The following is a 72,089-nucleotide window of genomic DNA, read 5'->3' as shown; positions in this document are numbered from 1 at the left end:
TGTCAAAGGCCCACTCCGCCCTCTCCCAATTATTATTCCTTTCTTCACTGTTAGTAGTATTTACTCTCTTAATATTTATGGTAATTACCTTCTTGCTTTTTTAAAAAATAGTTGTGCTATTAAACCTTATAGCTCTAAAAACTAAAGATTAGGTTAGCTAGTTTTTACTTTTCTTTTTTTGTCTTTTCTTAAACGTAATCATATAATATATGCTTTTTGTGCCCGGCATTTTTGCTCTACATTATGTTTCTGAGATTCATTCACGTTGTTGCATTTGAAAGTTCAGCCAATCACAGGATCAGACTTGGGTTTGGTTTTTAGAAATTGTAAGCCTGCAGCTACAGAAGATAGTTTGATGAAGGGAGTTGTTTTTGTTTTTGTTTCTAAGCTGGTGCTAGAAATATTCAAAATAAATTCCTAAAATTGACACAATACAGAAATAGGTATCATCAGTTTTTAGTTGATATTAATAGTCAGATGTTAATAACCTGAAAAGTGTACACAAATTTTAAAAACAATCTATAATTTCTTACTGATTACATCAATTTTTAGCACAACTGATTTACAACTAATTTAAAAAGCAAGCCACATTTCCAACTAATTACTTTAATAAACGAATGTTATGAAGTATTAACCTACAAGTTGTACATGAATGAGATTCCTGGAAATATTGTAGCTTAATTATGTAACTGCTATAATATTCTTGTTATGGAAACTTAAGAGAAATAAGTAAAATTATAAGTGGATGAACAGATAACTATATCATTGAACTAACCTTGAATTATTTTTGTTTCAAGTCTGTGTGTGTGTGTGTGTCTGACCTTTTTTTTTTAATGTTCATTTATTTTGAGAGACAGAGAGAGCACAAGTGGGGGAAGGGTAGAGAGAGAGGGACAGAGAGGGAGAGAGAGAATTCCAAGCAGGCTCCAAAATGTCAGCATGGAGTCCGACAGGGATCCTGGATCCCAGGAACCTTGAGATCATGACCTGAGACGAAATCAAGAGTTGAAGGCTTACCCAACTGAGCCACCTAGGCACCCTGTCTGTCTTACCTTATATCAAGGGCATATATGGGTATTAAATATATGCTGATAAATTTCTAGCAGAATTTCTCAGCACGAATGTCTTTTTAAATATAAATTCAATAGTTTTATTTTCATCTTGTTGTAACCTTTCTTTTTCTGTTCCTCTAATTTTAACTTTCAAAAATCTTGTGGTTTATCATTGCCTTGTGAGGTAGCCTAGAATGGTGATTATAAGCTCAGATCCTAGAATCAGACACTTGTGTCCAATATGATTTCGTCATTTCTACCTATAAAAAATTGGATTAAGTCTTTAATCTCTACCTCTTTTTCCTTCTTTACAAAATTATAATAGTATTTCTTATCTCACAAAATTGTGAAGATTAAAGTGTATAAACCATGCAAAATAGTATCCTTTTTCTCAGAGACTAACACCTTAGTCACTCAAACTATAACCTGAGTTATCACAGATGCCCTTCTCAAGCCCACTTCCTAACATTGCAAGTTCTCTCAATTCACATTCCTGACGTTTCTATCATCCAAAATCAAATCCCCATTTCAACCAGTAATAAGTCTTCATCATCACTCTCCCACACTGCTTTCATCAATAATTTCCTCATCTGCCTCCTTCCATTTTGTCCCTCTAACTTGTTCTCCCAGATATTTCCAAGATATGAAGGAAAAAATGTCACTAACTCGGGTGAAACCATGGGGTGAGGGCTGTCTATTGAGGCCCCCAAAGCTCTCTGGCTTTTCCAGCTGCTGCAATTGGTTTCCTCCATTTCAGCTATGCCTACTATATCCATCACACCCATCTGCCTGGTGGATTCTAGTTGAACTGTTTTACAGTTCCATAGCTTTTCTCAAGCTATCCTTTATTTTTCCTTTCCACATCCCTACCTAAGGTAGAATTGACCTCTCTCACCTCTATGTTCCCACCGTATTCTGTACAAACATATACTTGTATGATATCACTTAGTACCCTTGTTTGTGTGTTTCCTACAGTTGCACTCTAGGGGTTGTATCCCCAGAATCAAATGGGTGACTAATAACAAGCACAAAAGAAATGTTTATTTTTTTAATTTTTGTTGTTGTTGTTTATTTATTCTTGAGAGAAAGAGAGAGAGAGAGAGAGAGCGAGCGAGCATGAGCAGGAGAGGGGCAGAGACAGAGGGAGACGCAGAATGCCAAGCAAGCTCCAGGCTCTGAGCTGCCAGCACAGAGCCCGACGCAGGGCTCAAACTCACAGACTGCGAGATCATGACCTGAGCCCAAGTCAGTCACTCACTCAACCAACTGAGCCACCCAGGCGCCCCAAGAAATGTTTATTAAATAAATAAGTAGATGAACGTTCAGTGGTTTGTAACTCCAATTTTACTAGGGTGATTAACCCAAAAAACCATTAACCGCAAATTATATGTACTTCCCTCTCAGTTGTTACAAGAGATTTATGGATTTGTGCTTCTGGTTTTTTTTGTTTTTTTTTTTTCATATTTTCAAATAAATCTAGTACATGATCTCAAGTGGCTTTCTCCTCCTGAAGCCATTTTACAAAGTAGAGAGAACTTGGAGAGGAAAGCAGATATCTCCTAGAATACTAAGCCTTTTCTTCTCAATCTTTAGTTTTAAATTCTCTGGAAACCTTATTATATATATATGTGTATCATTCATTATTCTTCACTATGAGGTTAGCTCTCTGAAAGGTGTCTTTATGGATACAGCAGCATATATACAATTATATTGGATGATCAGTATAGAAATCAACCTAAAAAACCCTACAGTAAATTTATCATTGCTTTTTTAAATGATTATTTATTTATTTATTTTGAGAGAGAGAGAGAGAGAGCTCATGAGTGGGGGGAAGGGGGGACAGAGAGAGAGACAGAGAGAGAACCAAGCAGACTCTGTGCTGACAGTGGGGCTTGATCTCATGAACCGTGAGATCATGACCTGAGCTGAAATCAAGAGATGGACGCTTGACAGACCGAGCTACCTGGGAGCCCTGAACATTTATCTTTCTTAATAAAGAATTTAAGAGTCATATTTCAGTATCATCTAAAGTCTGAATTTTAAGCATATTTTATTATCCTGAGAAAAAGGATCATTAATTTTGCTGTCAAAATGCTGTAATTTCCATATTTGTATTGATAGGGTATTATCAAAACCAGCTCCAAAAACAAGTGAATTCATTTTCTACTGATCACTCTGAGCCATTTTTAATTTCTTTTTTTTTTTTTTTTTTTTTTTTTTTGAGAGAGAGAGAGAGACTGAGAGACAGACCATGAGCAGGGGAGGGGCAGAGAGACAGGGAGACAGAATCTGAAGCAGGCTCCAGGCCTGAGCTGTCAGCACAGAGCACGACACGGGGCTCAAACCCACGAGCCGTGAGATCATGACCTGAGCTGCAGTCAGATGCTTAACCTGAGTCGTGCAGGCGCCCCCTCTCTGAGCCATTTTTGAGTCTCATCTGTCCTGAAAATCTTTGCCAAAATAGATTTTTGACATCCTGAGAAATACTTTCAAGTTATTAAATAAAAAGAATTATCACTAATGTGTGTAGCGTTCATCTGTAATCAACACATATAAACCACTGTATTCTAGAAACACAAAGGAGAGTCCTACAGGTTATGAAACAGCAGGAAGCATTTGTCAATGTTGCAATTAGCATCTCTTGAATACCTTTTGTGTGCTAAGAGTACAGATGTGATCAAATAGTGCTGGTCCTCGAGGAATTATACTCCAATCAGGGAGATTGATACAATTAGTCACAATAAAATGTCCTGATGTTATGAGACTGTAAGTAGCATACACTGTGAAAACTGAATCTACTCTTACATTTCACATTGCAGTCACAAAAAGGAAACTTTCTAAATGAGCATTTTGAAAGGGATAATGCTTCTTGACCACACTGGGAACAGCCTTTAAGTGCCCACCGAGTGGGCAGAGAACTATATGTAAAAGTATCTGGATATATTATGACTAAAAATTTATGCAAACTAAAAAAGTGTATCAACCAGCATGACTGAATTCATTGTCGTGAGCAATCTGTATTTTCTATTTCTGTAACAAAAATATACAGTTATAATAGATCATTATATACAATCTTCCACATCTGCTGTCCTTAGGAGATGGAGAGATGCCTTAGCTGTTTGTGCCTGAAAGAATGGCCTCATCCTGGCCTAGTCACCGTATCTCACTGCAGGAATTTTTCTGGATTATTTTGTGTTCCATCCAGGTCCTTCCCTTTCCTGTTGTTCTTGTGTTTGGGCATTTCCAGTATTTATAGAATGCTCTTAGACTTTGTTAATTTGGTCAAAGTTCACCCTTTGTCACAATATGCCTGAGCTCTGTAAATGGAGATGGACAACTAAATTTGTTAAACAGAATATAGTGCCCCTTTCTATTAGTGTATGAGTGATTTCCTATCTATAGTTGAAATTATAAAGAAATTCCCCATGGGGCAGAAACATACATGCTAGACATTTTCTAGATGTCTAAGACCATTAAATATTTCCTCTACTCCTGGCTGTAATCATTTGGAAGTTTTTCCTGTACAGCCATTTGAAACCCAATATTGTTTAAGACAATTGTCTGTCTAAGTTGAAGTCCACAGATATATTCTTGCAGGTATAAAGATTCTATAAGAATCTGAAAAGAGATTTTCATAGAATGAAATTTAGTAACTCAGTTTCCAAAACTGTGATCCATGAGAACTGTGTTCTCAGGGTACATAACACTTTTTTAAAAAATTTTTAAGTTTATTTCTTTATTTTGAGAGAGGGAGAGAGAGAGAGAGAGAGAGAGAGAGAGAGAGAGAGAGAGAAAGAATGAATGAGTGGGGTAGGGGCAGAGAGGGAGAGAGAATTCCAAGCAGGCTCCATGTTGACATAGCACAGAGCCTGACATGGGGCTCGAACTCACAAACTGTTGAGATCATGACCTGAGCCAAAATCAAAAGTCAGATGCTTAAGTGCTGAGTCACCTAGGCGCCCCCATATTTTTTTTTATTAAAGGATTTGTGCATTATCAAATGTGAGAAACACTTAAATTATTGTACCTGCTACAAAAGGAGAAAACCTTTGAAAGATTCTCTCCATCCCTTCTTTCTTCAGATATTACTTTAAAAAACAAGATGAAAGGCAAGGACTTTCTCTCTGAGAAAAATGTCCATCTCACAGGTTTTTAGTGGATCCTAGAACACTGGGGAACAAATCTCAAGTCAAGAACCACAAAGTCTACACTAAAAAACAGTTTTTTCCTAACCTAATATACAATATTTTAATAGTTCTTTTGTGCCCCATGATCTTCTGATAGATTGTCTTCTTAGCAAGACTAGAAATATCTCTGAGAAATGTACACTACCATGAATTTCTGCCAGCTGTCATTTATGACAGTATTTCCAAAAATGTGTTCTGGAAAGTAATGGTACAGAGATATGTTCTACGAAGAAAAATAAATATGAGAAATAATACACCTTATAGTCCACATATTACATTGAACCATTTGAAATTTCTCTTGTGTAGGGAATTTCATATAGTTCTAACTAACGGTATTTGAATGTGTTAATAAAGTTAATGCCTAGTTACTCCCTTCTGTCCTTAAATATTTGTCTTTTCATAATCTTGCTAAACAGAATTCTTTCGAGGTCAGTTGTTGCCAATAAATATACTACCAATTACACTTGGTCAAAAACCAAACCGACACTAAAGAAAATTAATTACTTGCTTTCAATGAACCAGCTACTCCCACAGCTTGCATAACCCAGTTTGACAGTCCCAAATCCTATTTAAGATGAAACACTGCATGACGCCTAGTCAATCAGACATTTGCAAGAGCAGTGAGATGCAGGGGAGAGCAAATGCTTTCCAGCACTCCTGTATGTCATGGAAGCACACGATCAACAGTGTAAAAAGCTGCAATAACAGGTTCTGCAGTATAGTGACTACTGATACTGAGAACATTTGAGAAGTTAATCTCTATCATCTAAACATCACAGACCACCATCATCTGTTTATCACATTATAGTAGGGATTATATGCTAACAGATCCTATTCTTTTGTATTTGTTACATTTTGTTACTATTTGGGTCATATCTCTCATTAGAAACAATGTTTATAGACCATATATCCTCAATATACATAAAAAGCGTTTACCACATAAGGTCAGTTTCTTCTTCTTCTTTTTTTAATGTTTATTTTTGAGAGAGAGAAACAGACCGTGCGCATGCACAAGCAGGGGAGGGCAAGAGAGACGGGGACAGAGGATCTGAAGAAAGCTCTGTGCTGACAGCAGAGAGCCCAATGTGGGGCTCAAACTCATGAACTACAAGATCATGACCTGAGCCAAAGTTGGACTGAGCCACCCAAGCACCCCAAGGTCAGTTTGTTCTGTTTGAGGGATGGTGTAATGCAACTAACTATAAAATAAACTAATGGACTATTTATTCCCATTTTAGCGAACCTATAAGTAGAAACAAAAGGAACTAAACTAAAATATGCATAATAATCAGGCTTTTATGTACTAGCCTTCAAATATATGTATATATACACACATAAGTATATATTAAAAAGTGTATATATATGTATATATACATATATATAATGTGCATAAGAATTTTTTACATTTTTCTTCATTGGCTATTTTCATTATTTTACCATTTGATACACTAATTTGTCCCTTGTTTCCAGGACACTAAGTGACTGTACATGTCTAATCCATCAATGATAACAATTTAGGTAGAGAATGCACACAGAGTCAAAAATGAGATGCAGTTTCATTGTTGCAAGTAGCTCAAAACAAGTACTTTTGTCTAATAGAAGATATGAAGAAGATATTTCTCAACTTTAATTTCAGGTACACTATAGTAATTGTTTCCTTGGTTTTCCAGAACATAATTGCTACATAAATTTAGGATCAGATGAAGCCTCAGAGTGAGAAGCAGAAAAAAGCTTTTGGAATTCTGGCAATTTATCTGCAGTAAGAGATACGTGTGTGTGTGTGTGTTAAACCTAAATGCATTAAATCATAAATAGTGTAGAATGTATTAAATCATAAATAGTGTGGCTGCAACATTACCTGACAATGAGTTCTCATAAATAATTCCATTTTTATCTGGTTTGCATTCTATTAAAAATATCCTCTTTTTATACTGATACCTGGGAGCTTATTGTCATTGGTATCAAATATGCAATGTCAAAACAAAGGTCTTGTGAATGTACTACAACGTGAACACACAAATTAATTGATTTTACAAAAATAATCTAGTTTAAATTTGTAAATTTTCTTTTTTAAAAAGGAGCTAGTATTTAATAATATACGAATTTATTTTCCCTAGTACTTAATTGTAGGTACATGACTATTTATTTTCAAAAATTCTAAATACCGTGAACATAGGAAGACAGTATCCTAAGTGAAAAATTTTCTCAAGCCTACCTCAAGTACCCTAGCCAAACAGACTGGGAATGGGTGAGTAGACACGTTAAGTAATTATTGCTCTTCCCCTGACTGGATGTCCTCACTTGTGTCATGCAGAAGGGAGAGAGGATCATCTTTTTCTGCAACAAAAATATTTTAATGACAAGACACTGTATAAAAGAACTAGTAGAAAGCATTGAAAGCACTTATAATTTTTGATGTAATTTTTTTTTTTTTTTAAGTTTATTTATTTTTGGGACAGAGAGAGACAGAGCATGAACGGGGGAGGGGCAGAGAGAGAGGGAGACACAGAATCGGAAACAGGCTCCAGGCTCTGAGCCATCAGCCCAGAGCCCGACGCGGGGCTCGAACTCACGGACCGTGAGATCGTGACCAGGCTGAAGTCGGACGCTTAACCGACTGAGCCACCCAGGCGCCCCTGATGTAATTTTTATAAAACTGAATGCAAACACTAACATTATTATTCAAATAGAACATATAAAAATGATGTATTATGTGTGAGACTGTCTCTTCCCAAATTATGATTGTTATCTTAAGAAACATTGTCCTTAAAAAGGACACACTAAGATTTTTAGCACTTAAAATGCCACTTCTATTTATTAGTTTAAAATTACAGTAGACTAGAACTCAGATTCTACTCATTTCTTATTCATCAAATGTTCTAGATTTTTTAATGTACTTACTGTTTACCAACTCTAAGCAAGTAAAATAAAATGTAGCACAAAAAGTAGTGGGGGTGGAAGGCAGGGAAGAATAAATCAGAATGTGAGTGGGAAGAGGGAAAAAGAAGAGAAAGCCTTCTATATTCATTACCCCAAAACAAGGAGAGCTGGGCACACAGGCCCCCTGCCATTGCTTATTCCTTTCATCTCCCCTACAACCATCTGGTATTGATAATTAAATCTACTAATCATTTAGCTACACAAAAGAGATGGCTACATTTTGGTATTTAACATTACAACTTAACTACATGGCTTTTAAGAGTGTTTTTTGGTAGGTCCTAAAACTACACATTTTATTCCAGGTCTTCATTAGACAGACAGTCTCAACCCAGTTCTTTCAACACCTATTTCTATTACGTAGACAGGTCATCCAGTTACCACTGTGAACTTCACTATCTTTTCTGTGACAAAAAAAAAAAAAAAAAAAAAAAAGGAAGAGAAGAGACAGTTATTCATCTTAGTAAAACAAATAGATTAGCTTAGGCAATCATTTTAATTTTACTGTATTTATAACTGCAGACATGCAAAGGCATTATACACAGTCAATCATGTGAATGCCCACCTCTTATAGGAAAAGGCTAATCTAAAGAATTCTCTATTTGAGGTGAGAAACTGTGAGTATAGCTCTTTATGTATTCACCTTTATACCAGCTAGTAGTTTAAAGTGTGGACTACAGAATTTTAAAAGCACTGTAAGATCAAGGTGGAGAAGATGAAAATGCTAGTATTTTTCTTCTACATAAAAGACACGATGGGCGGGGGGCACCTGGGTGGTTCAGTCAGTTGGGCAACCAACTTCACTCCTCAGGTCATGATCTCGAAGATCGTGAGTTCGAGCCCCACATCAGGCTCTGTGCTGACAGCTCAGAGTCTGGAGCCTGTTCGGATTCTGTGTCTCCCTCTCTCTCTCTGCCCCTTCCCCACTCATGTTCTCTCTCTCCTTCAAGAGTACATAAACATTAAAAAAGGAAAATTAAAAAAAATAAAATAAAAAAAGACATGCTGATGGGTTTCTGCTCTTAAATTCCAAAGACAGATGTAATTGGCAAAAATAACAGCTCTGACAGGGCACCTGGGCGGCTTAGTTGGTTAAGTATCCGATTCTTCATTTCGGCTGAGGTCATGATCTCATGGTCCATGAGTGTGAGCCTCATGTCTGGCTCTGAGCTAACAGTGCTAATCCCTGCTTGGGATTCTCTCTCAAAATAAAATAAAAACTAAAAAAAAACAAAAACAAACACTCTGAGAACTGAGTGAAATGCTACAAATATAACTTGTTTTATGATTTTATATAACTTAATTGACTTTATTTCTCTCTTCTTTCCTATCGACCCTCACATCTTCACCTCTCCTCCCAAAAGTGCTCCTTGTAGTTCCAAATGGTCAAGGAGTTGGGACTTCATAGATTTACTCAGAAATCTATAAATACTAATAAACTCTGAAATTAATCACCCAGTAGTAGCTGTTAAAATTAGTTTCCTGGGGGAATTCTGGGGAAGATGGCGGAGTCGAAGGACCCTGGTATTGCCTCAACCCACATATGCAACTAGATTAACACTCACATCGGTGTAAATAAACCAGAAAATGACCCCAAAACTGGCAGAACAAACTCCACAACTAAATGTGGAGGAGGGTAGGAAGGGTAAAGATGCTGTTGGGAGAACTAAATGGACTCACAGGACTGTCTGCAGGAATGAGGGACGCAGTGAGCATGGAGAGGGGACAGACTCCCACACAGGGGAGCCCCCTGTGAGAAGCCAAATTCCTGTAAAATTTGGTTTCCAAAACCAGAGGGGCTGAATTTCATGAGTGCTTACCACTAGTGGAACTTAAACTTGGGAGTTTTTAAAAAATCAATGGGTTCAGCTGCAGAACTGGTGGATGAGAGGAAACTGAGTCCCCTGCCTTAAAGACACAGCACAGCAAGCAGCTCACAGAGATACAGCACGGAAGCAGTTTCAAAGGCACCTGGGGTACAAGGAAGGAAAGTTACTTACTAATCTCAGAACACGCCTCAGAGGGGCAGTAATTGCTGGGCAACTCTTCCAGGAACAAGGGAACTGGCAGGTGCCATTCCCTGCCCCTCCTTCCCTGTCCCAATCCCTACCCCAGCATGTCCTCTAGCATTAACATCCTGCCATCTAAGGGACTCGCTGCCTAAGTTTTCTAGCACGGCTGCCCTGCCCTCTTACACTGTACTTCTGCCAATCCACCCCTCCAGACAGCCCACCTGAGTAAGGGTGCTGCAGGGCCCCTCTTGCAAAGGACTAGGGGTGGGCCAAGATTACTAAGACTACTGCCCTGCTGCCCTCACCCCACATGCTGTGCTTTGACAGAACTGCCACCTCCAATGCGCTCTTGGCCAGAGCCCATGGTGGTGCCACAGGCCTGATAGTATGCAAGCAGCCCCTACACTGTTCAGCACCACTTTGCAGCGGCGGGGGGGAAGGGGAGGGTCAGGAGAGGAACTCTGGAGGCAGAGGGGGAGAGAGGGGGAGATAACCACACCTACCAGTCAGGAGGCCCCACAGAGGGCTGGAGGCAGACAACTCATCTGACTGCAGGCCCCATCCACCAGCAAAAGCTTCTCAAAGGAAAACAAAGGGAAAAGCCCCCTGTAATTTGGTGTTACTGCATTCTGGCAAACACCTGGTCTGACTCAATTCAAGCCAAGACAGCCCCAGACTGGCCCACTAACACCACAGGGACCTAACCCGACCCACAGCAGCAAAGAAACCCATTTTAGACAATTGGACTGAAGGAAGGAGCAGCTCAGCCACAACAGCAAGGCACACACATCAGATATAGAAGACACCCTTTGAAGCACCAGGTTCTGGTGAACAAGAAACACTGTACGGCAGGGCACTGCAAGACCTCTTCTTCATAAGGCCATTACTTTTTTTTTTTTTTTTTTATTAAGTTTATTTATTTTTGGGACAGAGAGAGACAGAGCATGAACGGGGGAGGGGCAGAGAGAGAGGGAGACACAGAATCGGAAACAGGCTCCAGGCTCTGAGCCATCAGCCCAGAGCCCGACGCGGGGCTCAAACTCACGGACTGTGAGATCGTGACCTGGCTGAAGTCGGACGCTTAACCGACTGCTAGGCCATTACTTTTAAGTGCAGGAGATACAGCTGTCTTTCCTAACACACAGAAACAGACACAGAGAGTAGGATAAATAAGGAGACAGAAGAATATGCCCCAAATGAAAGAACAGGACAAAATCAGAGCAAGAGACCTAAGCAAAACAGAGGTATAGACAATTCAAAATGATGATCATAAAGATACAGACTGAACTTTGGAGGGTATCAGTGAGACCCTTAAAAATGAGACAAAAAAGAAACAGAGTGAACACAATAAATGCAATTAAAAACACACTAGAAATTAATATATGGTAGAGGAGATGAAGCAGAAGAACAAATCAGTGGCCTGAAGCACATGGTAATGTAAAGAAATCAAGTTGAGTAGATGAGAAGAAAAAAATATATTCAAAATGAGAACAGACTTAGGGAACTCAATGACACCATCAAATTTTAATAATATGCACATTATATAGGAATTCCAAAAGAAGAGAAATTTGAAGACATAATATTATTTGAAGACATAATAACTGAAAACTTCCCAAATCTGGGGATGGAAACAGAAATCCAGATCGAGGGACAGAGGGCCCCCCCAAAATAAACAACCAAAGAGGTCTATTCCAAGACACATGGCAAAAGTAGAGACAGGAAATTTTAAAAGCAGCAACAGATGGGGCACCTAGGTGGCTCAGTCAGTTAAGTGTCCGACTGTTGATCTCAGCTCAGGTCTTGATCTCAAGGCTGTTGAGGAGTTCAAGCGCCGTGTTGGGTTCCACACTTGGCACAGAGCCTTTGTTTTTTTATGAAGTTTATGTTATTTTTGAGAGAGACAGAGACAGTGTAAGTGCAGGAGGGGCAGGGAGGGAGACAGTGGAGCTCAAACCCATGAAACCATGAGCTCATGACCCAAGCTGAAACCAAGATTCAGACTCATAACAGACTGAGCCACCCACGAACCCCTGGAGCCTATTTTTAAACAAACAAAGAAACAAACAAACAAATATAGCAAAAGAAAAGAAAGCAGTTACATACAAGGGAAACCTGATAAGGCTTTAAGCTGATTTTCAGCAGAAACTTTGCAGGCAGCAAAGGAGTGGCATAATACATGCAAAGTGCTGAAAGGGAAAAATCTGCAGCTAAGAATATTCTACTCAGCAAGGCTATCAATCAGAATAGAAGGAAAGATAGAGGTGCACCGGGTGGCTCAGTCAGTTGAGCGTCTGTCCAACTTCGGCTCAAGTCACCATCTCCCAATTCATGAGTTACAGCCTCATGTCAGGCTCCTGTGCTGACAACTCAGAGCCCAGAGCCTGCTTCAGATTCTGTGTCTCCGCTCTCTCTCTCTGTGCCTGTCCCCTGTTCGAGCTCTCTCTCTCAAAAATAAATATTAAACATTTTTTTTAAAAAAAAAAGGAAAGAGAGCTTCCCAAACAAAAGTTCAAGGAATTCATGACCAGTAAACCAGCCCTACAAGAAACGTTAAAGGGAACTCTCTGAGTTGAAAGGAAAGACCATAAGCAAGAATAAGTAAAATAGGAAGCACAAAGGCAGTAAAAATAGGTAAATCTGTAAAAATCAGTCAAGGGACTCACAAATAAAAGGATGTACAGTCCATATACCTAAAATATGGGGAGAAGAGAAGTAAAAAATGGGTTCAAACTTAAGTGATCATCAATTTAATATAGACTGCTATATACAGAAGATGTTATATACAAACCAAACGGTAACCAAGAATCAAAAAACAGGAAAATATACATAATATAAAGACAAAGGAATGCAAGTGTATCATTAAAGAAAGCCAACTAATCTTGAAAGAAGAGAGCAAGAAAAGAACCGAAAAAAAACTACAAAAATAACCATAAAACAAGTAACAAATGGCAATCAAAACATACCTATCAATAATTACTTTGATTGTAAATGGACTACACACACCAATCAAAAGACATAGGGTGATGGAATGGTTAAAAAAAACAAGACCCATACATATGCTGCCTAAAAGAGCTGCATTTCACATGTAAAGACACACGTAAACTGAGAATGAAGGGATGGAGCAGCATTAATCATGCAAATAGAAGTAAAAAAGCAAGCCAGGGTAACATCCAAAAGAGGTATCAATTGTAAATATTTATGCACCCAAATACTTAAAGCAATTAGTAATAAAGTAATTGGTAGTAATAAAATAATAGTAGGGGACTTTAACACCTCACTTACATCAATGGATAGAGCATCCGAACAGAAAAATCAATAAATAGTGACTCTGAATGACACATTGGGCCAGATGGACTTAACAGATATATTCAGAACATTCCATCCTTAATACACATTCTTTTCAAATACACATGGAAAATTCTCCAGAATAGATCACACGAGGCAACAAAACAACTGCAGGCAGGAACGCAAACTGGTGCAGTCACTGTAGGAAACAGTATGGAGGTTCCTCAAAAAACTCAAAATAGACCTACCCTATAATCCAGTAATTGCACTATTGGGTATTTGTTCAAAGAATACAAAAACATGAATTTGAAAGGACACCTGCACCCCCACATCTACGCAGTATTACTTACAATAGCCAAATTATGGAAGCAGACTAAGTGTCCATCCATAGATGAATGGATAAAGATGTGATATACATATTTCACATATACACAATGGACTATTAACCAGCCACAAAAAAGAATGAAATCTTGTCATTTGCAAAAACGTGGAGTTATAGAGAGTATAATGCTAAGTGAGATAATTCAGAGAAAGACAAATACCATATGATTCACTCATATGTGGAATTTAAGAAAACAAAGGAGGGGGGGAAGGAGAGAAAGACAAACCAAGAAACGGACTCAAATACAGAGAATAAACTGATGGGTTGCCAGAGGGAAGGCAGGTGGGAGTATGGGGGAAATAGGGGATGGGGATTAAACAGTACACTTAACTATGAGCACTGAGTAATGTACAGAATTGCTGAATCACTCTATTGCACACCTGAAACTAATCAAACACCGTACTGTTAACTATCTTGGAATTAAAATTAAAAACTTAATAAAATATTAAAGCAATAAATAGAACATTGGGAAAGCAGAAGACACACACACACACACACACACAATTTCCTAGGTCTCATCTTAGATCTACTGAATTGGAATCTGGGGATAAAATCCAAGAACGTGCACTTTTAATAAGCTATCCCAACCTTAGGTGATTATTACATGTGATTTCTAGACACCCTGAAGTTTCAAAATCCCTCATGTATGAAGAAGCAAGTTGGATATTAAGTATTTCAGTTAGCAACTTAATCGAAGGCAGATACCAAATGGTATCAGTCAGTTCTATGTTTCTTCAGAAAATAAATACCTAAAGTCAGATACTAGTACTTTAGGTACAGAGGTTCAAAGAATGCTTTTTATGCCTTGGTGATTCTAACGACTTGTTGATTTACTGTAATGAATGGTAACATCTTACTCTTTCCATTCTTAGAGAAATTTTTTTTTCAGTGATTTCCAGATACAATCTCAATTAATTCTAACGATGTCCTATGAACTAATCTATGACAGTTAACTCCTAAAGAGAAGCTACAAACACATTTCAAGAAAGAAAAATGAAGTACAACACATGATAAAGTCAATGTACGCCAAAGCCAGGGCTTCTCAGTTGGGCCCCCGGAACCTTGCAAAGAGTCTCCTCAGCCTTCAGGGATGTGAAGAGGGGTCTGGGTGCAACCACAGTCCACGGGGTTGTGATGAATGGTCTCCAAATTACCCCAATGTGCATACAAATATTATTTTCTAAGAGTTTCAAGGAATAAAAGGTCGGGAAACAACAATTTAGTAGAAACTGCTGATGTGAGAATCAGTAAAACTAGGCCCGCTGGGTAATCTTAATTAAAACTTGGAATCCTTAGGTTCCTCATTGTTTGTTAAATAAGGACTAGTTTAAACTACTTCTAAGGCCTCTTCTATTTCTAAAATTCTGTAATTTTCCTTGCATTTACATTTCATCATGTAAAAGAATACTCAGGAGTAATTTAATTAAAAGCTCTAAATTCAGTCAGTCATTCCATAAATACTTATGAAGCAAGCACTAATCTGCAGCAGGCATGTAAGAATCTGAGAAACAGATACAGAAGACATAGTGTCCTAATATGGGGTTACATATATTTTATTGTGAATAAGTAACATACTTTATCATGAATAGTCCTTCTGTTCCTTTAATTAAATAGTAAAATCTACTGCATAATTCCTCAGTAATGGAAATCTGCATAGATAATGAAAAGTTTGCCTATGCATAATTAATGAATGTTAACTTTAATTATAGTCAGAACTTCTACCAATATTGAAGGCTTTATTTCTCGGTACCTTCACTTACTTGAAAAAAAAAATTAGAGAACATTAAAAATTACTGGTAAATTGCATTTACAATCAAAATCAATTTGCAAAGCATACATTTGTAAAAATAGTTTATTTTAAAGACTCTCAATAAGATTTCAGCATCTTATTTTCAGATATATCAAGAAGACAATGTGTTCAATATACTTTAACCCATGATGAAAGTTGCTCCAGATCTATTAGACCTATATACACTATTTAATTGAGCAGAAATAGGGAAAGCATGGATTCAAAGTTTTAATTAAATATTACATAATTGGATAACCCCCTCCACAAAAGTGAAATTTTCATAATGATACAATTTCACAAAGGTTACAAATATATATCAAGTCACGACTGAAGGAATCATTTAGTACTTTACAGTGTTAAAAATCTAGCTCCATAACTGCTTTCTTTAAAAAAAAAAAAAAAATCCTTCCCATATAAAAAGTCTACATTTCTCCAGAAATGTATACATTCCCCTAGTAGTAGGATCCAAAGTGAGAAGAATTACTATCTCCAGAAGAAGGAGGTGGAGGCAGCGGGGGAGGGGGTGGGGGGATGGAGTATGGTAAGGGAATTAATGGATGAGGTGCCATGTTTGGTGTAGCCCAACCCAGGTTTACAGATGCAGGCGGTGGAGGTGGTGGCAGTGGTGGCAGAGGAGGAGGGAGTGAAAAATTATGCATGTCAAACACCGGCGGAGGAAAAGGATACTGTGGCATGATAGTATTATCTGGTCTCTGAGGTGGAAATCCTGAAGTCTCCTGAAACACCATCTGTTCTGAGTTATAAAACTGTGGCGATGGAGGCCTGCCATGGCAAGGTCGAGGATATCTACCCCGGGAAAATCCTCGTGTGAATTCTCTGTTGCGATATCCTTTTGAGTGCTCTGAAGCAGAGCTATGAGCATTCCAATTCTGATGTACTTCTGAAAAGTTTTCACCTATGAGTGAGGAAGAACGCATTAAAAACAAAATTAAAATGAATTTTAATACATCAAAAAACACAGTATAAAATTTCAGTAATGCCTTTTCTTTAACTTCCAGGATATCTTATGGTAGCTAAAAAAGCCTAAGTCTTAAGGTTATAAACTTTAAATGAATCCACAAGGCCAGAGGATGAGGAAGGGCAATAGATGTTTCATAAGAAACCACGGAGGACACATGGAAGTGGCACAACATTTCCAAGGCTGAAAGAAAACTCAGTGTAGGATTCTATACTAAATGAAAATATCCTGGGGCGCCTGGGTGGCGCAGTCGGTTAAGCGTCCGACCTCAGCCAGGTCACGATCTCGCGTTCCGTGAGTTCGAGCCCCGCGTCAGGCTCTGGGCTGATGGCTCAGAGCCTGGAGCCTGTTCCCGATTCTGTGTCTCCCTCTCTCTCTGCCCCTCCCCCATTCATGCTCTGTCTCTCTCTGTCCCAAAAATAAATAAACGTTGAAAAAAAAAAAATGTTAAAAAAAAAAAAAAAAGAAAAAAAAAAAGAAAATATCCTGAGGAAAACGGAAACCAAAGACATTCTACAATAAAGAAAAACTAATTTATCTCCAGCAGACCTACCCTGCCTGACAGAATGACTAAAGCAAGTTTTGTAAACAGAAACAATAAAAAACTTGAAACATGAGAAAGGAGGAAAGAACACAACAAAAATATGAGTACATACAATAAAGTGTCCTTCTCTGAGTTTTCTAAATTATGTTTGAGGTTGAAGCAAATATTATAAGAGTTTTTGTGATTCTAATTGTATATGAAGTATTTAATGCAAATTATATTATAAACTAGAGAATAATAAAGGGACATAAAGAGGTAGGGTTTCTAAACTGCACACAAACTGGTAAAACAATGACATGAGTAGGTTGTGATAAGTAATGTATGTACAATTTAATACCTACAGCAACCACTGAAAAAGTTATACAAAGAGACACATTCAAAAACACTACAGACAAATCAAAATGGAATTTAAAAAAAGTTACAGTACCCACGGGCAGGCAGAAAAAATAAAACAGAGAAATGAAATCCAGACAGAATAAACAGGAAAGGGCAGACTTGAGCCCCAACATATCAAAAATTACATTAAACACGAATGGACTACATACATCAATTAAAACAGATGGAAATGCTTGGCAGAGTGGATTAAAGAACATGAACACAAGTCTACAAGAAACTCACTTCAAAGGATATAGTTAGGTTGAAAGTAAAAGGATAAAGATACATCGAAAGAAAGAAGTAACTACATTAATATCAGAAAAAGTAGGTTTCAGAATAAAGAAAATCACCAGAGAAAGAGGGAGACAAGTGAATTCAACAACATATGTAAAGAATTATACACCATGACCACGTCTGGTTTACTCCAGGGAATCAAAGGCTGGTTCAATATTCTAAAACCAGTGTAATCTACCTCATTAACAGACTAATGACAAAAAACTGTATCATGTTATCAATGCAGAAAAAGTACTGTCAAAATTTAATACTCTTCAGTCATAATTTTTTTAAAGCTACAAAAAACAGGAACAAATGGAAACTTCTCCTTAACTTGATAAAAACAGATGCTGTTCTCAAAAACCCTATACCTAACATTATACTTAATGATGAAAGACAGTGTTTTCTCTTATGATCAAGAACAAGCCACATGTATTCAACAGTGCCAGAGAGCTACTAAGGGAGACCAAAAAACAAAAACAAAAACAAATACAGTTTGAAAAACAAAAAAGGAATACTGTCCCTATTTGCAACTGATGTAATTGGCTAAGTAGAAAATCTCAAACAAAAAACTAGAACTACTGAGTTCTGCAAGGTCACAAGACAGAAGCTAAACATACATATGTTAATTTTACTTCTACATTCTAGCAACAAACACATAGACACTGGCATTAACGATGCAAAACCATTTACAATGAATTGAAAATGAAATACTTAAGTGTATACTAACAAAAAAAAGTACAGGATTTATATTCTAAACACCACAAAATTCTGCTAGAAAAAAACAAAGAAGATCTAAATTAATAGATATATACATGTTTGTGCAATGGACGACTCAATACATACAGTTAACATATTAATTATCTCCAAACCAATAAACAGGTTTAAAATAATTCCCATCAAAATCCCAGCAAGACTTTTTGTCAATATAGAGATTATTAAAAATGCACATGGAAAAGCAAAGCAACTAGAATAGCTAAAATAACTTGGAAAACTGTTAGAAGAAAAAATAAGAGAAAAATCTTTTGGAATATATGTCTGGAGAAGAAATCCTCAGACTCCACAAAAGAAAATCAATTATATATTAGGGATTCATCGAAATTAAAAATTTTTGTTCTGCAAATGGTTCTCTTGAGAGGATAAAAATACAAGCTACAGGCTGGAACAAATTATGTACAAGCTCCCATAACTCAAGAGTAAAAAAAGCAGAAATACAGTTACAAAATGGGCAAAAGACATGAACAAATACATCACTGAAGAAGATTTACAGATAGCAAATAAGGACATGGAAAGATGTTCAAAATACTTAGCCATTAGGAAAATGCAAGTTAAAAACACAATTAGATTATCACTACACACTTATGAGAATAGCTAAAATAAAAAATGGTGGCAAAACTAAATGCTGGTGAGAATGCAGACAAACTGAGTCACTCATACACTGGTGATGGGAATCCAACTATCATATAATCCAGCAATTGTACTCCTAGACATTTATCCCAGAGAAATGAAAACTTGTGTTCACACAAATACCTGTACACAAATATATAAAACAACTTTATTCTTATAACCCAAAATTATTAACAACCCAGATGCCTTGCATGACTGTTAAACAACCTATAATATATTCATACCATGGAATACTACTTTGAAATGAAAAGAAACAAATTTGACAAATAAAACAATCTGGATGAATCTCTGGGAAATTATGCTAAGTGACAAAAACCAATCCCTAAAGGTAACATATTGTATGGCTCCGTTTATATAACCATTCTTGACATGACAAAATATATTACAGAAATGCAGAAAAGATAAGTGATTGCCAAGAGTTAAGAAGGTGGGAGGGAGGGAAGTGGGAGTGACTATAAAAAAGGCAACATGAGGGGTGGTGGAAATATTCTGAATCTTGATTGTACCAATGTCAATATCCTGGAGGTTGTGATACTGTACTGTATAGTTTTACAAGATGTTACCATGTCAGGAAACTGGGTAACAGGCATGCCAGAAATCTCTATTATTTCTTCCCACTGCATGTAAACCTATAAAAAGTTTAGTTTTAAAAAGGGGAAAAGGAAACAGGAAAGGTATAATGAAAGAAAATGCATGTTAAAAATAAAATACCTTGATTTAGATATTAAGTACTGTATCATTTAATTCTAAACATGAAAGCAGAGGTTACTTAAGAAAAAAATGCCTATACGCACAACTGACTCACAAGCTTTTATCTATCCCTAGAAGACATTTTTACGTCCTTACGCTTAAAAAACTAAGGTTGAATACTCCTCATGGCTCTCTTTCATCACATTTCACGCCATGTAATGCCTCCAATGTTAGATGGATACCAGGAGGTAAAAAGAGAATTCAGAGGTTTCTTTCAGTTTTATTAGTAATGAACTTAACATAAACGTAAATGAAGATTAAAAAATCACTGTATATTGCATTTACTCACTTGATTCATTAGACTCAGACTTGAATTTTTTCCGGCCTTGAATCTGAGATTTTTTCCTCTGTTTGGCTTCTTTTTCCTTTTCATCATCACTGAAATCTAAGGCCTTGCAGAGGAAAATATATAATTATGTCACATGGATTTACCAATTCATTGGTACATACTTGGAAGTGAGAAAAAGCCTATTATTTAACACTGACCCCAAATAATAAAAGAATGTTACTCTTTTTGATAATATTTTCTAGCAATATCTGAATTAACTCTTAATTAACACAGGCCAGAGTACTCAAGGCTTTTTATCTTTTAATTTCTAGAAAGTTTCAGATAGGTAACTTCTTTTCTCCCAGATTGGTAACTTTAAAATGCCAAACTTTAACAACCTTCAGATACAGATATTCCTTAGCTAGAAGAGTGACCTCAAGTTTAAGAGTCAATATTCATCATAATGCCAGCTACCAAACAATGCTAAAGGGAAGGAATAGTTAGGAATAAGCAAATTACATAAATTATCAGATCTAATATAAAAAATATTCAAAAATTTATATATACCCATTATATGCCAGGTACTGTTCTAAACACTTTATAGGTATTAATAATCTTAGTTAATAATTATCTTTTAATAATATAATGTCAGGTATATTAAGGGTTGTAAATAAATAATAAGGCACAATATGGGCAGAAAAATCACTGCGGATGCTATTTAGATTGGACTGCAGGGAAAGGCTTATTAGATAAGCAGATACATGATGATCCGACTTCCAAGAGGAAATCATTTTAAATTACAAATGGGAAGAGTCAGTCTTACTTACAAGAGTAAGTAAGAATTGAGATTCACTGTTCTAGCCCAAATACCAAAGCTTAAAAGCTATATATATTATGACTTCTTAGAATAATTTTATTATTCTATTAATATCAAAAAACAGATATGTTTTTCTTACACAGGTTCACTGTGTATGCATGTATATACATTAAGAGAAATAAAATGTATATGAAAGTTTTTTTATGAGACTTTCAGTATAGCCTTGCTGAAATATATTCTAGATCAAATTTTCCAAGAACCAAGAGTCCATATACCTCAGAATCTATAATCAAATTCGAAAATATCAACGTTAGTACCTTCAAATAAATGACATTTTATTGCTGATCTCAAAGTGCTAAGATTTTTAAGCTCATGTTAAATCTGATATCTGCCAAACACTAGGAAAGTATTGAGATCAGATGGAAAACACTGTTTTCCCTGAAGCTGTTCAAATGAGATTAAAAAGCCAATGAACAAGTGCTATGACTCAGTGCTATGGGAGTATAGGACTGAAGAAAGGAAAAAAAAAAAGGGCAAGGGAGATGTTTGTTATGAAACTCAAGATAAATCTCTAATGAATTAGCAGTGAAAATAAAGGAAAGAGAAATTTCAAGAATATGTGAGAATATGTGCAAAGGCATGGTATATTTGAGACATGAAATTGGTTCTGTAAGGCAAAGTGAAAGCTGCTTATATAGAGAAATCAGATGATGAAACTGGAGAATAAAGAACCTTATGAGCCAGTCATTGGGCATGTCCTAAGAGCAGGAGGCCGGTATTAAAGGATTTTAATTGGCATTGGTTTATTTTAGAGAGTGCTTTAGGTAATAATTTTGCTATCATCTCCTAAGGTCAGAAAAAAATTCACTGTTTCTTGTATACACATTAATTGAAATTTATACTCAAATACCTTACTTCAACTACAAACTACATATTCACGTATCAGAAATGAATATGGAAATGAAGTACATTCCTTATACATAATCTATGATTAATGTCAGGCAATAATTCTATACTACAAAATTTCATCATAATAAACTTTAAATCTCAAGAAGTTTTCTCTTATTACAGAAATAAGGGACGGTCAACTACTTCAAACAACAACACAAAAAAAACCCCAAAAAACCCCATGAAGTATGCTGGGTTTTCATTTTAAAATTAACCTAATCATGCCAATTTTATAAACAGTTAACATTGCCATAATTAGCAAGTTCAAAGCTTAGGTCTAAAACAACAGGGATGTATTAGAATATTTGCATTTCACAAGAAATATGTTTAAGACCTTTGTGAATTTTCTCAAATACTTTTTTTTTTTAACGTTTATTTTTGAGAGAGAGAGAGACAGAGCATGAACGGGGGAGGGGCAGAGAGAGAGGGAGACACAGAATCTGAAGCAGGCTCCAGGCTCTGAGCTATCAGCCCAGAGCCCGACACGGGGCTCGAACTCACGGACCACGAGATCGTGACCTGAGTTGAAGCGGACGCTTAACCGACTGAGCCACCCAGGCACCCCTTAAATACTTTAAAAACATACAATTTCAGTATGAAGATACCCTAAAAATAACTAAGAACACTAAGTGAACCTCAGGGCCTTAACAGAAATCACATGTATACCTAACATAAATTAGAAAACATAATCCCATGGTAACGTGGAATTAAACTAGGATCACTCACTGGTTAAGTGACTCTCTAAGGGAGTATTACCTGATTCATGCCTCAGCAAAATTAGAAACTAGCATGATTCTTCACCACTGCTTAAAAACATCTAAAATGAACAGTTAAATCTACAAATACCAAGAATTTATAATACTGAGAAACTTCATCAGAATTAGTACATTTAAAAATTCTCATTTATAATATTCTTTCTTTACATTGTATAAATTCATGCTATTTTCAAGAAGATATATACTCATTGCTGCATTTTTGTATTTTAATAACTTAAAAAAAAGAAAATTTGCCTAACGATCTCCATGGAAAGTTAAATAATCATTACTCCTGACTATTCCACATCTCTAGAAAAACTGTCAAGCTACTTTGAGACATAAAACTAATTTGGCTGACATGAATTCAAGAAAGAAAATCAAGAGTTCTCTTTTTAGGGAGGTAATTCTAAAAAAATGAAGAGGTAGGTAGATTCTAAGCAATTTTTTTTTAAGTTTATTTATTTATTTTGAGAGAGAGACGGAGAGAGAGAGACTGACCATGAGTAGGGGAGGGACAGAGAGGGGGAAAGAATCCCAAGCAGGCTCCTCACTGGACAGGGTTCAAACCCATGAACCGTGAGATCATGACCTGAGCCAAAACCAAGAGTCGGATGCTTAACCGACTGAGCCATCCAGGTGCCCTGATTCTAATGATTTTGTACCTCCAAAAGTAAGGCAGCTTATTAAAATGCACCATTAATAAATGTCTTCATGCCCTCATGGTTAATTTACTAAATTAAAGAATAAAATTGTTTTCAATGATGACAATTCTTCCTTTACCAGCTGTCCACAAAACTGATTAAAAACATAGTAAATTAGCAGGAAACTGATAAACTGATAAATATTAAAATATGGCTGAAAATATTTTTTTCCCAGAAATTTTTTAAAAAATATTTTCCCCCCAATTGTTTTTAATATTTTTTTTTCCTAAAATGATCAATCAAAAACTCTCATTGAGGGGTATAAAACAGTCACCTGGGAGATGGAAACATTACATAGGTAGGCCCAAGGACGGCAGTGTGACTGCCAAGCAGCATTAAGGACCTCGTTAAGGTCAGGTCAGGTATTACACTTTATAAAATCAAGTCCTATATAATCCCTAAAATATTGTGTAAAGAGACTTATAGTTACTTCTGGTGGTGGTTCCTGATCATTCTTCCATGACGCATCTGATCCCCTATCCCTAGAAAGAGAAAATAAAAAGTCAAAAGAAAACAAGAAGTACTTAAGATTCTGCTAAGTGTTTATTAGTTAATAGTATAGAAAATAATGAAGTAGAAGACATGAGCTCAAACCTTAATTTTGTAATATATGTGAAAATAAGAGCAAAAAATAAAAGGACCAAGTGTATATTCTTCCCTTGTTTAAGAAGATGCGGAAAGCTAATAAGGAAAACACAAGAACTGGACACACATAAATATTAGAACCAGGGAACCAGAATAAGAAGCCAAGGCTGTGTGTGGTGTGCAGAGGAAAGTGGTTTTGCAGTTCATAAGCATCTCCAGAGGCAATGACTTTGATGATACCTGAGCTCAGTTCATAAAGTTCACTTCAACAAATGCTTATTCTACACCAACTATAGGTCAGACACAGTTCCAGTGTGAAGGATACAAAAATGACCAGGAGGCATTCCCTTATTTAAGATTTTACAGGTATAATGGTAGAGATAACAACATGATATCTTCCTGTATTTACCTGAGGGCTATCAATAATACTTCATGAGTAACCAAACCCTACTCCAACAGTGTTTCTCAAAAGAGAAGGCAGAAACAAGCTCTCATTTGGTAAGGAGAATTTTGAAGAGTCTGAAGGACAGTATAATCACAAGCATGAACTATTTTTAGTGGACAGTTTTATACTCTACAACCAACAGAAGTACATATATTATTAAGTAGGACTAGGATTTCTGAAAGCTCATCTTTATCTTTTTAATCTTTTTGATTTCTTAAGTTTGACAATATCTTGTTACTCAATTACATTAAAGTGTTATTACAAAACTTTAGGAGATGTCCTCACTGCTTTAAATTAAATCTCAAAAATAAATGAGGTTCTCACTTATTAATCCGTTAAAATCATTATTAATCTACAATCCATAAAAATAAATGTACAGATGTCAACGGGCTAGCAGAATATGAAAATCATGAAGTCTGCCCTTTTGGTTCAAAACTTTGACCCTGTATATGAGGGCACTATCAATGATTTTTCTATTTACAAAAAAGCTATTACTCAATAATTATTAGCTTACACCTATGCAGTTAACACAGTTTCAGTCCCCTTGTAACATATATGCCATCTCATGGCCTGGGGTGCCCTTAGCAAGAAGCTTAAAGACATAAATGGAGAAAGTTCCCCATTAGTATATTTACCACAGAAAATCAAAATCTACTGAAGAAGAGATCAAGCAACATTTCAAAAAGCACTTTTAACAAGAAAGTAAGGTCATGGGAAGCCAAAATTAAAATAGCCTTACTAGAGGTGGATAAACTAGAGAGGAGCTGAACTTCTCTACCTCAAAGGCAAGTACTCAACAGAGTTCCCATGCAGACATCAAAATACAGCCTAAAACAGAATAATCTTTGTCAGGTGGGGCTTCTGCAGGGTGGCCTTAGTTTCCCAATTCTTTAGTTTATTTTTTCTTTCCAGGACAAAATTCTTATTCTTGCAAATCAAGAACAAAAACTTCTTCTACTATTTAAAATCTACTCAGTAAATGTCTTGAGGAAATCTTTTTAAGTGTATCTGTTTTAAGCTAAAATATTTTATTTGTTAAAAGTTAAAATTATGGCTGAAGCACCTGGGTGGCTCAGTCGGTCAAGCGTCCGACTTCAGCTCAGGTCATGATCTCACAGCTCACAGGTTGGAGCCCTGTGTCAGGTTCTGTGCTGACAGTCTGAAGCCTAGAGCCTGCTTCGGATTCTGTGTGTGTGTGTCTCTCTCTGCTCCTCCCACCACTCATGCTGTCTTTCTCTCAAAAATAAATTAAAAAAAAAAAAAAGCATTAAAAGAAATTTTTTTAAGTTAAAATGATGCCATAACTACAGCAACATCCTAATATTTAAAGCAGAATGAAATACTATTTTAAGACATGATTTTATTTTTAACATTTTAATTTTTTATTTTACTTTAGAGAGAGCATGAGTGGGGGAGACAGAGGAAGTGAGGGAGACAGAATCTCAAGCAGGCTCCACACTCAGCTCGCAAAGTGACACAGGAGACTGGATCACACCACTTTGGGATCACAACCCAAGATCCCAAAATCCAAGAGTCAGAATGCTCAACCTATTGAGCCACCCAAGCTCCCCTTAAGGAATGATTTTAAAACATGACTTTACTGTCTATTTAATTCACCTTTCTTTTTAGCAGTTATTTAGAAAAATCAACCTCACCAACTCAGGCAAAATGTTTCCCTCAGATAATTGTGTAGATTCCTAAACACGAGCTTAATGAATTATCAGGAACAAAATTTTCATCTCTAAAATGATAAATGAATTCAGAGACTTCATTTACTATGTAAATACTTAAGAGATTTTTCGCCATGCCATCAGGACTAGCTAGTACTTTTGATGTAGCTCCAAGGCTACTCACTGACTAAAGTTCCTGTATGTTCTGCAAAAACCACACTCCTAATGCTTCAACTATACTTCAAGTTTCCCATCAAAAGAGAGCTAGACCTAAAAGGGACTTGTGTGTCAAACTGAATGCAAAGTATTTTTGGATTTAGGATCCCCTCTCCTCCCCCAATCTTTTGAAGTGTTTCTTCCACTCCTAATTTTATAATATTTTTAAATGGTTTATATTCATTTCATCGTTCCAAAGCATTCAACTTTTTTTCCCCAAAAAAGCTATTCTACTTGAACTATATGACACTGATTTAATATAAAAATTAAATTATATAATTATAACAACAAGGTCAACTAATAAAAACAGCTCTACAGCTAACATCTGGCAACACAATTAACACATGGAAATGCAAAATTAATGAGTACCATAAACATGCAGAAACATTACTTCCATATGCCATAGGCATCATTTAGCATCTTATAAAAGGGAGAGCAGTAGTTTGTTGGTTAAATCAACCGTTTATCAACTTGATACATAACTTTTCAGGGACATATTTTAGTTGTCTCTTCTAGACACTTACAATTTATAAGCAACTTGAAATGTACTCATTTTGTTTTTTTTCTCGAGAATTACAAAGTTTTATTAGTTAAGCCTATAATGTAATCCAAACTAAATAATTTTATTTAAAATGGAAAAGAATTCTTTTTGGATGGTAATACTAATACTGAAATAGCATGTATGTTAGAAAAGTATATAATGGAAAAAATATGAATTAGAATTCAGAAACTTTATATGGTCCAAATGTATTCCTACTAGCTGACTATGTCTTTTTCAGTTAAAGATATAAATCATCTCTACCTGTAAAGTCTGATAACAAATTGTACCTTTCAAAGATGTTATTAGGAAAATAAATGAACTGTTTGGAAGACAGATATTTAACAATAATGAATGAACTTCACTGAAAATTATTCCTAAAATATAAACACCAGATAGGCAGACAACTAACATGTCAATAACATACTTACTGTTTAAGTTTTTCTGTGAATATGTATTGGGTGAAGTCTTTCATTGATGGAGCAAAATACATAGTATCCTTTATTTTAATACCTTTACTCTCAATGTGCTCTGAAGAATTAAAACGTAACACATAAAATGGATGTGCAACAGGTCCAAATATCTCAAATATCTATAAAATAGAAAAAACATAAAGACCTCCTTTAATATGTAAAAAAGTAATTCAAACAGTAATATTTTTTAAAAACTGGTAATTGTTATAATAAGGTAATTCTCTCATGTCAGAACAATAAAACTGTATTTCTATTTAAGTCATTTTTGCATAATCAGTCTTCATATTTTGATTATAAATGCATCAACTCAATCCAGATTTCCTTTTTATGAATTTAAAACAAGTGTAACAAGTTTGTACCTTATTAAATTCAAATAATTTTGGTGGTATACCAATTAGATATAAATTATCATTTTTTTATTATTCCTCATTTAAGTTGTAAAGTATGAAGAAAAGAATTACAATGGATAACTTTTGAGAAATAAAATGCTGTGTCACTTGGACTCTTATGACACAAAACTTAAAAGCTAGCTTCTGCTTTAATGGGTATTCAATCATTTCTGCTGTTCCCATATGGTAGTTAACATTTTCATAAAATTAAACCACAACTGTTTCTAATTTAAAACTTAGAAAAGTAGATTTGAACTTGAAGTTGCTTATTTTTCAAAAACCAAAGAAGCTATACAGCCTTTAACTTTTATGTAAAGCAAGTACTTTCAGTACAGACATATTTTACTTCCGAAAATGTTTTAAGAATGATAAAACAAAGCCTCTTGTTTTCAAGCTCTTCTCAAAAGAAATACCTAAATTTTTAAAAATAATGTTTCTGGTAATAAATGTATGTATGTTATAGAAACTGGACATGACCGATATCAGTGTAGACTTCTATAGTCTTTTTTTCTATTAATAAATTTTTCCTTTTGAAACCACACTGTAGTTTTGTATACTACTCCCTTTTAAAACCAAAGGTTGCATTAAGTTTTTCCATGTTCTTCGTAAGTATATCTTGGTAGCTATAGCACACTCCTTTATAGATCTGGCACAATATATTTAACTTGTCTCCCAGGACATTTAGGAAGCTTTCAATTTGCTCAATATGATGAATGATGCCATGATGAGTATCTTTTTATGTAAATTTACATAGTTCAGGTTTCCTGAAAATTCATTGGTAAGTGGCAGAATTATTGGAGCCAAGAGTATGATTACTATTAAAACTCTGGATGTAAATTACAACTTTTGGGGCACCCCTGGGTGGCTGAGTCGGTTAAGCGTCTGACTCTAGATTGTGAGTCATGATCTCAGGAACCTTGAGATCAAGCTCCAAATCAGCGCTAACCGTGCAGAGACTGCGTGGGATTCTCTTTCCCCTCTCTCTCTCTCTCTACCCCTTCCCCACCGTGCTCTTGCACTCTCTCAAAATAAATAAATAAACTTTAAAAAAATTACCAAATAACTTTCCAAATAGCTTTGATCATTTTAAACCAACTGCACTGAAAGTATGTTTTAGTACCTTCTCAGTTCTTGATTTTTGATAGTAAATATTCTCATTTTATTCTCTTCAGTATACCATTCAAGGTTTTATTAAATTTTCAGTTAGGCATAAAACAGGCAGGGTACCAATATTCTGAAGACATGATTACCCTAAAAACAACTAGTAGTATTCAATACAAGTGGCAACATATTCTGAAATAACACTAATAGCATAAAAAATTTATCTTTTTTTAATTTTAAAAGAAAATAGCAAATTTGCTTTGAAAGGATCTAGATACAAAGAGCAGACCTCTTCCAACCAGAACCACAAAGGACCGAAGGGATATCCTGGAGCATGACTCTTTCTGGCTTACATTACATAAAGTAACAGATTGTCTTGTCACTTTTTTAAAAGCCTTAACAATTATTGGGGCAGCTGGGTGGCTCAGTCAGTCGAGCATCTGACTTCAGCTCAGGTCTTGATCTCATGGTTCATGAGTTCAAGCCCCACATCGGGGTCTCTGCTGTCAGCCTGCAGAGCCTGCTTCAGATCCTCTGTTCCCCTCTCTCTGCCCCTCTCCCGTTTGTGCTCTCCCCAAAATAAGTAAATATTTAAAAAAAAAATTTAAGTCTTAATTCTTTTTTAACTTTGATAAATATAGACAAATCTCATTCTTCAAAGTTTGGACAGGGATAAAATGAGTTTTTGAAAAATTTCCTATAAAAGTATAATAATCATTGTTTGCAACCTGGTACATAAAACTGTTTCCCAAGGAATGGTTCCCTGGATAAATAATTCCATATCCTGAGAAATGATTTCACTAGAGCAATGCCTTAATAGCCTCAGGTTTATATACAGACTAGTTTGAACTAACATTCAAAATTCTTGGATAAAAATCAAAGCATGCTTAGTTCACTATTGTTAAGATCTTAAGTGTTGATCAGCTGTATCTATGAGAAAATCATTATAAAGTTTTAAGTAAAATAACACCACATACATACAACAGGTGACAGGAAGCTCCATTAGTGAATCCACATATGGCTTACACAAAAACTGAGAAGTATTTATGCTACTAACTTGAATAGCCACAGGAACACTTAACTGAGTTCACATAAGCAATTTAGCTAACCCAGAGTTATAGAAAAAAAAAAAAAGGGGGGGGGGATTTGACAATATTTTAAACTACTATCAGCTTCAAAGTATAGATTTTAGACTGGCTAATACCCGAAAGCTAAACTGTGAAGAACGACTTCAGACAAAGTAGGGCTCAGGCCAGCCCCACTTCACCTCACAGTTTTACCCCTACTCAGTCTTCAGACCTGCCCTTGAGGATTCTGCAAGAAATCCTGACTACAGATGCAAGGAAAGAATGGCTGAGACAACAGTGTGAGAAACAAAACTTAGGATAATGATGTCTAAGATATTTACTTTAAGGAACGCAAAAAGCTTTCTTTATACTCTAAATAGTACATATTCCATAGAAATACAAAAATCTAATCCAACTAATGTTTTATACTTGCCCTGTCATTTGAGAGGTAGTTTTCAGTGTCCTTCCACTTGGCTCTAGAATATACTTACCATCTCTTACTTAAAAGCAGTATCTTTCTGCTAAAAGACCTCAAAGGATTCCTGTCACACACAGAGGTCACAAACACACACCACTACACCACATTACACAGATCTAGCATAGGGTCTGCTAGGAAAACAACTGACAAGAAGAGAAGTACATTCATTCCCCCAAATTCTCATTCTACAGCACAGTCCATGCTTAGATGTTCTACATGCAGCCTGGCAAAAGTTCTAGTGGCTGGGGGCCAGCATGAGACAGCTGGCTAAAGATGCATCGAGAACACTCCACAGCCATAAAGAATTCTCCTATCAATTACTATTTTGACTTCCTATTAATAAAAATGAAGAAAATAAGAGTATTCTAGTTCAATGGTTAGATTAAATGATTATTTCAATCACCCTGTGTATTATTACTTCACAAGTTGCTGGGGGAGGAAAAAAAAAAAACCACCGTATCAAACTATACTTCCAGAAAATCAACACATACTACCAACCAGACTTTAACAGAGTATTCTTTAAATAAAGAATCTTTAAAAAGATCTTTAAAAAAAAAAAGATCAGTAAAAATTTCTGCTCAATATTTGACAGGGAAAACATTTCATTGTTTCATTAGAAAGTAAAGTACATAATAATTAAAAAACAAAACCTGTTCTAACAAATACTGAAGACTAAATGCAAAACAAACAAGTAATTCATGTTATATAGGGATAATATATTGCACAGGTTGGTCAATTTTTAAATCCCCTGATATTAAAGAGCTAAACATTAAAAATAAAATTTTATTCATTTATCAAAACGAACTATTCATCATCAGGATTAAAGGGCAAAAGGTAGAAACACAAATCCAAGGTCACCTTCCTTATATCAGTAGGGAAGGGGGAGGAGGTTTAAGGGAAATGCATCAGACAGACCAAATGGGTTGGAAACTCAATTTTATTCCTTTTTAACTTTGTGATCTTTAAGTAAGTGGGGATAATTTCACTTGCTTACAGAATTTCAATGAATTTTAAAAGATATACAGGGGTGCTGGGGTGGCTCAGTGGGCTGAACAACCGACTCTGACTCAGGTCATGATCTCACAGTTCGTGAGTTTGAGCTCTGTGCCAGGCTCTGCACTGACAGTGTGGAGCCTGCTTGGGATTCTTTGTCTCTCCTCTCTCTCTGTCCCTCCCCTACTCATGCTTCCTCTCTCTCAAAATAAATAAACTTAAAAGAAATAAAAATAAAAATAAAAAAATATACAAAATATCACTGTGGCTCATTATTGTTGAAGGGCAGAGGAAAAAGAAAAGATATACAAAGGTTTGACATTGAAGGTAAAACTAATTTAGTGTCCAAATAAGATCTAAAGCAGATTCAATTTCATTTTCTGATCAATGGTTTGATATTCCCAACTCTCCTCTCCCCTGCCATTATATTGGGGAATCATTTCAAAGTGCTTCATTTATGATCAAATATTTTTTAAAGGCTTGTCACTTCTTGAATTTACAAAGCTCTCTATGTAAAATTTAGAAATAGATTTAATTTTTCCCTCTAGACTTATGTCACATAACTAAAGTTAGAGGCGTAAATGTTACATTTTTATCTGATACCTTTCAAATTCAAATGACAAAAGAGCTGAATATTAACATTAGTCATGATTATAGAATTAAAAATTCAAATGTAATGAGAGATATTAAGAAATGTGAATTTAGAGGCTTTTAACTGGCTTAGTGTTGGGTATTGTGAAATTAAAATTGTCTAAGCTAGCTATTTAGAGAAAAAGGTAACTGTCACAAAAATCATAAATAAAAGGAATCATGGAAATGATCATTTTCAACTCCTAGGCAGAAAATGAAGAAATTATGTTTCTGTTCCTTCTTCTCCTCTCCCTTCTTCTACATCTTTCTTGAGGACAGCGAGAAATGCTTTGCTTTTGCATCGGGCAGAATACTGGTTTCTCCTAAAGAAGTATATATGCCCAAGGACACGGAGAGCGGCTCATGACACAGTCATCTACTCATTTCCCATCCCTTTTCTCTCTCAACCTTCTCTGAGGTACAGCCCCCAGCATATCTCTAACACCTCACAAAGGCACCAGCAGAACCCATACTTGAAAGAAAAGGACTGAGCTTAGGTATTTGAAAGACAAAAAAGTACAGCACCATCCTTTAAGCATTAAATCATCTTTCTTCCCCTCACTGACTTTCTCCAGCATTGCCAAAATAGATTAGCTCTAGACTCCAATTAATTCTACCACTGATTGCTTTACAATCCTAAGTCACTCATTTCTCTTTGGTAAATTAGCCTGTCAACCTAATATATATATATATATATATATATATATATATATATATATGATTTTATATATTATAAACTTAAATATACTTGCATTAAATATAAGTAGGTAGTATAAGGTGGTAAGATCCTGATAAAAACCTGAGCTCTTTCCAACTTGTGTTAGAATGGGATAGTAGGGAAATGGCAGAAAAAAGGGAAAATTACATGAATGATCCAATAATATAATTAAAAAGATATGCTTTTTTTCTGATTAGATATAAATTAATTGTCCTAAAACAAAAAAAGAAGCCGACTGTTGGCTACCTGGGGAAAACTAAACCCCAAAAAGCTACTTCTTATCTGTTCAACACAATACACAAAGAACTGTACTCTGTATGGTACAGAAATGCTGAGGTGAATAAAGCTACCCCTACAGCCAAAAAAGGAACACTTGGTTGGTATTTATATTCTTGACTTTACATCCTTTGCTGACTGCTCAAAATTGCACAGACTTGGTAACATGTGAAGTCTTCCATATTAAAGATGGACATGCAGAGTTGTTCCACATTCGAAGGATGTTACAAGGGACTCAACTTTATGTTAAGTACTAAAGTACACATACTCATAATTTCCCAGAATGTGCTTACAGTGACACTTTACAGCTATTGCTGAAATCTTTTTCTACTTTTTCTTTTTTCCATCCTCAGATTCCACCAGAGGAAACCAAAGTCTAAAGTTTTGAGAGCCACCACTCAAAGGGACTCACAAACCAAAAAAAGGTTAACTACTACACTGTAGAAAGTTTCCTGCACTCAACTTTGAGTACTTGGAGATATTCAATATGTAGAACCACTGCCTCACAAAGAACCTGACAAACAGGAAAAAAATGTATTTTATATTTAATGATGCAAGCAGCAAAGAGTGATAAGCAGTATTAAACCAATATATCAACAGATAAGAAGCACTGACGAAAATCAAGAAAAAACTAAAACTTCAGAGCTCTAGATTGCTCACCTACTAAAATTAATAAATTCTTTCTTTTTAGGACAGATAGGGAAAGTCAGAAAAAACAATCAACAAAGAAACAGCATAATTTTCAAGATCTGATTTTTTTTTTTTTTTTTTTTAACAAACCTTTCCTGCTGCTTGTCGATCACTTTTAAAAATTACAGTCTCTTCATTAACCGGAGGTAGGTTAGTCATGGATTCAATTATTACTGAAAAATGAAACAGAGCAGATTATTTCAAGATTTAATTAGACAATAATGAAAATTTAAGTAATAATTTTATTTAGCCTTTAATTCCAACATAATTTAAAATGAAATTTAAGATGAGATAATGTATCTGGTAACTATTCCTCTTACATCAACAAGCTATTTATTATCAAGTGATACAGGGAAATAGAGTCTACATATTTTTATTTAATACAGAAAGCTACAGTTCTAGGGTACCTGTGTGGGGCACCTGGGTGGCTCAGTCCATTAAGCATTCAACTCTTGCTATCTATTGGCTCAGGTTGTAACCCTGTGGTCATGAGATTAAGCCCTGAGTCAGCATGGAACCTGCTTGAGATTCTCTCTACCATTCTCTCTCTCTGCCCCTCTTCCACTCACACACGTGCATGCTCTCTCTCTCTCTCAAAATAAATAAACTTAAACAAACACACACCAAAAAAAAAAAAAAAAAAACCAAAAAGCGACAATTCTAAAAAAAAAAAAAAAAAAAAAAAACCCAAAGTATAAAATCTCACAGAAAAGTTGTATCGCCCATTAAAAAGTCAATAAATTTAAGTCATGTACATTTTCTCAAGCAACTTTTATCCAAAAAAGTATAATCGCATTTACTCACAAAACTCTTATTTTAGGAAAAATCAGTCTTCTTTCTCATTGTAGAAATTCTTTTCTACAAAGAACTAAATACTTACTGTTTTATGAAAATGCTAAAGACTTCATAAAAGCATCTTCCTCAGAACAGATGAAGAATGATAGGACTCAACAGCAATTTTTATCACTCTCTTTCTCAAAAAGCAATAGCATTAACCCACTAGTCTATCATAATCAATTCCTGTATATGACACAAATGTTAAACAACCAGTCTACCATACATAGCAAAGAGAAAAAACAAGCAGTAGGCTCTTAGAAAATTAGAGTAACAAGCAAGAATACTTTGCCACATTACAGATGTCACGTCTACTTGAGAAACGAAATATAGTAATTATTAAAATTCACTTCAAAAACTTCAATTGTATCAGTTACTACCTCTTTTAAAAATATTTTTTAATGTTTATTTATTATTTTGAGAGAGAGAGAGAGAGAGAGAGAGAGAGAGCATGAGCAGGGGAGGGGCAGAGAGAGTGGGGGAAACACAGTATCCGAAGCAGGCTCCAGGCTCTGAGCTGTCAGGACAGAGCCCCATGCAGGGCCTGAACCCACGGACTGTGAGATCATGAGCTGAGCAGTAGTTAGGGACACCTAACCAACTGAGCTACCCAGGCGTCCCCATCAGTTACTGCTTCTAAGTTCTGAACATACGTATAAGTCACAGATTATATATAGATCAACATTTTTTGAGTTAGATCTGTTTCTGGAATAAAGATGATGAGTAAGGATTGATAATGATAGTGAGCACTAAGAGAATTCATTTTCAATCATCTCTCTTCCCTAAACCCCTTCCCAAGAATCAAATTACATGAAAATAAAAGATCACCTAATCTAATACCTTCATTTCATAAAAGGATGAGAAAACAGGACTCAAGAGATTAACATTATCATAATGTTAATATTTTATAATCCTAATCTGGCTAATTCCAGACCAAGTTATCACCAGAACCTAAGATCTTCCTGCAACATCACAACTACTGACCCTGTTTCCACAGCCTACAGAACTATTCTTTTTTTATTATGATTCTAGGTGGCAGTTGCAGGTAGTTGGGTATAAATCAACTTAAAGTTTATACCATACACTGATAAAGATTTTCAAAGGCTTTCAACAGTCAAATAGGTACTAGCACAAGATCCTTAATTTTATGACATCTCTCTACTTCTACCAAGGTGAGTAATATCTAATTAGCCTCCTGTATTTTCCAAATTAAAACAGAGAGAGAGAGAGGAACAAACCAGCACAACTTGTAGAAGAACTGCAGAGTACAAAGCCAAATCCTCTCTTTTTCTCTTTGGGTTCTCATTTGAAGTCATGTTATTTTTTGCTTAATGTACTAATACTTCATTTTCTCTTTTGTAATCTGGTCCAAATAATGTTAGATATTTTAGGCTCTCGAAAGAGAGGAGTATGTGATAATTTTGATACAATCTTTTTTCCCCGGCAGCTTGAGAATTTTGTCAGTCTATTAGGGCGTGCTAGTCAAAACAGTATCTGTAAAGAGAATTATTCTGTGCTTATCAAATAGTTCATATTTTTTCTTGATAAACATTATGACCTAAATTTTTTCTATAAACATCAAGCCTAATAGATGCTCAACTCATACCATGTAAGCAAATAATTATTTATTTGACTTATTTAGGTACATTCTTAAATGCCAAAAGATAACTCAAAAACCAGTAAATGTAAGGATTTTAGAATCAGGTAAATAGTTTTAATAATCATGATTTTTATAAAAAGGATGTTTCACTTTAATCAAAATTTTGATTAATAAATTGTAAAAGTACAAAATTATAAATGTATGAAGTTTTAAAAATATTGGTGTGGACACTGTTAGAAAAAGGCCAAAAGTCCAATTTCTATCACTGACTCATTATACAACTGATCATAAGGGCAAGTAAATTGGGTTTTCCTGTGTCCCTTAAGTCCTGTAAACTAAGGAGGCTGGTGGACAATCTAGGTCTTCCACCCATTTTAAGTATCTTTGATTTTGTCAACTCTGAGTTCTATTTTCAGGTGTATCTTACTATAAGACTTAATGGTAGCTACATTAACTTCAAGGCCTTTCATGTTCCTACCTCACATCCTAGGACTAAAGGAAATCTGTAATATATAGTTCTCTTAACCAACAGCTTTAAATTTCATGCCATTAAATCACAGAGCTAATTTACATGTTTCTAAAATAAAAATCAAAGGCAGTAGGCAGAAAAATGTTCACTCCCCACCCAAAAGATACCCACATCCTAATCCCTGAACCTGTAAATATGTTTACATTTAAAAAAAAAAAAAAAAATCGCAGATGTGATTAAGGTTAAGAGCCTTGAGATGGGGAGATTATCCTGGATTATACGTGTAGGCCCAACCTAAGGAGTCCCTAAAAGCAGAAAATCTTCTAAGGCTGTAGTCAGGGAGATTTATGATGAAGGGAGAAGGGTCACAGATAAGGCATATTATTGCCTTTGAAGATGAAGGGTGCCATGGGCCAAAGAATGCAGGCAGCCTCTAGAAGCTAAAAAAGACAAGAAAATGGATCCTCCCTAGATCCCTGACAGAAACTCAGCCTTGACGAATCCTTTAATTTTAGCATAGTGAGACATATATCAAACTTCTGGCCTAGAGAACTGTAGAATAATAAATTTGTGTTGTGTAAAGTTACTAAATTTGTAGTAATTTAATAGTAGTAAAAAACGAAGATACCAAATCAAATTCTGGAGAAATGTCAGTAAAAGTAGACTTTAAATTTTTAAAAAGACAATGTATTTATTAGTAACCTATACAAGTAAAAACTGAATTTATCTATTCAAACTTAGTGACTATAAAATGAAGTATTATTACATATTTCACAGAAAATTCACTAGTCATAAATTCTTTGATGAACACATACCTGGATACAAAAAATTTGAATAATAAAATCATTTACATACCTAACTGCTCAATAATACTTGAAACCATCCCAAGAGGCTTTAATTCAATATCTTCAGGCAGGATAATAGTGAGTTCTTCAACAGAAGGTAGTTCCTATAATATAAAAAAGCACTGATCTTCCTCCAGCTTCACCAACTTAAAAAAAAAAATGGGACATCATTTCTATTTAAAGTTTTATAAACATGTCTGACGATGTAACGTTAGGCACTCAAAACATCACTTTGATGTTATCCTTGTTAGTGACTGGCAGTATTTCTCCCACCTCCAATATCTCCCCACATGAGTAATACAATAACATCTATAGCTTAATCCAGCTAGACAAAGAACACAGACAAAAGTACCTAGATTTTCCCACCAATCACACTTGAATAAGACAAAGAAAAGAAAAAAAAAAAAAAAGCTATCACTGTTAAGGAATGCATGATTTAAAAAATAGACAATTCACACAGTGAGTCCCAGAAAAATCATTCTACTGGTCACTACGACTTCTCCAACAGAAGTGTTCTCTCTCTTAGCCGTCTTAATTTTGTTAATCAATTTGATTGGGACTAAACAGTTGAAGACAAGCAGCAATCTTTTCTGGGGCTTTGTGAAAGAGAGTAAACGTCTGGCCTCTTCAGGAAAAAATACAGAATATCTAGGATACAGAATGTAGGCTCCAACCTGCAAAAGCGGTGACTGTGTTCCTGGAATCTTCTTTCTTTATGTTAAAAACTAAATTTCTTTACAATTCCTCTTTTTTGACCCTATCTCAGTTGCTATAGAAACTAGACGTTGAAGTAGAGATGAAGTTGAAGAGAAATTTAAGAATAAAACTGACCTTAGGTTTTAAAGTAAATAAACAGAGCTTTCTATTTTTGACCTTTTCCAAAAGATCATAATTAACTTTTACAAGGAAGTTTTTTCCTTAAGAAGGCTTGAAAGTGTAAAGATCCTATGGATGACATATCAGGAGTTAGTCTGGGAGGAAAAAGATAACTTCTGAAGAAATGTCGGAAAAGATGGGAAAACCTAAACAATACAGTATACTGCAGATGAATGTATCTTGGGTAATCATTTTCTTCTTCAGGGATCAAACAAGGTTTTTAACAAATCATATAACCAGAGTTGAAGTGTATAACTTGCTTCTATTTTCTGATCAAGAATTACGAAAAACCACACTAAAAGTCTCAACCAACTCAATGCTGAAGACTTAATCTCTGCAAGGTTAGTCTAGATGGTGGTAGAGGAAATGACTGTCTTATGTTAGAATTTTTCTGAATTCTTTTAGGGAGAGGACAGCCACTGTTCATTTTTGCATATTAAACATGGAAAGTCTTTTCTTGTCAAGACCATGGTTTGAAAGTGGTCCATGTGTACATTAGAATAGAGAAGGGAGTACAGTTGGTAGAAATGATACAGAACACGTGACAAGGAACAGACCTGTTTAAGAAGTTCTTAGGTAAAGAAATCCCACACCCAGTTAAATACAAGAATGGAGAACTGTAACACTGGGAGACTGCAGACAGGAAGGCTTTACTGATATTTAAGAGAACAAATCACACTGATTTCTGCTTCTAGGAGTGGCACCTCTTAAAAATAGCAAATGGCATTTTCTTTTTTTTTTTTTTTTTTTAACGTTTATTTATTTTTGAGACAGAGAGAGACAGAGCATGAACGGGGAAAGGGCAGAGAGAGAGGGAGACACAGAACTGGAAGCAGGCTCCAGGCTCTGAGCCATCAGCCCAGAGCCTGACGCGGGGCTCGAACTCACAGACTGTGAGATCGTGACCTGAGCTGAAGTCGGAGGCTTAACCGACTGAGCCACCCAGGCGCCCCGCAAATGGCATTTTCTAATGCAAAAGTGTAAATTTATTTTTTTTAAGTTTACTTACTTATTTTGAGGGGGGGGGGGGCAGAAAGAAGGAGAGAGAATCCCAAGCAGGCTCCACGTTGTCAGTGCAGAGCCCAACACAGGGCTCGAACTCACAAACTGTGAGATCGTGACCTGAGCCAAAATCAAGAGTCAGACACTTAACTGACTAGGTCACCCAGGCACCACACTAATACAGAAGTATAGTGATGAAATCTGAAATCTGCCCCACTGACTAACCAAATTATAGTTAAATCTAATACAAAAATTTTCATCACTTTGTGATTGTGATAAAGCCCACTGCTTAAATAAACTCAGGATCATGGAGGCAGAACAAAGAATAAGAAGTCTCCAAAAGAGAAAGCGCTGTTAGAGCTTTTGGGAAAACTTCTGAACTGAGGTAGACCACATGCCATTAACACTTAGGACACAAAAATCAATGTTATTCTCAAATAAATAAATGCTATTTGGCCACAAAATGAAAAGCTCCTTGTTTTTCATTTTCTATGAAGAGGAATAAAAATCTATGCAATATACAGTCATTATATTTTGGTATCGATCTATATTCTGATACTGTTTTGATTTCCTTTAACTTTAAAATATAAAATATATGTTCCCTTTTTTAAAAAAAGGAAAAAAACAGTACAGAAGGATTCAAAGCAAAAAGCAAAAATTCCCCAACCTTATTATCTTCAACCTCCCAATTCCTCTCCAAAGATGGCTGTTAACAGTCTTTTAAATACACTTACTATGCAGATATAAACTCTACGTTTCTAACTTTAAAATATTTTACTTAAAATATCCAATTATGCAAGCTATCCTTTTTACCTATCATTTTGTACATCTTTCTACAACAAAACAAACACCTAATTTTTTAAACATTCTTACAGTATATCACTGTATAGATGGACTATAATTTAATACCAGTCACCTGATATATTTGCCACTTTTTAATTTTTATCATACCTAACGATACAATGAACTTTCACATATATCTTTGCATAACTCCTGTTATAAATTCCTGTAAGTAGAACTGCTAGATCCAAAGGTATAAACACTTTTCATTTTTTACTGATACTGTTAAATTTCTTTCCAAAAAGGTTTTGTCAGAGGCAGCTGGGTGGCTCAGTCAGTTAAGCGTCCAACTTTGGCTCAAGTCATGATCTCACAGTTCGTGGGTTCGAGCCCTGCAATGGGCTCCAGCTCTGGGCTGACAGCTCAGAGCCTGGAGCCTGCTTCAAATTCTGTGTCTCCCTGTCTCTCTGCCCCTCCCCCCATTTGCACTACGTTTCTGTCTCGGGGGGGGGGGGGGGGGGGGGGGGAGTCAAAAAGGTTCATCAGTTAACAATTCCACAAATGATGAGAGATTTTCCCAGATTCTTGTAATCACTGAGAAGCAACCCTGAAACCCTGGCCAGTCTGAGAGGTCTACAATATAAAATACATCTTGCTTTAATTTGAATTTCTTCATTAATCAGGAAGACTATGCATCTTTACGTGTTTCCTGGCTCTCTGTTTATGAATTGTTTGTATATCTTATACATTTTTCTTTAAAATTTATCTTTTTATAAATTTATAAGAACTTTGTATTAAAGAACATTTGCCCTTTATCAAATATGAAGAAAATATCCACTTCCTTACCTCCCAGAATGCATTTAAGTTGCTTAACGAACTTCAGCATCTTAATTTTTATGTAGTTAAACATATCAAGCTTTTCTTTCTTTGGCTTTTGACACTTGTGTCACAAAAAGAAAGACCTTCCCTATACCAAAATCGCTTTTTAAATTCACTGATATTTTCATTGCTTCTAATCTCATTTTTAATATTTCAATTTGGTCCATTTATAATTTTACTTCTGTATAAAAGCAAAGCAAAGTTTGGCTTTATCTTTATCCATATCACTGGCCAATTATTCCCATGTGTTATAGAACAATCCATCCTTTCCTCTACTGATTTGAAGAATAAATTTTAACATGTACTAAATGTACTTATATATTTGGGTTTTTTACTGAAATCTCCACTCAGTTCCACTGATTTATTTCAGTGTCAGTCCTAAACTATTTTAACAACTGTGCCTTTCGTTACATGTTTTAATATTTGGGAATAAGGCAAGTTCTTCTATTCACTTCATCCATATTTTTCCCCTTGGAAATTTTCCTAACTATTCTCAGGTTTATTTCACTACTGAAACTTTAAAACCATTTTGTCATATATGAGTCTTGTTAGTAGTGATTAAAATCACGTTTAGAGTTGTCTTTTTATAAGTCATAAATAGTCCTTAGGTTTATTTAAAGCGATCTTCTACCTTATTTGATATTATAAATTCCTAGTTACTTAGTATCTTTGCTATTATAAATGTATCTTTATAGGGTATTATTTGAACACAAAAAAGCATCATGCTGAAATTTATGTCCAATTACTTTCTTGTGTATTCACTATATTACCGTATTAAATCCCTCTCCTTTTCAACATCATTACATCATGTTTTTAACTTTTCAAATAATATTGGTTGCTATTTCCAGAATATCAAGTGTCAAGCAACTGTAATGATAGAGGGCATGATGAGTGAGTTTTTATTAGGAATGTTTTAATGTTAAGCATAATGATGTGTCTTGACTGAAATTTCTTTTTAAAAAGGTTAAGAAAGTGACCATCTATTCCTATTTGTGTTTCTATTTGTGTGTGGATTTTTTTTTTTTTTTTAGATCAGACTGTTGAACTTTATCTAATGCCTTTTCATCATCATTTGAGATCGTTATAACATCATTTACTATAAGTTCAGCAGGTCAGCTTCAACATCTGATGAAATCCTGATGTTCTCTAAGGATGTTTATGAGACACATCTAGCAATGAGGATGACAGGGGAAGATATACAAAGCCAGAATATTTGTAGTGGGGCAGGAACTCACAACTGTGGTCAAAAGCAGAGTCTGAGAGGCTTCCTTAATTCCTGTTATCCTGTTTCCGAGCTGTGTATTAACAGGACAAAACTGCCTACAAATGAGGAGGATCTCTAGTCCCATACAGAACCAAACTCAGGGAAAAAAAACCCAGAAATACTGTTATCTGTGATCACCACCATACCTCTAGTTCTAGTTCAGTTATCCCAGTATCTTGTAACATAGGAATGTTTTCTAAGCATTCCTAAAAAAGGTCAATGAAGGCATTAAATTGCCTTTTAATAGTAAAAGACGTATTTAAGTGATATATGAAATCTCTCTCACAAATACTCTGCAGAACACAAGAAGTATATAACAAACTAAATATTGTGCATAAAATTTATCAGAAATAAGTGAAATCAGCCTAGTACAATTCCAGATTAAAAGCTTTATATGTTTGGGCGTTTACCTTTGAAAGTCCAGTGAAGTAAAGCAGTATATTTGCTTTGAACATGACAACATCTTGGGGACTGGATCAGAGAAGAAGAGATATTATATTTGTCCTTTTTAAACACATATGCTTTCCATAAAGATTTTTGTCAGGTTCAAAGAGACAGAACTTCAGAAGTTTCAAGAGGAAAGTTCCTTGGATTGCTATGTCAGACTGGGCAGTAAGAGATCTTGTCTTGATGTTTGGATGTCAAATTTACTTTCTCTTCCCTAACTATAAAATCTGAAGTACCACCACACCAAGCCTAGTTACTCTTTATTAAATCACCCTGCTAATTTCTTTTTTGTAAAACACTTTACTGTCTAACATCCCATGTGTTTATTACTTGCTTGAAGTCCACTCCCTTAACTAGACAATAAATACAACAACAAGCAGGACTTGGTCAGCCTTGCTGATTGCTGTGGCACCCCGAACAGTAGCTAGCACATAGTAGGTGCTTACTACATATTTCTTAAATGAAATGACTTACCTCATCAGTCTAAGTTAAACAAAACTCTCAGAAGAGGTCACAGTCTTTTTCAATCGGCAAAATCAAATAATGGAAATGTAATTCCCAGGAATCAAAAGAGAATCCTCAAGGAATGAGAGTAAGAAACACAGGCTTCTAAGGGAGCTTCGTTGCCCAGGACTGATGCATAGATACCTCAGGTTTGCAGCAGCAAACATCATTACAATTATTAGATTAACACCTGGCTGCCCGATAACACAGTCGCTGTTCAGCAGCTGTTCCTGGTAAGGTAACGAATAAATCTGCTCAGTCACATAATCTCCTTTAAAGAAATAAAAATCAATCATTTTGTTTTCCATGAGTGGGGAAAGGATACATTTGTCACAAAAAAAGAGGAAAAACACAGACACACTCCAAAAAGGGGGAAAAATAGCCAGAACACATACTGAAGGACACTACTGCTCTTGACAGTACACACAGGATATAAAGAATTAAAACTAAAAATCATACTGATAAACTAAAAAGCTGAAGGTAGAGGTGATGAGGGAAATCTGAGATAGAAAGACCTTCTCCATCACATAAGCAAAAATCAAGTGTACTGAAAATAAAAGACAAAAAGGCTATATACTGCAGGTAAGGAAGATTAAAGTATGAGCCTGGATTAACCTACAACCCTCATGGAAAGATGGATAAGTAGGTAAAAAGGCTTCTTTTATTCTGCTTATACAACACCAGACTCTAACTACATTTGGCTATTTAAATTTAACTAAAACTGAATAAAATTTAAAATGCAGTCTTTAGTTGGACTAGCCACATTTCAAATGCTCAACAGCTACAGTATTAACACAGCACAGATATAGAACATTTCCACCATTGCAGAGTCTACTGAACAGCACTGCTTTATGTTCTCAGACATCCAAAAAGCCCTCCACTACAAAACACACACCCAGGTAATAATAGTACCCATCTGTTTTCGGCCATCAATACAGATATAATTTTAAGGCCACATTACAACAGCATACACCATATTACTATTAAGCCTTAATGATAATCTGAATACTCTACCTGGGAAATGAAGATTTGTGATCAATCTCTATTTTTATGACTTTTACTTCCCAAAATTAAAAAAAAACTAAAACCTGTCTTGGATGTACAGTATCTGCAACCAGAGATAAATATCTATCCTACTGTTTAAATACAGTGAGTGTTATGTTTACTGACTCAAAATCAAAGAAGAGTAAAAATAGTTCTGGACATACTTATTCAAAACCTGTATTTGTAATAACAAAGAATAGGCAAGAAAAGGAAGAAAAATACTTCATTCACATCATCAGCAGAAGAAAAGGCGACATGGAAATAAAAATCCCTAGTCACATACCAGCATTTGGCAAATGAACGACGGGAATTCAACATACTAAGAAATTCAATCACTTATTTCCTACACAATCTACAGTTCCAAGTCAAAGTCTTTATTAAAAGACAATATGATGGTCCAAGCAAATACAATTTAAGAAAGCTTATTACAGTATGATACAATCATCTATCACCAAGACAAAATATGCTACATTATTCAGAAACCAAATAACCAAAGTTCAAATGATCAAATTCTAATATTGCTACATATGCATTTCTACACAAACACTAAAAATACAGCAGACTGGAATCACATCTGTTACTAGTTCTGAATCTGCTTCCCCCTACTTAAATACTACCCTCAGGCAAATCACTCTCTGGGAACCAGTTTTCTTATTCTAAAGATGATTTTTTTTTAAGTTTTATTTATTGTATTTATTTATTTGAGAGATAGAGAGAAAGAGAGAGAGACAGAGAGGGGCTGAGAGAGGAAGAGAGAACCCTAAGGCAGGCTCCACGCTGTCAGTATGGAGCTTGACATGGTGGCTCAAATTCATGAACTGTGAGATCATGACCTGAGCCAAAATCAAGAGCCAAACTCTTAACCAACTGAGCCACCCAGGCGTCCTGGTTTTCTTATTCTAAATAGTGAGAAAAGTGAGCAAAAGTTCTGAATATTTCACACAAATGGCTAATAATGCAATTTAAAAAATGTTTAACTGCATGTAATCAAAAAGACAGCACAGTAAGATAGAAATTATATACCAGCCTCAAACACAATTACTGTAATTCTGGATAATAGATACCCATAACCACGGCATTAAAGAAATGCATGGCCCTAACTACACTTCTGAAATATCCGTGAAAGAGCAATTATTGTTCGTGTTACAAGCTTATTATATTCTGATTCTTGAACATCTGTATGGCCTACAAGGTTGTTCAATTAAGCACAATATTCAAATGAGTACCATAGAACATTAAAAATCCATCCTATTAAACTGTAGATACACTAGTCAAAAAATGGGTGTCAAAGACTTCATCGCAAAATTGGAAGGAGCTAATGGGTCAAATATGGCCCTCTGAGAAGATGACATTTGTGCATTACAATGATCTTGAATTCTCTATTTCTTTAAGACTTATGGGGCAAGAAAAAAAAATTAGTAAAAGAAAAAAAAAGAGAGAGATCAGTAATTTATGATTTTCTGAGGCAAAATTATCTAAAGAACCCTGATTTGGATTTTCACTCACAAATCTACAAAAAGGGCAGCAGAGGGTAATAGAAAAGGAATCAAACATTCCAAGTGGCAACTAATCCTTTCTGGTGCAGACTGGGGAGAATTTTTAAAAGTGAGGAAAGTGGAATAAAATTATCTGGCCACTTTCCTCAGATTACTCAAGAATACAGGACATGCATGTGGCAGCCAATTACCTGATGCTATTAGGTGAGCCTTCACTTTTCAGATATGGTTGGAAAGTAGGAACCAATCCCTGGAGTACTGAGAGCCATGAATGGAATTTTTTTTTTTTTCCCTATAGCTGGTAAAACATATTGGAAAAAAGAATGGATTAGGTCTGTACACTGTGTGGTAACTATGACCACATATAACATTTAGTAGTAGTCTAATTCATCAACTTTACAAAAAGTACTTTTACAATGTTCCATGGGACTCAGCTTTTTCTTTAGCTATCTCTCACCAGTACACATTAATTGCCATCATGAATTACTCTATTGTATATGACACTAAATTTAAGATTGAGACTAGCCCATTAAATATTTTCACCTAAAAAATGAGTCAACACTTCTCTGCAGTGTCTTTATATTTTTCTTTTTAAATAAATACAATGTTCTTATCCTGTTTTTCTCTAAAATTACTGTCAGAAACAAAGTTCCTAGTATCTCCAAAAGTTCATTCACATAAACATTAAAGTAAGATCTCAATACGAAAAAATCTTTAGCAATAAATATAACTCTAAGCATTCTTTTGTTAACTGAGGAGTCCGTATTTCATCAAATAAGACACTAACTTTATATATCACAAAGATAAAGCACTGTCCAAAAAATTTTTAAATGTCATCAATTATTAGTCCCAAATTTTAAAATGTTAACAAATGAAAAAGTGCCCATTTTAGAACTGACGACATTAGCTGTATGGATGATGAATGAATGAATGAATGAATGAATGAATGAAGAAACACTCTCTGAGCCCCTACTAGTAACCAACACTGGGAATACAACTGCCAAGCAACACCCTGGATCTATTCAGTGGGAAAGTTCATATTCTCTTCGCCTGTCACCTTTCCATACCTATCTTACCTTGTAATTTAAGATCAAGTCAGGATGACTTCCTTGACCCCTGCAGTGCAAGTTATCTGCTCTTACAGAAAATCCCACAGCTTTTTAAGGCTAGTAGCATTCCTCAGGCATCCAATCATTAACTTTCTGGTGTCACTCTCTAACTAGATTCCCCTTTAACAGACATTTGTCTTTATCCTCTAAAGCAATCAGAACTTACTTATTAAAATCTACTGAGGAATTGGAGAATGTAACAAATGGAATGTTTCTGTGTAATAATAACCATATGGTATATTCACAGAACATATATGGTTACTCTAATGGATAAAACACTATTTATTTGAAGTTTAAGGGATCATTTCTACTTGCTATAAGCTTTACTAAAATAATTTTGTATAACGAAGCATGAAATTTTAATTTTTAAAAAAAATCTGAGCACTATTTTTAAAGAGTACCACATATTAATTTAAAAGTATCTCCTCTTGGGGCGCCTGGGTGGCGCAGTCGGTTAAGCGTCCGACTTCAGCCAGGTCACGATCTCGCGGTCCGTCAGTTCGAGCCCCGCGTCGGGCTCTGGGCTGATGGCTCAGAGCCTGGAGCCTGTTTCCGATTCTGTGTCTCCCTCTCTCTCTGCCCCACCCCCATTCATGCTCTATCTCTCTCTGTCCCAAAAATAAATAAACGTTGAAAAAAAAAAAAAAATTAAAAGTATCTCCTCTTAAGTACATAAGCCATTTCTTAAATACCAAACATTCCAAAAAGAATGTTAGAAGTGTCATCAGTATTCTATGATACAATGAATGCAGTAATTTCAAATGTACCTAGAGTCATAAAAAGCTAAAGTTGAAAGAAGCCTTCATTTAAGGCAAAACTTATAAAGCAAGGTAGGCCTCGAAAACAACATATTCTTTCTATGATTTTTAAGTGAAGACCAAGGTGCAATACAGTTTCATAGATGGTGGGAGATCAACAGGCATGAAATAATTGGCTGTAAGTAACTTCTGACCACTTGAGGTGGTCCAGATAGTCTCCATACGCTTATGTTAGGATGTTTTAGGATATGCATCTGCACTGCCAAAATCAGAAAGAAAATATAGTGTACTCAACCTAACCACAAAATGCATTTGTTTTACAATATAACATAGGCAGTCTCTAAATTATGAAGGTACCAAAAATTGCCTAAAGCATTAAAGTTTTTTCTTGGTCATGTTATATTATGTGTATAAATACATACTATTATGCCTACTACAGCATTATCTATTTTTTATCCCCATAAGCACTGTAACCATAACTTTTGAATGTTAAGTAAAACCCTTCAGGTTTTCAGAAGAGAAAATAATAGGCATTAATGTATAAAATTAATTTCTGATTAAGATTTTGAAATGTCACAATCCCTTAAACGTTTTTACAACTCTAAATTTTTAATTACATCTGATTTATTTGAATAAACAGTTCAGGGCATAAACTGCTGAGAAAGTTTTTCAAAAAGGACCTAATTTTCCAATTCACTGAAACACTGAATAAACTCAATGTGGTCTAATGTAGTTTCAAAGCTGTAATATCTACGCTGCTTTACATTTACTGTGGAGGTTCAATATACACCTTCTCAGCATTAAAGAGGAGTATATGATAAAAGAATAATTCCACTTGGCTAAATTTAACAGCATATATTACGTAATTGTGACATTATAAATAGAGCCATCTAAAATTACCCTCCTTTTCAATGCCTCTATGGTATGGCTAACCATTCCCTCTTTTTTTCCTCTTCTCTTCACCCCTCCTTTTTTTAAATCAAGTTATAACCATATCTTGTCATCCAAAGGGATTACTGCAACACTCTAAGGTTAATTCTAAAAGAACAATCTTGAGGTTACTTCACTATCTCCCATATACTTACAATTAAAGACCTGCAATAGTTAGTAGTTAGATCACCAGGACCTAACTTTCCAACAATAGAAAAGATTTAAAAAGCTAGATCCAGGGAGGCAACATTCCTGCCTGACAGACTAACTGAAGGTAAAAATGATGCTCAGCATGCCTCAATGGCAGTAGAAACAGCCTAGAATATGAGACATGTTATAAAGAGGTAAGACGGGGAAAACTGGGATAAATTGGGCATGTCTATGTTCTAGAGATCTCTAACATCCAGCAGAAACTCTCTAATGGATAGAACTGCTTGGTCGATTTTAACTTATGTGTACCTTTTAGCAAAGACAACATGAATAGTAGGTCTCATTAATTTTCTTCAGCATTTCATTATGAAATTAAATTAAATAGACTACATAGATGAAACAGTTCTATGCACAATCCCTGCTAAAAGGATATATCAGTATGATCTGAAAAAGATGGTACATTTGATACTGGCTAGAGCTAGTTGTCAAGAGGGGATAGTTCCCAGAAAAGTAGACTGTCATTTTCAAAAACAAATAAATAAATAAATAAATAAACTTATTTATTTTTACTTATTTTGTTTTTACTTAAACAAAATCACACACACACAAAGACAAATCTAATAAGCTAAATAATAGGACTGTCCCAAAGTCAGCAAAGAAATATAGCACTAACTGTCTGGTTTATCAAGGGGAAGATGACAGAAGATACTAGATAGCCAGGGTCACAATCTATGTGGGAGCTAGAATTAAAAAGATGAATCTACAGGTAAACAGAAGAAGTCAGTAAGTAAAGAAAGAATAAAATGACACTCAGAGAACTAGGAGAATATCCAAGAGGCCTATAAAAGAAACAGCATGGCCATCCTCAATAGCTGCCTAGTTCCCAATGGCTTTCCTCCCCAAGTAAGTTTACAATACATCTCCCTTCTCGAGGTAATTGGAGAGCCTCTGCTACTCACAACCACAAGAGTCCAACATAAGTCACGTGTGATAACCTCTTCCAAGTATTTCCCTTTTATTCTCTAATACGATAACTGTTATTACTGACTAAATAGCATCCTTTTCCAAAATGGATAGAAGCCTCCCTTTCCTATGACAGAGAACCCATTCCTTGTGGTTTGCATGGCTTGGTGTTAACCACACAACCCTCACCCTCCTCAAAATACACACACATTCACACTCCCTTTCTGTAAACTGGCTTGTACATGCTCCCACCTTCACACATGCCCATGTACTTTCTCTAAAGCACTTACTCTCCTACATACTTTCCCACATAAACAGGAGTGACTGTGACTAATGCTCAAGCAATCCGAAGACACATTCCACTGGCCTCAATGATGTGTTCAGGGCTGTGTACCAGGCCCCAGGTAAACCAGTATTAAGTCCTTCACAAGACTCGCATATAGGAATATCAATGGCCAAACTGCCAGGTCTATGGAGAAAAACCTACTGATCAACAGAGAAAAAGGCAGAGTCCTAAAGATACACAGTATGTGTAACCATACCATCCTTGCTCATCAGGGCCAAGTCATTCTTCTCCCTTGAACTTGAGAGCTGAAGTCCTGAAGGAGTCCTAATATATACTCTTTCACAGCCCTAAGTCAAAGATTTATGGCAGACCAAGGAACTCGTTCCTCCACTCAACTCTAGTAGCAGTAGTCTAAAGGATTAGGAATTTCCAATAAATTGACTTCCTAATCATGTAAATATAAAATAAAGTGAAAAGCTACTCAAGAATCCAAAGTTGAAAAGTAAAGACTATAATTGCTTCTTCCATCCTTCCCAAAGATCCCTCAGAACTGGCACAAAAGGGAAGAGACTGGCCCACCGTTCAAGTTTCAAAAGCTAACATACCTTCCCAGCAAACCTGTAATTTTCTGATACTAACCAAACATACTTTCACAATTCAATAGCACTTCCAAAATTATATTTGTCTCTGCTTTATTTACTGTCTGTCTCTCTCCACCAAGCACTATGAGAGCAGAAACTGGAGGGTTTTGTTTATAGCACTCAGTATATGACAGGTGTGCTAGAATAGTTTAAGAATGAATGAATATAAAATGCCAGTTCCCTTACTCATTCTACAATCATATATTACTCTTGACTGACAACTCATTATCTATCAAGCACCCTACCTGTTACTATGGAAGCTACAAAGATGAGATATGAACTCAGCCTTCCAGAAGGTAGTTCCTGACCTCTGTGTAAACATGGATCCTTTTGGTTTTCTGATGAAAATATGAGCACAATATACCAAGAAAAATACTTAAACATATAGACTAAAATTTTGCATTACATTTCAAGAGATTCACAAGGTAAAATTCCAGGTATAGTAAGATAAATTTAAAAAATGATATACAGGGGCACCTGGGTGGCTCAGTTGGTCAAGTGTCCAACTTCAGCTCAGGTCATGATCTTGCAGTCTGTGAGTTTGAGTCCCACATTGGGCTCTGTGCTGACAGCTCAGAGCCTGGAGCCTGCTTCAGGGTGAGCCTGCCCCTCCCCCACTCATGTTCTGTCTCTGTCCCTCAAAAATGAGTAAATTAAAAAAAAATTTTTTAAATGATATATATACAGGAGTACTGCAGTCCTTTATTTGTTGATCTGAGAAAACTTAGAAAGGTGACCAAAATACAAGAGAAAGACCAAAGAAGTCTCCCAATATTTTCAGAAAATAGTCATAAATTGGGAGAGCCTGTGCATAAAAAGGCCAGGAAGGGATATCAATGTCTGTAGTTTGATGAAGCTGCATAAAAATCCAAGCGGTTTTCAATACATAAAGCATAAGATAGGATATTTCTCACTACAAGTAGAGAAAAAGAAATAATATTGGTAGGTCATAAAAAGGTGCCCAATTACCTCCAGGCTTTTAAAATGTTTTCAAAATTAAAAATTAAAAAATAAAATGCTTTCAAACCTTGTACTAAAATGTTTCATTGATTTAAGTTATTACATAATAACTGTAATTAGTGATCATTAAATTTTTAAAAAACATTAGCAATAAGTAAAGTACATATGGGTATAGAGAGAATAAACATGGGGCAATATAGCCTATATTCTGAAATTCTGAGGAGATATTTCTATTGGATCATGAGGTTTCAACCAAACTATCACCATCCTTCTAGGAACGGTTTACAGTTTAAGAGGAAATAACCACACGAGACTACTTTACAAACCAAACCTATCAGGTGCCAATAAATACCATCCTGTAATGAACAAGTTTTCTCCATCTGCAACAATAAAATGTTCCCAAACCTCAAGTAAATAGGGGTCCTAAGAAACTCTACCCATCTAATTTCACTTTCTACTCCTCTAAATGCAATCAATTAAAAAGATTTCAAGGGTGCCTTGGTGGCTCAGTCAGTTAAGTGTCCAACTCTTGATTTCAACTCAGGTTATGATCTCATGGTTTGTGAGAATGAGCCCCACATTGGGCTCTGCACTGAGTGTGGAGCCTGTCTGGGATTCTCTCTCTCCTGCTCTCTCTGCCCCTCCCCCCACCTGTGTTTGCTCACTTGGGCATGCACACTCTTGCTCTCTCAAAAGTAAATAAACATTTACAAATAAATAAACTAATAAAAAGATTTCAATTATGGGGCACCTGGGTGGCTCAGTCGGTTAAATGCCTGACTTCAGCTCAGGCTGAAGATCAGGTCATGATCCCATGGTTCATGAGTTTGAGCCCCACATCCGGCTAGCTTAAAGTTGACATTGCAGAGGTTGCCAGGGATTTTCCGTCTCCCTCTCTCTGCCTCTCCCCTCACTCTCTCTCTCGGAATAAATAAATAAACTTAAAAAAAAAAAAAAAAGATTTCAATTACTATTGGACAAAATTTTCTGACGTGTGGACAAACACACACACACACACACACACACACACACACACATCACCAAGGTTGTAAATCCACATATGAAATCTTTTCTAAGAAAATTTAAAAAAAGTAGCAAACTAAAGTTGATGCCCAGCATGAACAATTTTCAAACTTTAGAGTTAGAAGCAACCGTAGAAACTTTAGCAACCAGATCAATCCTTGCTTTTATGTTAAAAAAAAAAAAACAAAAACAAAACAAAAAACAAGGCATAGCAAAAGTCTGCCCAATAACAGGTTGAGAAGTCTTCAAATTTATGGAGGCAGATACAGGCCAAATGAGACCCGAATTAGTACGTAACATCTTTTATAACATGCAAATTAAGTTTAAGAACAAACAGAAGTACTTACGTTAAGGAGTAACTCATCTTTTGTTTTAAGAGGGAAATTCTTATTTTCCTTCTCAACTTGTAAATCATCTTCTCCATCTGACAGCAGTGGGGGAAGTGACAGACGAGAGGACGATGATGAGGAAGATGATGAGGACGAGGAGGAGCTTGAACTATCTGAATCTGTGTCACTGTAGGGGAGAAAAAGTTGAAAACTTAGTAAAGCAGTAGTAAAACAGTACTAAATTACAAGTGTTCAACTAGGAAATATCTACTTTACTATGTATTTACTGTTGCTGATATAATTCAAAAGCTAGCATCTCGAAATTGACTATGATTTTTGGAAAGTAGTGTTTAATCCATTGGTAACATTTGCAAAACCTCTGCTATAACCCAAAACCTTTTTATTAAAATAGTCTCACACATCATACATTTGTCTTAATGTAATTATGCATGTGACAAATCACTCACAAAAGAAATCTCTGAACAAGAGACCTTTCTTCCTACTCAATGACCAGAAGATCACTTAATTGCCAATAAAATGTTCAGTTTCATGCAACTTGGGAAACTCCTGAAAATTACCAATCATGCTGACCACTCTACTCTCTAAAAACTCCCTTAGCCCTTGATTTCCACAGCAATTACCAGTAACCCTCTTAAATTGTTTGCTGATTATGTCCCTCAGCACATTTTATGTTTTTAAAAGTCTATCCTCATTTCTTCTTCTTTGTCCTCTTCCCATGGATAACCTCATCCATTCCAATGATTTCAATCATCACTCCTTATAGATAACTCCTAAATCATTTGCTTTGATAATGAAAATTCTAGGCTCCACCCCTTATCTCTGGCTGTACACTGGCCACTTCTGTATGAATAACCTACACTTACCTCATACTAGCAACAAGTTTAAAAAAAAAAAAAAACATTCTCCCTACTAAACCTGCTTCTCTCCTTGAGCTACTATTTCATTGCTTAGTCTTCAATCCACTCACTATAGGTGGAAAAGTTGGAATCATTTTGAGCTAATGCAATCTCACAGTGATAAAATACTATCTTCAGATGGCAAACTTCACTCCTACTCCACTTCTCACTCCCATTTCCACTGTCACTATGACCATATTTGGGGGAGGTCCTCATTTCTCACCTATCTTTCTGTAATAACTGTATAACTGGTGTTAACACTAGTAGTCTCTTTCCACTACAGTCAACCCTTCCTTCTACTGCTGTTAACTTTCACCCTTTCATGACCTTCCCTCCTAATTAGTTCACACTTGCTTAAAATAAAAAAATAAAAAAAAAAAACATCCATGATTGGACATCAGATCTTAGGGAATTATTAATTTTGTTATGTGTGGTAATTGTGATTATGTAAGAAAATGTCCCCTTAGAGAATGCATGCTGAAACATTCAGGGAGAAAGTGTCATAATACCTATAAATGACTTTAAAATGGCTCATTAATGGGGCACCTGGGTGACTCAGTCGGTTAAGCATCTCTTGATTTCGGCTCAGGTCGTGATCTCATGGTTGGTGAAATGGAGCCCTGTGTTAGGCTCTGCCCTGACAGTGCAGAGCCTGCTTGGGATTCTCTCCTCCTCTCTCTCTCTCTCAAAATAAATAAAGATTTAAAAAAATAAAATGGCTCTGAAACTAACTTCTGAAATGTTAATAAGTATTAAATCAAGATGACAGCTGTGTGTTTGTACCATTCTTTCCATTTCTTTATTAAGAAAACACTAAACAGAGAAAACCTTTAAAACTTTCTCCATAAATCTATGCTGGGTGCAAGACACAGGCCATGCTCCTAGTGTATTTCAGAGCCCTCTGCAATCAGGTTCCTGATAACCTTTACAATCCCATCTCCTGCCACTTCTCTAGCACAGAAGCATATAAAACTTCCCAAATTCCCTTATTTTCACACCTCATGCCATTATTTGTGCTATTTGACTGGAATGTCCCCAGGGCAGAAAAATTCCATTCTTCTTTATAGGCTCAACTCAAATATTACCTCCTCTGAAGCCACCCCCTACCCACCAAAGGTACACTTATTTCTTTCTTTGTCTAGCACAGCTTTTTTTTTTTCAAACTGCCTACTACAGCCAGTCCATACTATTCCATAATTCATTGAAAAACAATGGACTATTAAGTGCTTGAAATTAAGACATTAGTTCTGGCAAGTATGGTCTTTCCTTCTGTTACCAGTGAACTCCTTCCCACTATTACTATTATCAGGAATCTTCCCCTCTATCCCTGATCATTCCCATCAGCATATCAAAACTCTACACTACCTCTGTTGAATTCCTCCCCTGGAAATGGCCTCATTTCTCCCCTTAAAGTTTCTTGACACGGTTGTTGTTAACACATGCTGTCTCTGCTCCTTTACTTCCCATTCAGTCTTTACCCCAAAATGGCTTCCATCACCACCACTCCTTGACAAGATCACCAACATTCCCCATGTTGTCAAGTCCAGTGGACATGTTTCTGTCATCTTAATTAACTTCTCAGCAACATTTGACATGGTTCCCACTGGCTTCCTCAAAAAACTTCCATATTTTGGCATCCACTATGTTAAGGGGGTATTCCACCCTCATGTGGCTTCTTCTGTCTTCACGGCTTTACATATGACCTTCACTTGGGGCACCTGGGTGGCTCAGTCAGTAAAGCGTCCAACTTCAGCTCAGGTCATGATCCCAGTGAGTTCGAGCCCAGCGTTGGGCTCTGTGCTAAAACTCAGAGCCTGGAGCCTGCTTCAGATTCTGTCTCCATCTCTCTCTGCCCCTCCCCCACTTGTTCTCCCTCTCTCTCTCTCAAAAATAAACATTAAATAAAAAATGTCGTTCACTTAAAAGAGACTAAACAGACATAACATCCAAATGCACTGTTTGAGAATCTTGTTTGAATTCTAATTCAAACAAACCAACTATTAAAAGACAACTAGCAAAATATGAATACAGACTGGCTATTAGGTGGTATTAAGGAATTAGGGTTAATTTTACTACATTTGATAATGACATGGTGGTTGCTTAACAGTACTTTATCAGTCAGAAATGTAAAGAACATATAGGTAAGGTGACATGCTGTTTTAGATTTCCTTTAAAACTCTCAGGTTAAAAAAAAAGATAAAACAAGATTAGCAAAATAATGGAAACTGTTTAAGTGTGGTGACGAGTACATGGGCATTCATTACATTACTCTCTACTTTCAACAAATTTGAAATGTCTGTAATAAAAAGTTAAACTAAATCCTATTTGTAATCTGATGTTCAACTTTACATCTCTAGTCAAGAATTGTCCTCTGAACTCTAAATTTATTATCCCATGCTTCTCTGACATCTACAATTAGCTGTCAAAGAAATCTCAAATTAACTGTTCAAATTAAACACTCTTATTTGTCTCCAGCCCCCATCCCAGATAGGTTACTCCCCACTTCACTAAACAGCACCACCAATGTCTCTTTGTCTAGCTCACTGCCCCACCTATTAGGGCAACTTCAAAATATTTAACCCAGACAACAATGGTCATGTCATGGACTCATGCAACATCTTTCCAACTACTTCCACACCAACCCCTGTTCCACTCTTGCTTCTCTGCTCTCACTCTTTTTTTGAGAGAGAGAAAGCGAGAGAGCGAGTGCAGAAAGGGCAGAGAGAGAGAATCCCAAGCAGGCTCAAACTATCAGCACATAACCCGATGTGGGGCTTGAACCCACAAACCCTGAGATGATGACCTGAGCTGAAACCAAGAGTGGGAGACTTAACCGATTGAGCCACCCAGGCACCCCTCTTCTTTCACTCTTGAATCCAGTTCAATTCCTTCTCTATAGAGCAAAACTTATTAGAATATACACCTGAGAATGCCATTTCTCTGCTTAAAATTCAAAAGCTTCTCTAACACTTTGAATGAAAACTTTAACATGGCTACAGGGTCCTACAGGGTTGGCCTCTCCTATTACTTTCTCAATGTCTCACTTGTCCCTTCACTGTAATTCTCACCACCTCTAATTTATGTATTGATGTGTTTAGTTTTAGTTTTGGTCCCTCTCTCTATTTTATTCACCTATTCAGTATCCCACATGACACTCAAATACGTGTAGATAACGTTCAGTGTGGTTTAGTAACATCCTACAACCTTAAGTCCTCTCTCACCACATGTGTCATATTTATAAAAAAAAAAAAAAAAAAAAAAAAAAACCTGTTTATAAAATCTATCCAGATCATATAATAATGCTAAATAACAATGTTTCCCTAATTTCACGAACACGTGCTCCCTGCAAGAATTCTACGAATTAACAAAATTGTCAGGAGCCAAACGGGAAATGTCTGAAATCCTGTATCTGGTCCTTCCTTAACTCATCTGGCTCAAAAAAACACACTCTAAACCTGTTTGTTTGTTTGAAGATCCGACAAAACTCAAAATCATAAACGTAAAGGGACACACGCCAAACTGGTTATCGAATCCATCATCCTCAGGTTTTTTTTTACGATCTATACATAGGACCCTTCAGACTACCACATTTAAGAAAGAGGGATCTGATTATTAATCTCGGATTCACCACGCGATTTGCAGAAGAGAGAGGAATGGGCGGTCCGAGCTACTTGTCAACACGTGCTCAGTAAGCTTAGCTACCTCTCCTCCCTCCCTCCCGGGCCCACGCGAGAACCCTCAGTCCCTGGCCTCGCGCCTCCCCCGACCCTCCCGAGATCCGGGACCCCTAGGAACCGGACCTGTCCGAGTCTGAATCCGAGTCCGAGGTCTCTAGAGAGTCTGGGGTCCGCGCCTTCTCTGCGGAGCCCGAGCCGGTGACGCAGTTCCCTCCCGGTGGAGGTTCTGGCCTTGATTGCGGCGCGAGTTCAGGCGGCTGTTCCTTTGCAGGCTGAGCCTCCGCGGCCTGCCCGGTGTCCGGGGACCGCTCATCCGACTGTGGTGGCGGCCGAGGGTCTGGGGCAGGTACACAGCTCGGAGACAGCACCGCCTGACCCTGGCTATCTCCCAAACTGGTGCCATTAAATTTCAGAGTTTCCAACTGAGCGGCAGCGGCCTCCACCACTTCCATGGCGTCGCGCCGGAGACCCAGTCGGATTCACCTTCAGGGCCCTCAGAGAGGCTCGCGGGTCCCTCGGGAAAAGGACAGAACAACAGGGTTCCCGTCTGTAACCGCGCCAGGGCCCAACTTCCCGCGTTTCTGGGTAACTGCACGCCTAGCTGCCTGGAGACACGCCCCCGCCGTTTACTCAGCGGCACTTCCGGGGGAGCGTACGACGTGACCGGACGCGACTGCGCTCACCGGGGGCGGGGCGGACCCGCGGGGCCCTAAACCCTCCGTTTCATTGCGTCCCCGGGCACCTTGGGGTCAGGGGGCTGGACGTTCCAATTATTGCATCTGGGACAATTCAACTTCAAGCTGAGATGCGAAGGAGGGCTTGTAGGGCAAGGGAGTTACCTGATTGCACGAGTCACTGTAAGTAAGAAACTTGAGCCAGAAGTCTGGAACAGACACTTCTAGTAAACTTAATTAAAGTTAAATCGATAGATAGATAGCAGGCGCGTTAACAATCATCTGAAAAAAATTACTGCAACTATTCCTTGTTTTTCTTCAAAGCACTCTCAAAAAGAGCAGTAATAGTTGACTGAATGTTGCTGCTTGTTGATGTTATGGTGAGATCTATATTGTAGTTGATGGTGAGATCTATATTGTAGTTGATGCCACTTAATAGAAAGGGTAGGGTGGGACTAAAATGAACAAACTTAGCATGGAAAACTGTTTAGATCATAAGGAAGGTAAGCAAAAATTTCTTAGGATTGAGGCAGAGATCGGAATTCGATGGTATCTTTTTCAAAAACAATTTTTAATGTTTATTTGAGAGTGTGAGTGGGGGAGGGGCAGAGAGAATCTCTAGCAGGCTCTACTCAGAGCCCGATATGGGGCTCCAAGCCACAAACCGCGAGATCATGACCTGAGCCAAAATCAAGAGTCGCACACTTAACTGACTGAGCCACCCAGGCTTCTCTATAGTTATCTTTTTAGAACTTAAGTTTAATGTATCAGCTCTTCAGGAATAATAAATAACATCATTGTTACCATTTAGTAAGCATGCATATGTGCCAAGGACTGTGCTAAAGATTTGTCAGTTTTTTTTTACTGAGAATATGTCCTGTGCACACCACATTAGCAGACCTTCACAGAAACGTAAGAGTAATACATCATATCAAATCTTAAGGAGCTTACAATGTAATTGAAGTAAAAAGGTCAATGCCCAGAAGATAACTAGAAAAACATTTGAAATGTGAAATACAGGATGCAAATTCAGCAGTCATAAGAAGTTCAGTAAGACTGGTAGGCTGTATCATGGATAACCTCCAAAGACAAGCAGGAATTTAAGCTTGAGATACCACTCATGAATGCAATAACTAAAGTTTAGTTTTCCCAACTAAATAGACCTGTGTTCAAATCTCAGCCCTACCATTTCCTTATTGGTGTAATAGTAACCTGGAGGCTCCTGGATGGCTCAGTTGATTTTGGCTCAGGTTATGATCTCACAGTGTGTGAGTTTGAGCTCCACATCACTGTCAGCATGGACCTGCTTGGGATTCTCTCTCTCTCTCTTGCTCTCTTTCTGCCCCTTCACACTTGTGCTCTCTCCTTCTCTCTCATTCAAAATAAATAAATAAACTTAAAAAAAAAAAAAAAAGTAACCTTAAGCAGGTAGCCTGACATACCAAAATCTCATTTTCCTTACCTATAAAATGGAGATAAAAATACTATCTCCTATAGTTCATGTGAGCACTAATTAAGGATTTATACAAGAAAATGCCACATATCAAACACACATTAGTGTGAAAAAATGGTTGATAAATAGAACAATGAACAAACTTATGAATAAAATGACACTTCAGCGACACTGATCTTGCAGAGATATGTGGTGTCAATGTGAAAAGAGAAGAAATTTAAGTCAGAATGTCCTAGCCAGATAAAAGTCTGTTGAATGGTTCCAGGTTAAATAATGAAAGTCTGAACCAGTGCTAGAGTCAATGAAGTAAAGAAAACTCCCAATATCAGAAGAACCAAAGTATTCTAAAATTTCTAATTTTTTTCAGTGTTGATTTGTTTTTCAGAGAGAGAGGGAGACAGAGCATGAGCAGGGGAGGGGCAGAGAGAGACAGAGGCACAGAATCTGAAGCAGGCTCCAGGCTCTGAGCTGTCAGCACAGAGCCCAAAACAAGGTTGAACCCACGAGCTGAGAGATCATGACCTGAGCTGAAGTTGGACCCTAAACAGACTGAGCCACCCCAGGTGCCCCAGTACTCTAACATTTCTAACTGAGGAAACTAGAAAGAAGTTGATATTAACCAATAAATATGGAGAAGTTGGAATGAAATAATGAGTTTGTAGTTGAACTTGAGGGAAAAAAAAATTGGACAGTTAATTGAAAATGCCAGTAGCATTTGCAAGTATAAGACCAGAATTCAATAGAAAGGTTACAACCAGGAGTAGAGGTTTATGAACAAATAAAATACCCATTTGTTCATTCAGTAATCATTTACTTAGCACTGCCATATATTATGCACTGCACTATGAACTGGGCATACAAGAAGGTGGGTAAATCAATACAGTCCCTGCCCTTAAGGAGCTAACAGTTTAGTAGAAAAGACATGTTGGAAATAAGTGATAAATAACGTTAGTGAAGAAATGTGTTATAGAAGCATGTACTATAGTAGTGGAATGTACAGATGGAAATGCTGAAGAGAGAGAAATTACATGTAATTTTCTGTTAAAAACTCTAAATATTTGCAGTCACTCTTAGAATAAAATCCATACTCCCTGCTCTGCTTGATCTGGCTGCTGCTTATCTCTCTCATTTCCATTCTTCTTTTGCTTTTTCCTCCCTTGTGCCCGTCATCTCACTGGTCTTAATCTCCCTTCCACACACCAAGCTTACTCTTGGTATATGGCAGTTCCACTCTGCTCTTATCTTTTCTTATTAATATGGCTCATGTCTTGGGGCGCCTGGTGGCTCAGTCGGTTGAGCGTCTGACTTCGGCTCAGGTCACGATCTCACAGTTTGTGAGTTCGAGCCCCGCCATCGGGCTCTGTGCTGACAGCGTAGAGCCTGGAGCCTGTTTCTGATTCTGTGTCTCCCGCTTTCTTTGACCCTCCCCTGTTCATATGGTCTGTCTCTCTCTGTCTCAAAAATAAATAAACGTCAAAAAAAAAGTTAAAAAAATTAAAAAATATGGTTCATGTCTTCATTTTACTCATTTCTCTACTCACATATTACACCCTAGATAAGGCTTTCCAGACCACCCGATCTAAGAATACCACCCTTGAACCACTCTAGTTGGTTGTTCTTTTTTTTATTTTTCTAGTAGTACATATTTTCACATGAAACGATCACATTTATTTACTTATTGTCTCTTTTCCTACAAAACTAATTCTGTGAACTCAAGATATTTATCTGACTCAACAGCTGTCTCTCAGTGCCCAGAAGCATAACGAATCATAAAAAGATTTTTTGAATGGAAGAATAAAAAAGAAAACAATGAAGTTTTGTATAGCAATCACATTAAAAGAAAAATGACTTACAGATAAAAGTACAGATGATGCCTAAGTCATTCATTCAATTTAGATGAATGTAATGATATCTAAGAAAGGCTACTGGTTTCTCATAAAAATCTTTTTGTTTTCCAGTTGGGATGGTCTCCATGTTTCAGGATAAGAATAACTAGACCTCTCTGTAGATTTAAACTATGTTACTATTTTGCAATTGGTACTTTTTATAAGTACTTGAATGTTTCAAAATGTCTTGAATTTACCTACTTCCAGAGCCTGCCTCTCTAACAGCTTTACTTCCAACAGCTGCTAAACTTAGCCTGAAATCTTTAGCCGGAGGCTAACAGCTAAAAAAAACTCCTAGAAAGAATAAGCAGTTTATGGGATCACTATTAAAATTAAGAAAATTCTGGGGCTCCTGGGTGGCTCAGTCAGTTAAGCCTCTCACTCTTGACTTCAGGTCACCATCTCGCTTTGGTATATTCAAGCCCTGCATCGGACTCTGGGCTGATGGTGCAGAGCCTGCCTGGGATTCTGTCTTCCTCTCTCTCTGTCCTCCCCCCACCCCTTGCTCTCTATCTTTCTCTCAAAATAAATCAAAATTGGGGCATCTGGGTGGCTCAGTTGGTTGGGCATTGGACTCTTGATTTCAGCTCAGGTCATGATCTCACAGTTGGTGGGATCGAGCCCCACGTTGGGCTCTGAGCTGGTAGTGTGGATCCTGCTTGAGATTCTTTCTCTGTCTCTCTCTCTCTCTCTCTCTCTCTCTCGCTCTCTCTTTGCCCCTTCCCTGCTCATACTCTCTCTCTCCTAAGAATAAAATATAAATAAGTAAATCATACATACATACATACATACATACATAAAATAACAAAAAAATAAAACTAAATTAAGAAAATTTGTCTTGAATTAATTTATGAATTAACAGTCACATTATATTATAAAGCAAACATGTAAAACACCTAAACATATTCTTTGAAGTGCAAAAGAAAAGTTTATGAGAAGAAATTCATTTGAAAAGCAAATAAAACTTTGCAAGTTCCCCATCTCTATTTATTATAAAGATTGTGAAATTTTACAGAACGAAAAAAAAAAAAAACTGCCAACCAACTCTTCGTGCCATTTTTCACTGATTTGCAGGGTCTTGCTTCTCAAAATGTAGATGAGCAGCCTCGGCATCACACGGAAACTTACTAAGACTGCCTGTTAAGACTGCCAAAGCTCAGGCTCTATCTTCTGACTCAGAATCTGTCTTTTAAGAAGATTCCTCATGTTGATTTGCATGTGCAATAAAGTTGAGGAAACTCTGCTCTGGTGGCTATGTGAGGGAGGGAAACATGCCTGGACAAACACAGTGCTTAAAAGTGAAATAAATGAAAGCCTTTTGCAAGAGGAGTTGAAGAGCTAGACCACTGAGTCTAAACTAAATAGACTTAACAGTTTGTTGTCTGTTGATGCCTCTACCTGGATGCCCCCAAAGCACTTCAAACTCTAATATCCAAAACTGACCTCAGCATCCTTTTTCACTCTATTTCTCCTCCTTTATTTCCTATTCTGGTAATGCCACCGGTACCTACCCAGTCACTATATACTAAGTCTGAGCCTCATCAATTTGCTGTGTGACTTAATTCAAGTCATGTCATTTTCTCTGTCTGATCTTTCGTCACTCATTCATTCAATAAATATTCATCAGACACGAATTTGTGTCACATGCTGTGCTAGGTATTGGGAATAAAGTGGTAAATACAACAGAAATGGCCCTAGAGCTTATGGAACTCACAATATAAATTTCAGTTTTAAATGATGAATGGTCACAAGAACAGGCCTTGATAGACCTCAGAGTGCATCAGGAGCCAATAAAACTGAGGGTTAGGGAATGCGGAGATTGGCATTCCAGATTGATTACAAGTGTTGGGTTTCGAGTAAGATTTCATTTGAAGAAAAGATTTAGAAAAGAAAAAAAAAAAGAACAACTTGAAACTTAAGACCTTTTATAGAATTGTGATTTCATATAGTCTGCTTTTAGTTCTCAGGTTTTTTGAATTCAGGAATTTTTATAGAATATGACACAGTGATTGATCTGTTTATTTCAGTGTTTAAAAAGACATAAATCGGGGTGCCTGGGTGGCTCAGTTGGTTAAGCGTCCAACTTCAGCTCACTTCATGATCTCACAACTCATGAATTCGAGCCCCATGTCAGGTTCTGTGCTGACAGCTCAGGGCCTGGAGCCTGCTTCAGATTCTTTATCTTGGTCTCTCTCTGCCCCTCCCCCATTCCCTCTCTCTCTCTCTCTCTCTCTCTCTGAAAAAAAATATTTAAAAAAATTTAGATTAAAAAAAAGACATGAATAGACACATGTATGGTTAGAAGCATACAATTCCTTTGTTAAATGGAAATAAGATTTTGTAACATTTGTTACATAACGATTATAAGCTGTTTATCACTCCCTCCACCTACCTGTGACATTTATGGTACCATTCTTCTATTTTCCCCCTTTCTGCTTTATTTTCATTTTCTTGGTTTTACTTTTGGCTTTTCCTCCATTCTCTCTTAACTGTTGATGTAGTAGTTAGTCTCACCTGTCTCTAACCCATGCTCTACACTCTTGCCAGAATAAGATGTCTGAAATGCAAATATGATCATATAATTTTTCTGACTTAAAATCTTTCCGTAATTCACCATTTCCTTAAGATAAAAGAAAACTCCTAAATATGACATGAAAACAAAATTGCAAAGCAACCACCCAATAGGTGATGGGAATGAAGACAGTGTTGTCAGAGACTATTTTAAGCAAAACAAGGAGACAGGGAAAGTTGGGCTGGTTTTCCTTCTCTTGGGCTAGGCATTGTTTTCTATTTCTACATTCAACATACTGTTCTCAAATATGTCAAAATATACAGGATGTGATCTTCCGATACTTGAGTGGTCTTGAGAGCTGGAAATATAGACTTTATCTTAGACTGCCCTGAGGACTCCACATACATTATTGTTGACCCTTAAAAATGATCATCTGTTGATTGCATTAGATCATCTTCTGACCCTGTTTTTATGGCTGTTAAAGTCCTCCAAACCCTAATGCGTCTCACTTAGAATGCCAGTTGATGTCAGGCTTTCAGGGACTCTTGAAAGCTCTCTTAAGACAAGTATGCATTCCCATTGCCCTTTGCTATGAGAACAACCAGACGGACCATATAAATTAGGTCCTTGAGGAATGTCTCCAGGGAAACAAATTTTTTAAGCATGATTATAGGATTACCTCTTTCCCTGAAGATAGAATTCATATATACCTGCTGCTATAGACTAATTGTTTGTATGCCCCCAAAATTCATATGTTGAAACTTAATCCCCAATGTGATGGTATTAGGATGTGGAGCCTTTGGAGATGATTAGGTCATGAGAGCTCTGCCTTCATGAGTGGGATTAAAGACCTGAGAGAACTTCCTTGCTCTTCTAGCAATATGAGATTAAAACAAGCAGTCAGCATTCTGCAATCAGGAAGGGAACTATCATCAGAACCCAAGCAAACTGGCACCTTGATCTCACACTTCAAGCCTCCAGAACTGTGAGAAGTAAGTTTCTGTTGCTAACAAGTCCACAATACTTCATTTTAGAAGCCTAAATTGACTAAGACACCAATATTCCATGATATGGTTCTAACAGGATATTAAATTGGAACTTTTGAACAAAGCACCAGAATACAAGTGGTGCTACCTTTGAGAAAGTGCTAGACTTCCTTGAAGGCAGAATTTCAAAGGAAACAGCCAATGCTCATTTATGAAAACCTTAAATTTCCCTTATTCACAATGAAAATATAAAAAAGTAGGATGGACAAAGGATTGTATGAAGAGGTTTTGAAAGAGAAGTTGAGGTGTGCCTGGGGGGCTTATTCGGTTAAGCATCCTACTTCAGCTCAGGTCATGATCTTGCAGCTCGTGGGTTTGAACCCCACTTCGGGCTCTGTGCTAATAGTTCAGAGCCTGGAGCCTGCTTCAGATTCTGTCTCCATCTCTCTGCCCCTCTCCTCACTCAAGCGTTCTCTCTCTCTCTCTCTCTCTCTCTCTCTCTCTCTCTCTCTCAAATGTAAATAAACATTAAAAAAAAACTGTTGAAGGATAAAGTTGATGGATTATTGTGATTCTCACCCCCACTCTCCATCCATCTTCCCTCTTTTCGCTCTGCCATTTCTCATCAACACAGGAAGGACCAAAAAAATCTAGCATGATAACCTTGGAAAGGAGGAGAAATATTAGGACAGGATAAAAGACAAAAGGAAAACCGTGTCCTGCTTCCCACAGTCAGCAACCAGCTCAAAGAAGTCTTCAGTTGGAGAGAAGTGTGAAGATTTTATGTTGAAATAAAATTTAGAATTTTGATTATTATGTGAGACACATTGTTATTTTTATGTTTGCCATGTTAAAAGATCATAGGAATTTCTCTTTTTGCAGAGTGACCAGAAAAGTCAGAGAGACTGAGTTTTCACACAAATAGAGGGATTGTTCCCCTGGGCAGATTTAATGGGACAGTGGAGGAAGTAAAGTTCATTTTTTGGATTACACTGCTCGAGTCCATTGTGTTCAAAATACCAGTTACCTAGTCCTAGCCCCCAGACTTTCCCAGCCATCTGCCCTTCCAAACCTAGAAGAGTTCCCCACTACATTGTACTCCTTTATGACCAAAGCCAAACACCCCTCAAAATCCCCCAGAAAAGCATGCTTTGCTGAGAGCTGAAGGTAATGCAAAGAAAGATGCAAATTGCTGCAAAGTCAAAGACTGAGTTCCTGACCCATACCAGAGAACTAGTGTCCTTGTTCTCATCACTTTCTTGCTCTTGCACTTTCTTAATCTCGTTTTTCTTCATTCTTTATTATGCCTTACTTTTCCATATCGCCTTGCTTCTCTGTCCTGACACTCAGCTTCAGTCCCTGGCTAGATTAGGGGCAAGAGGGGGCATAGCTACGGCCTTTAGCCTCCTCAAGCACACTCCAAACCCTGCACTCCTGTGGTTATGGTGCAGGAGTGAGTGATTGTGCCTTTCCTGGCAAGGCAGCTTCCACAGCAAGCTTAGGGCTTCAGGTGAAAAAGGGTCTCAGAATGTTAACATTTTACTACATATTCTCATTGTCACCCCATGTGTGTGTATACATACATCTGCATCTGTTTGTGCATGTGTCTACAACATTATGCCCCACTTGGAAGTCAGTGACAGAAATGATGCCTCTCTACCCCAAATATTTCAGTGCATGTTTCCTATAAAAAGGACATTTCACGTATAAACACAATAAAATTATCAATTATACGTAACAATCAATTGTTTCTTTGGAGAACAAGGCAATTATTTTGAAGAATGTTTCTTAACTAGGGTTCATCTGATATTTTCTCATTATTTGATTCATATGATATATTTATTTTGCAAGGATATCACAAAAACAATGCTGTGTTTCTGGCAGCAAATTACATTAGGAGATTGTGCCAGTACAGTAATGTTAATTTTAGGTAAGCTGGGTAATGAGTCAGTGGGAGTTCTTTATACTATTTTTTTAATTCTTCTTCTTTATTTCTTTATTTAAATTTAGAGAGAGATAGAGAGCAAGCATGAGCAGGAGAGAGGGGCAGAGGCAGAGGGAGAGAGTCTCAAGAAGGCTCCATGCTCAACACAGAGCCCTGTGTAGGGCTCGATCCCATGACCATGAGATCATGACCTGAGCTGAAATCGAGAGTTGGGGGCTCAACCGACTGAACCATCCAGACACCTCTCTTTGTACTATTCTTATAACTATTCTGTGATTTTGAAATTATTCCAAGAAAATTAAAAATCCAAATATATATCCGTACAATTAAAAATAGAAATAAATAAAGCCTTAAAGAAGTTTTCAAAAAAAGGGGGTGGTGTCTGTAACACATTGAACTGCTTAACACAAACCATACTCAAACCATACTGTAAATCTATCTTTGTTTAAGTCTTTACTCTTCTGGTGAATTCTATGTAATTTTCTTGTAGTCCCATCTCATCAGACTTAGCATTCATTAATATTGCACTTTTGACACTTTTAAATGTTGTCTCTTTATCCCACCAACATAGCTCAAAACAACCTGGACTAATATTGCTTCAGAACCTCTACTTAACCTCAAATAACCTCTTGCCCAAGGACACATTGCTGTGAGCAGTGCTGCCTGCAATTCAGTTTATCTATGCGTCAAGGTGTAAAAAGAAATAATGGGCTCAAAATGGAGTCACTTGTGCTCAGCCCATGTCACCAAACCAAGGCTTAATACCTAACCTAATTCTACTTTCAACCTTCTCCAGGAATGTAGTCTTAAGCAGTCAGCCCAGAATTTTCTGGTCAGCACTAATGAGGTAATCTGCCACATAAACCCTTTTTCATTCCCCAAAGGAAGATGAATTAATCTGCTTTCTTTATCCCTTCCCCTTCTGTGTATAACAGCTTTCCATCTCGTACGGGTCTTCAGAGCTGTTTTCTGCTTGCTAGATGGGACATTACATGATTCATGAATCATTGAATAAAGCTGTTTAGATCTTAAAATTTACTGCATTTAATTTTTATTGTTTAATGGATTTGGTGGTGGCAGCTAGATCTGAAGCAAACTTCTGATGGCATTCAGGGACAATGAAAAACATAGGCATGGTGCTCTGTGAACCTCTTTAAATTCACCATCTTTCTTGCTCTTTATGAGAGCCATGGGTAAGTCCAATTGGTTCTGAGCTCCACTGTCTTTACATTGAGATCCTGATCTAATTGGCTTTTCAGGGCTTAGCAGATCAGCTTTGTCAAATGGTTCCACTGGAACCTGAGTCCCTAGCCCTTGGTTCAGTCCAAAACTCCCCAGTTGTTTGAAATCTCTTTCCCCAGTTTTAGTCCACAATCCCCATTTACTGAACTCTGCTGGTTTAGTCCATGCTGGGATTTGCTGGTGGTATACACAAGCTGTTCTCTTGGCCAGGAAGCAGTAACATTCTCTTGGTTGTTGCTAATCTATTAAGGCTTATGTGTCTGTTTGCCTGGGTTTGTGTAGATAAAGGCTAATTGCTGATGGGAATCTTGAGAGGAAAAAGGCCACAAAAAATGGCAGGCACGAGTTGAGAACTTAAAGGCTGTTTTAGAGCACTTGCCACCTATTTCAAAGACTCTTATGTGAGGATTAGTTGGTCACACAATGGATTAGATTGACCCTAGGTCACCCACCAACCTCAAGATAATTTGTGTGGAATGAGGTGCACTGTGAAACACCACACAACCCCAACCCTATGGCACATCCCTCGTAAGTATTAGTTTGGCTTGAGTGACCCACAAAGGCTTAGCTAAAATAATAACAATAACAGTAATTATATAGTAATCTCAAAGTTCAACAAGCGCACCATCTTCCTAGCATACCTGTTCATTTTAGGTCTGAGAACTGTGTTCCTGGAAGCTTTAAATATCCACCAAAATGACAAAATTTTACTAAAGACAACCTAGAATTATAATGTTCATTATGCGGAATATTCCTATTAGACAAGATTGTTTACTTAAGTATACTTAAAAGTAAGGGTCCCTATATCAAACAAACAGAATGGGATACTTATTTTTTAAAATGTTTAGTTATTATTTATTTTGAAAGAGAAGTAGAGAGCAAGCAGGGGAGAAGCAGAGAGAGGGGGAGACAGAGACTCTCAAGCGGGTTCTGTGCTGCCAGCACAGAGCCTGATGCAGGGCTCAGACCCACGAAATGAGAGACTGTGACCTGAACCAAAATCAAGAGTTGGCCCTCACTACTAAGCCACCGAGATGCGCCTGGGACACCTATTTTAATTGGTATACGGAAGCTTCCAAAGGCTTCAAGATTCCAAAATAGCTTAGTTAAAAAATTCGTTGCAAAAGACTAATGAAAATTTAAAGACACAAGAGCATAAACAAAAGTTTACCAAACCATTAGCTTTACAGCTACGACAGCTCCAAGGCCAGACGCCTAAAATAAAATAACACTTTTCCTTCCACCTCCATATCACAATCTCCTGGGGTCCATTGTTAAAATACTGGCCCAGGGATTAATGTCTCAGTTGTTATCAGTGAGGACCCTGGAAAAAAGATTGTGCTCAAAAGGCCTCTGCAAAATTGTCAATAATTTATGCCTTCAAATCTACCCTTAAAGCTGGGACCCTAAATGGGTCCCTCCCGAAGTTTACCTGACTTGGAGGAATTTTCTGATAAACTGCTGTTAGTCTCTCAAATAGCCAAGGGAAAACTAAAACTAAAAATAATGAAAAACCTTGCCAAATTCTGGTAAATATACTGGAGCTACAGATGAGATCCTAGGAAAACTGGCAGAAGCCAGTTAAGACTAAGAATCCTTATCAGAGTCAGCTCTCCTGGATCTCTGCTGTAGTACCTAGCAGAAAGAGGAAAATAAAATATCTTTCGCACCATCTTTGAGAACGCCTCCTCAGTGCAAGAGGTTGTTCAATACTGCCAGAAATATTTATTGTTTGTTCCAGCTAAAAACTACAAAGTAGCTCTGTGGTCAAAAAATTGGTCAAATTATAGAGTCTGATAGAAAAAAAAATTTTTTTTTTAGGCCTTCTCCCCAAGTTAAAATAAAACGATATACTCAGAGGAAAAGAAAAACTTTCTAAAGCCCTTGTGAAAAGATTTATGGGTGGATCAACCTATCGGGCCATTTAAGTTGCAAGCCCATTTCCTAAGGAATTGAGAGCAACTGTCTTTATCTTACAAATCTTTACAAAAACTAGAAATGCGACTCTAGAAGAAGTTCAAAATGTACCTATTCTTTCTTACCAATCCCCAAACTTCTTCTATTTCTCTTAAAAGTCTTGAGACTTTGAGATATAAATATTAAAATACAAACTGCATGGATGTAATTCTTATCAAAAAAAGAAAAAAAGTAATTTGGAATTTGGGCTAATGGGAAATGTGTGTATGGAAGCTGTAAGTTCTCTTGTCTGTCTCTCAGTTTAATATATACATACATATATATACGTATGTACGTATACATATATACACATATGTACATATACATATATACATATACATATATATGTATAGTATATGTGTGTGTGTTGTAGATTGTAGATGTATGATATTTTCTACTTCTGAATGGTATTGCCAAAATTAATTTGGAAAAGAACTCTTTTTACTTAGTTTAAAGAAAATCAAACCCTTATATAAATTAAGCATTCATAAAAATCTTCAAAAACTTTATAAAAATTAACCCAACTATTTTTCACATTCACATGATCTCAAATAATTACCAGAGGCATTCATGATTCAGGATTCACTTTCTTTTGGCAGGGTTCTAATTCCCTGGTTAGGAATAAATGTAAATGACCTTATGATTAGAAACACCTCCTTAAATCTTGTAAATATTGCAGAATCTACTGTTAAGGTGACTGCTGCTCTGCAAAGATCCTTAGACTCTCTGGCCAAAGTGTTGTTGTGGTTGTTGTTGCTGTTGTTGTTTTTGTTGAAAGCAAATATTAACGTTTATCTTATTTTTATCTGAATACAGTTGACACACAATGTTACATTAGTTTCAAGTGTACAACATAGTGATTCAGCAATTCTATATGTTATGCTCACACAAGTGTAGCTACCATCCATCACCATATAACACAATTACAATATCAGTAAATATGTTCCCTGGGCTGTACCTTTTATTCCCATGACTCTTCACTCCAAAACTGGAAGCCTGCACCTCCCACTCCCCTTCACCCATTTTGCTCATTACCTTACTCACTCTGGCAATTATCAGTTTGTTCTCTGTATTTATAGGTCTTATTCTGCCTCCATGTTGTTCTGTTCCAAGTTGTTCAATTATCTTTTAGCTGAATAAAGAGGTCTCTGTGTTGTGGCTAATACTACCCGTTATATCTGGATTAACATTTCTGAGGAAGTCAAAACTCAGTTACATACAATCACAGAGCAAGCCATTTGGCTTACAAGGATAATTCCTTTAGCAGGTCTGTCTTTGACTTATTTGATTTTGATTAGTTTGGGTCTGGGGGACCATGGCTCTGAAGTGTGCTTCAAACATTAGGAATTATTCTGCTTGTAATAATCATAATAATGTCCCTGGTGTGTTGTATCCTCTCAGAAGCTTTTAATGCATGTTTTCAGCCACTAACCAGCAGTCAAATGATCTCCTTAAGATTGGAACATCATAAAAGGAACAAAGAGAATGACCGACTTAAAGATTGTGAACCTCTGTGACCTATGAGCATTACAGACATTAAGCAAAAACATCATGCCCTATAGGTAGCACACAAAGAACAAACAAAAATTTCAAGCAGTAGCTGAGAGTGCTGCTAATGCTTCATATTTGTATCACATCCCTCAGTTAAGATGAGAATCTGATCAAAAGGGGGAAACTCTTAAAAAGAAAATAGTTTCCCAAAATGGAGTCACTTGTGCTAAGCCCATGTCACCAAATCAAGACTTAATATCTAAATTAATTGCAATTTCCACTTTCTCTCCAGGAATGTAGTCTTAACTGGTCAGTCTGGAACATTCTGACCAGCACTAATAAGATCATCTGCCACACAGAATCTTCCCATCCTCAAAAGGAAGATGAAACAATCTGGTCTTCCCTCTTCTACCTATAATTGTCTTCTATTT

The 72,089-nt window shown here is 36.6% G+C and overlaps 1 protein-coding gene and 1 long non-coding RNA gene across 2 annotated transcripts; one reads left to right on the top strand and one right to left on the bottom strand.

Moving 5' to 3' along the window:
* Positions 1 to 15,689: 15,689 nt before the first annotated feature.
* Positions 15,690 to 58,164, bottom strand: NAF1 (nuclear assembly factor 1 ribonucleoprotein). The gene is made up of 8 exons (XM_045464132.1): positions 57,637 to 58,164; positions 52,938 to 53,106; positions 37,489 to 37,582; positions 33,821 to 33,903; positions 27,347 to 27,507; positions 23,892 to 23,943; positions 20,262 to 20,364; positions 15,690 to 16,560 (listed from the first exon to the last, which is right to left on the bottom strand). The coding sequence occupies exons 1-8, from the start codon at positions 57,963 to 57,965 to the stop codon at positions 16,097 to 16,099; spliced, it is 1,455 nt and encodes a 484-aa protein (XP_045320088.1). The 5' UTR covers positions 57,966 to 58,164; the 3' UTR covers positions 15,690 to 16,096.
* A 29-nt stretch (positions 58,165 to 58,193) lies between these two features.
* On the top strand, positions 58,194 to 65,842 carry LOC123590701. The gene is made up of 2 exons (XR_006708936.1): positions 58,194 to 58,370; positions 65,659 to 65,842. It is a non-coding gene; the product is annotated as an uncharacterized LOC123590701 (long non-coding RNA).
* Positions 65,843 to 72,089: the final 6,247 nt, after the last annotated feature.

The sequence above is a fragment of the Leopardus geoffroyi genome, chromosome B1 (genome assembly GCF_018350155.1).
Source record: "Leopardus geoffroyi isolate Oge1 chromosome B1, O.geoffroyi_Oge1_pat1.0, whole genome shotgun sequence".
Lineage (NCBI taxonomy): Eukaryota > Metazoa > Chordata > Mammalia > Carnivora > Felidae > Leopardus > Leopardus geoffroyi.
Note: the sequence above shows the minus strand (reverse complement) of the source record. Positions and strands in the feature narration are given on the sequence as shown.

Excerpts from the sequence above, each read along its gene's own strand:
- NAF1 (XM_045464132.1), bottom strand. The coding sequence starts at position 57,965 with ATGGAAGTGGTGGAGGCCGCTGCCGCTCAGTTGGAAACTCTGAAATTT. Across the intron at positions 37,583-52,937 it reads AAGATGAGTTACTCCTTAAC|GAACTACCTTCTGTTGAAGA; the intron begins GTAAGTACTTCT and ends TTTATATTATAG. Across the intron at positions 16,561-20,261 it reads GTCTGAGTCTAATGAATCAA|GTGAAAACTTTTCAGAAGTA; the intron begins GTGAGTAAATGC and ends CCTCACTCATAG.